The sequence below is a fragment of the Diadema antillarum genome, unplaced genomic scaffold (genome assembly GCF_040938485.1).
Source record: "Diadema antillarum isolate AM-2024a unplaced genomic scaffold, OU_Dant_1.0 scf00000029, whole genome shotgun sequence".
Taxonomy (NCBI): Eukaryota; Metazoa; Echinodermata; class Echinoidea; order Diadematoida; family Diadematidae; genus Diadema; species Diadema antillarum.
In genome coordinates, this window is record NW_027270918.1 from 7,840,538 (window position 1) to 7,912,626 (window position 72,089).

Genomic DNA, 72,089 nt, shown 5'->3' on the forward strand with positions numbered 1-72,089 from the left:
AACATATACGTAGAAATCAACTTTGTGTTGCGATGTCCTATTTTTTTCATTACGATTTTTATGAAAATATATCATTGTAGTATTTCACAGGTAGAATTAGAACCTTTGTTACGTGTAAGCCATACTTTGATCATAAATGATTATGCCACTTCTTTTTTCTGAATAATTATTTGATGCCTATAAATTGCTACATCCATGAATATGGCAAAGCATTTAAAATACTTGAACCTATTTAAGTAAAATTGGAAATTTGTCACACTTTTTTTTCTAATTTTGAAAACATTTGATAAGTTCAAATCAGTTCCATGTTATCTTTCTTCAATAAGAATCGTTATTGGAATCTTCGTTACTACATTGTATTGATATTGTGTATTTTATAATCCTCCCAGATGTTTAAGGTCATCCGATTGTAGATTGCTTGTTGTTCCAAAAACGAAGAAATCATGGGGGGATCGGTCATTTGCACATGCTGGACCTTACCTGTGGAATCAGTTGCCTCAAGCTATCCGTTACATTTCGAATGTTGACTCCTTTAAAGTTGCCATCAAGACTCATATGTACGTAACCGTTTTCCAGTGGAATTGTATGTTATGATTTTTTTCCCCCATCGTCATCATTGTGGCATTCATTTTCATGTGCATGTTTGCGTAATACTCACTTTTTCTACTGCGCCTTGAGCACATTAGTTATGTGGAATTGGCGCATTATAAGTACCCTGTATTATTATTATTATGCGTTTGTATTGTATTGATATTGTGTTACTATGTGCAGATGTGTATGCAGGCCTAAATATTTTTCTACCGTTTGAAATGAAATGAAATGAAATGAAAAGAAAAACAATCTTGCCAATTGAGAGTTGCCAATTTTTTAAGTTGGTGAGTTTGTGAAGAGCAAAATTATTCCAAGAATTATATTGGTTCAGATGTTACTAAATATGGTTATCTGATGTCATATAACCCCATCAAAAATTTGATCTTGCGCAACACCTTTTGTCAGCACTTAATTCAATTCAGTTAATTCAGTTTCCTGAAATTCTTTTTTTTTAATTCAATCATGCTTGAACATTAATATTATATAAGCGCGGCATGAATCATTCAAAGATAACTGAAAGATTCTGACAGTCTGCTATTCTTAGGTTTCGAATGAAAGAGTGAAACTAGAAATAGAGAGCCGATGTATATACAGAGAGAGAGAGAGAGGAAGAGATGGAGAGAGAGGATGTTAATGAAAAATGCATGGGATGAACAGATACAGCGCGAAAAACAGACATAGAAGCAGAGAGAAAGAAAAAAAAAAGATAAGGAAAGAAATGTAAACAGAATCATCTGTGATTGACGCGTGGGCAAAGAATACCCAAGATGTATTTGTACAGAGAGACTGGACATACATGCCCTTCACTCGTTTCTATGACAACACAACCCCCTGTTTCTCCAGCTCAATCGCTGACAATATGTCGCGAAACATCTTGCTATAGTTGGTTGACGCGAACATTTTTTTTTTTCAAGATACATGTACTTACCTGGGAGGAAGGCAATATGAAATGCCTGTTGACACTCACAGTAGAATATTCAAAGTCCTTGACATTTTTTTTTTTTTACTTCAACTAGCCTTAAATTCCAAAATGATACTAGTCGCTGGTGGTAAAATGGCAACCATCGTATTGCTTGCAAAGAAACCTCATAGGAATGTTCACGTATATTTGATCAATACTTGATCCGTCAACTGTTACAGACCGCAATATTTGACAAGCACAGCCCATTTTTACCCCTGAGCTGATGCAGTTTTTCTCTTGATTTGTTTTCCAGTGACTTCAATAATGTCAATATTACATTGATCAAGAATAACTGAATAATATATGAAGGAACACATCTTAGAAACTAACTATCGAGTTGGCGCTGCATCCTTAGTCTTCTGTTATTTAGTTTGTACTCCATGTATTCATTATTTATAGAAATGTGGAAATAAACTTCGATCCTTTATTGTACCAATCAAGTGGCCTTCGGGATGAAGGGTTTCAAAGCTCATTTAACCCTTAGTGTGCTTTTGGTGCGAATTGGTACAGAAACACCCATAGCACTGTACACACTTTGTACAACGTCCCTGGCACTGAAAGGGTTAGATTAGCGGTGCATGGGCTTATAAAAGGCTGATCCAACATTCGGGCCTGTTTGAGAGGTTATGTCTCACACCCATCCTCCAGCTGGTTTGTTTTTGGAAATAATCATGATAAAAATCACGTCTTCAGTGAATTATTTAACGACTGCAACCCCTTCATACCCTACAGTGTATTATTACTAGGCTACTCCAATCGCTATACTCCTGAGAAAAACTTTTAGTGTTTAAATTGGAAATATAGTAAACATGTCTGTGCAGATAAATGGGTAATTTGGAGATCATTGCATCATCACCGTTTCTCATTGGAATAGTTACCACTAATAGGCATGTTTCCAGAAAACATATATGATAGGATATATATTATATATAATATTATATTTATGATAGATTTTTGAGCCCACTTTATTGAAATGTAGTCTCGATCAGTTTGCTTGACTAAATTTGTTTTTGGGATATCTACATGTATTTATTGGCATATATTGGTATATAACTACATTCTATACAAATATTTACATCACAACATGCTATGCCGTCTGCAGACCAATATTTCTCCTCTAATATTTCATTTCCAAAAGCATGCTTATGTAACCCAAATCGACTCAAAGTTTGCCAGATAAAATTTTACACCTAAGGACAAAACGTGACAGAAAGCATTCTATATGTTATAAATTATATGTTCACTATAACGTATATCAATATAAAGTATAATACATCAATATTGTAAATCAAATACTATAGATTATTGTATCAGACATGTAGGAATGCCACTTTGGAGTATAAAGGCTTTGAAGTTAAGGTAGTTTTTTTTTTTCAAGTGCACAAATTGACTCTTATTGTATGTGTGACAAAATGAGAATTGAAATTTATTACGACCACGTTGAAGGTTTGACTTGAAGTTACACCTTAACTTGGGACACTCGTTAACAACGTTCTAATCATGATTACATACATGGAAGTATCAAAGCTAAATCTACGGCATGATTTTATAATTCTGTAGGACTCTCACGCACACTTTTGATATCGACGCGCGCTCCATTGGTGGCTATTGTTATGTAGAGCTGAGCTCTCACCTTTTTCTTCCCACAGGCTGAGTTGGTTCCGCAAGATATTGAAAGAATTGTCATGATATATAATCGGAAAAACAGTAGACAACGAAAAACCGAAAATAAAGCGAAATCAAGGCAAGCTTCATGAAATTGTGGAGAAAATGTGGCGTTACCGTTCAAAATGTTTTGCCCTAGGCCTAGTATGAACTTTCAAATAATTTGGAAACTCCACGCTAAGCATATCTTCATTGAACTATAGTACGTGACTCTGACGACGTTGTATTGTAGTCGACAGCAAAATCCTGCCACACGATAGTCTATATCTGCAGGCCTTCATATTCCCCGTGTTCCCCCCCCCCCCGTACACATTACATCCTGATATGATTCTCGAAAGCAGAAAATATTGTTTGCTGATGACGGAATTCATCAAAACTTATGTAGCGTATTGTTCCACAGCTCAAGTCGTTCCCGAGGCACAGAAGCTGAAATTCGTATGGAGCGATATCACGGATCAGCGTATAGTCTTTTACTTTTATAGAGGATTCATAGCTCGACTACATCATGGAATTTCAACTGAGGATTACCAACTGAAAGATGGATTGGTTTGCCACAGTATTTCATTTTTTTCCCGATGTTTCTAGGTATCCTCGACAACGAGCGACACTGGGAAATATCACTAGGGAAAAAAAAATATCCCAGCTACAATGCCAAAGTGATTGTTTTCCTATATCTTTCTCGTGGTATTTCAGTTTCTTTCCTAATTGTTTCAGACCAACAAAACGTCAGGTGCGTTTCCCCGGAATATTAGGTACATTCTTTTTAAGCTCGTTTTATAGTTTTGGAAGATGATAACTACAAAACAAGGGAGAGAGAGAAAAAAAAGAGGACAAAAGAATACTGTCTTATTAACCTCACTGTGTCTGTCTAACCCGTTGTCTGTCTACATCTATGACTATACATGTATATACGGCAATGTACACTTTCTCATGTAATAAATTATTCCACATTGTTACATAGAAAATCCCGATTGAATCTATAATTCTATCAATCTGACAGAGCCCACGTGTGTTCTAATTAGACCTGTCAGCTTGTACCAACAGTGAATAAATAAGTGAATATAATGTATATATATATATATACATATATATATATATATATATATATATATATATATATATATATATATATATAATATTTGTATAACATAATCACATGCATTCCTACCTAAACTGTCACTCATGACAATTATTTGTCACATAGAGAAAGACACACACATACACATGCGCGCGCGCGCCCGCGCGCACACACACACACACACACACACACACACACACATATATATATATATATATATATATATATATATATATTACATACATTCATTTGAAATTAGGACTTTCCTACAAAGCGCCCTGGTTACATCTTCTACAAGAGACGGCTGAGGTTTAGAGTTGTAACAGCGTAAGGTACATCTCACGAGGCACTAACCACAACGCTCATGCCTGATACCTAGGTGTATAAATGACAATGCAGGCATTATTGAGGTGGAAAAATCAAGATGGATCTAACATCGATGTTTACCCGAAAAACGACGTTCCAGGTGGAATCTACATGATGCATATTAAAGGTTAACGCACTGTAGATAATCGCCGGTGCTAATGTCCGTGGTAATAACGCGTGTGTAGTCGCATTGAGTTTCAGTGGTGGTGGAAAGGTGTAACATGAAGTTAACGCTGGCTATATTCACATTCATTGTTCAAAATCACGCACGCGAAGTGAGAACGATCTTGACAATCGAATTTCTCTCCTCAACAGCGGATACATAAAATATGCAATATATTCCATTTCCTGTAAGGTTGTTTCCAGATTGAAATAGCTTCAGTATGCCTCCATGCGGTTTGGAAACGGACGCTATATTCTGGGATTCCTGATTTCATTGGATCCGTCAGGCGTGGACTTTGTATTACTCTCAAGCATTCTGCTCGAGTTGGTCGTTTTTTCCATTCCCTCCACACATTTTTAGATACATAGCGTCGTCAGCGCTCGCAGATGTGGTTATCACCATGAATAATATTATGTTCACTCGTGTGTGTATATGATATGTGCATATAGTACGTGGCGAAAAAGTACGCTTCCCTCACACCCTGGCTGGAGATTCGTTATCATCCCGGTCATTGCCACCGACAAAATTATCGCATATTACGAGGACAATGGTATTTCAAAGTGCTGATACTCAGCAGGTTAATGTACACAACAAGAGCGAGAAAAAGGCAGGCGGATTTTATGGATAATTAAGCACTATTTTATGTTCGTTGCAGAAAAGACAACAACGCACATAGAGTTGGATGAAAGCGCATCAACAAAACCAGTGCTACGGGTAACGCTTACACATTGCGTATCGCTTGGAAGGACGAATTATTGACACACGCGAAGTACTTCTGTGGTCATGTAGGAGTAGACAATGAAACAAGAGATAGAAAAGTAGGAAAGAAACCTCTGTTATTTCTTGATCGCTAATAAATCCCAGGTAGATGGCGATGATGATGACAGTAGCTAATATCGAGAGCGAGGGGAAAAGAAAGCGGAGTGATTTTTTGTATTTTTAAGAGAGAAAAAATGTGAAAAAGTATCAGTTTCAAATTTGAACAGCGTTCTATGTCTAACAATGGTTTTTTTATGTTGCCAACAATCGCGGCTGTGATGCTGATTTTTTTTCTTCAGTTTGCTTTTTCTGTGCGTTTGCTTGTTTGTTTGTTTTGTTTAATACTATTGATTTCGTCGATGTGGGAACGAACAACAGAGATTTATACCCTGGCATAAACTCATGACATTTCACATGTAAATGCCACCCTGTATGCCCTGATGTGTCAATATCATCCCACCAATTCCAGTCTATTTGTACCATGGCTGCCCAGCTCTGCTTCTCGCTAACTCGATTGAGCGCTAATTTCGTTCTCTCTCTACCCACATTTTCCGAACAAAATGGCACTGGTGTACTTGGAAGGAAGTACATTGCAGCAGAAAAAGAAAAGGGAATCAGGTGACAATCACGTGACTGAGCCTAGACCAAACTTACGTCAGGCGCGTTGCCAAACATAAAGCTGAATGAGCTTAATAAGAATAACGCGAGGACACGTGGGAACAACAAACAACCTTCCCCTCCCCCCCCCCCCCCTCCAAAAAAAATACATATCTAAAAGCAAGGTAAAACATAACAAATCAAAGGAGATACAGACAGGGACGTGATACAGGGACGTGGATAAGGGAATAAGCTCCCTCCTCTCTGTGGAATAAGCTCCCTCACCAACACTGGATCACTTCAAACAAAACTTGAAGACCTAGTCATTTTAGTGTCCCTAGTAAATTATGTACACTGGACTTGTACTGTTTCTGCCTGGTAATTTGTATATATTTTATCTCCTACCAATGGCGACCAGGGATGACATCTCATAGCGCTTTGTATCCAGTGGAAAAGGCGCTCTAAAAATGTCTACTATTATTATCATTATCGTGAGATTGAACTATATAGGCCTACTCCTATGTTACCTACAAGAACGATGTTCATGCACGCGCATAAAAGTATTGTAGTTTCCCGATCTGTCCATTTATGACGTACATAGACGGTCGAAGGCTCGCTGTTCTTCAGATGGTGATGCCTTGCACAGCGTCTTTATTAAATTCAATCAGATTATATATCTTACGGCAAAAGATTTCGATGGTCTTTATTATCTTCTATTCTAATTCATAATATCTGTATTTTTTTTTTCTATTCTTGCTTGGCTGCCAATATATAGGCAATTCTGTGCTGAAAGAATGTTTTCAATTACAGCTCTGTAAAAGAAGTCAATATTAGTTGCATCCAAATACATAAAATGACTGATGTAAACATAATGAATGTGATTACGAATTATGAGCTATGGGTCCATGAAACTTACCATCGCGATTGATGACTCTAAAAACATAAATAAATATTGAAAGATTGGCTGGTACTAAAAGCAATTAAAGAAGAACACGTACAGAAAAGGAAATATGTGTTAGCAGTTTTGTTAACATTATTCCCCTTTTACAATATATATTTTCTAGGCGTTAAGTGCTTATACGCAAGCCCTAACTCCTTCCTTGTCTTGATTCCGAAGAGACGTTTTCTGGTTCAATTGGATTTAACCTCATCCTCTTTCATTGTTAAAGAACAGAAGTTTCAATATCCTTGGACATTTTGAAAACAGAAAGCAAAGGCAAACACGAAAGGAGGCCTTATTTGAACGGAAGACTTGTGGTATGTGCGAACAACATATTATTGAAAAATAAGAACATCACCCAATTACAAGTAGAGCAATTCTGTTTGCGTTTGTGTGTGAGGGTATTTCTGCGTGTATTTGTGACTGAAGTGTGTGCATGTCTTTGCATAAAAGGCATTTTATTTTCCGATAAAAAAGGGTCCCTATTGTGATAAGCGTATAGTATTTCATATATTCATAAACTAAGGACTTCAGCAGCAAACCTTGGAAGATGTATGGACGAGTTTCAGTCATCACGTTTCACAGTGATGAGTCTCACAGCCACGACGCGGCTGCACGAACGACAAAGAAATCATAATCCCAAAGCATCAAGTTTCCACAAAACATGGTACGTGTCGCAAACGCGGGATTCTTAAGGAAGCAGCAACGACAGGCGGCCGAAATATATTGGACGACCAGAAATTTAAAACCTTATCCGTTTTTCACGGCCCGCTTGACAAGTAAGCAAGATTTCTATTTTTTTTTTGCGAGTAGTCTAGGTGACGTCTTCAAAATGAATTGCAAGAATATTTGTGTCTGCATGTCGTAGTTTAGGGGTGGTATTGAGTCTTGCTCGAAGCGTGTAATGTTTCGCAGAAATTGCCGCTGTGTGACCATTTAGCAGCGAACAGCAGAAGATGTTGACTTTTTATGGGGGTCAGACAATGACAATCATCTCTTGAATGTGATTTAAAGGAGTATTATATTAAAGGAATGCAATCCTTTGCCACTTTATCTTTCTCATTGATATGTAAAGCAGGGATTATTCATTTAAAGTATCGAAGCAATTTCCTTTCGTGTTTTTTTTTTATTGTCAATCGGCCTCCAAATAAAACACTGACTCAATTTGTTAAAAAGAAAAATTTTCTGAATGAAACTAATATTGATATATCGGGATGAAACTGATATTAATTGTGCCCATGCATCACAGAACCAACAAAAAAGTCGCACCATTTGATTTAAAGGTGATATGGGTCAACCAAGTACATCTAGAGTTTTCATATTTTCTGAAAGAGCTATACTTCCTCTACATTATACTTAAGTTTGGGATCATAGAATGAAGGGGAAAGGGTGTTTTCCGCAGTTTTTTCTACAACCTGTTTTTTGTTTTTTTGTAGAATAGTGTGATTAGGTATGTTTTAGAGGTTCTTTTTCATTTCTTTCAAATCCTTTATACACTCTTCACTTTCAACTCTAATAACTTTTGATAGCATAATGCTGCTGCGTTAAAAGTTAGCATTAATCATGAACAGAATGTGTGAAATAGAAAATGCTTAATTTCAGCTTAATCTGATAATCCCTTCATTGTTGTTGCTGTAGTGGTTTACATCCTGTTTTTCTCCCATTCATTGCACAGCTAGCACGGCTTGGTAAAGATTAATCGCTCGAATAGGTCATATACTGCAAAGCCTCTTTTCTCAATTCACACTTTTCCAGAGCGTGTGCTTTCTTTCCGATGTTTAGATAGTTTAGGAGAGTCCATTTATTTTGAACTGAGTTATCCATCTTTAAGGCTTAGAGTCTGCTCTTTCAGAATCTACCCTTATCTAAAAATCCGTGTCTGTCTTTTGTTTTGTTTTGTGTTCGTGAAGGATGATATAGGAGGGAAAATTTCTTGATTTTCTGGGCTATCCTTCGATTTCTTGTCTTTCACATATTACATCTTTCAGAGCCACAGTACTTGAGCCTGGAGCGTCACTTTTGATAGCATGTACCTTTAAATTGCGTCTGCTTGTTGGGTTTTGTTTGTGATTTTAAGAAACAGAGCTGAAATTTAATAACGTGTTTACATTTTCCCTTGGTTTCTCTGCAAATGCGTGCCTCCAATGCATGTAATATGAGTACACTTCGTATCTCTCTGTCCCCGTAGGAATACACACAAAACGACATCTCTGCGGAGGTTTGTTTTGTTTTGTTTTTTCCCTATGGAAGGCCATAGAAGCCATAATTCGTTAGGCTCCGAGCAGTGAAAAAAAAAATGCCGAGGATTGATGTTTGCTGAGCGAGCAACCACGGAGTAGAACTGTGAGAAACGTATGAACTGCGTTAATAAGATGCGTGTAGCAGATGTAACATATTGAACACTCGACTCCCAGATGACAGAAACCATATTTTTGTGGTTTTGGTGCTGTATCTTGATATCATTGTTATAGTTGGTGTTCTTCTTCTTATTATTATTATTATTATCATTATTATTAATATTGTTATTATCATTATTATTATTATTGTTATTATTATCATTATTATTATTACTATTCATCCTAAGTGTTACATAATGAAGAATAAAACATATTTTCTCATTGATAATCCCCTTAATATAATTGATATCGTCATAATTATCGGGTTTCGTTGCACAATTAAACTACTAAATTGAATTAACTATAAAAAAAAATGAATCCATCACTGATATGTTAAATTGGCAACTCTTCTTTGAAGGAGATGATCAGCGTTCCTACTCTATCTCTCTCTCTCTCTCTCGATAAGTAACTTTTTGACAATGTGTTTATATTGTGCACATAAGATAATGGAATTGATCAGTTCAAACCATTTTTTCGAGTTGAAATTCAATATTACCAATTTGATGATTGCAAGAGATTGATTCCGCCGGAAATTTTTCCCACTACTTGATGGGTAATGATGTCACCGCCTCATGCATTATATCAGGTGTGACTGAACGCTCGAGGCGCAAGCATATCGTAATCTCATCGCACTCGGTAAAGTATGCAATATTACAACTTTCTGAACCATATCCTCCATGGAAAAGCCATTAAACGAATCCCTCGGCATTCATCAAGAGGATAATTACTGTACACTTGGAGTATTATAGTACCCTATAGAGTTTTATAATACACGTCTAGGATTATACACGACTAAGCTGATTGGAAGACTCTTTTCAATGCAAGTGACAACTTAGACGAACGAGTTTAATTCAATTAAAACAACGAACGTACAATCAAAAATGGACAAAGCAAAATAGAAGTTGAAGGGCTCGCCTTACAAACAGTGTTATTTATTGAAATGCAAATCGAAACGATCGAGTTCAATGCCGCAAAACTTTTCCATTGTTATGTACGTGGAAATCGTGTGAAAATCTTTTTTTTTTTGTTCACAAACTCATGACTCCTCAATTTCATTTCAATACTGAACTGATTTTCAGGGCAGGATGTAATTTGTTCCTTTTGAAGTCATATAAAAATGAGCCTTGATCTGGGAATTGAATGGAAATTGTGCGGACTCGACTTTATCTTCTTATCTGATTTGTATATTCCATGGTCACCGATAAGAAATGTTGATAAAGGAGATTATGTTCTCAATTTTTACATTAAAACTTTCCTGTCAAACAAACCGGCACTGGTTATCCGGGACACTGAGCACTGCTAATCAAAAGACTTGGAAATGCACTGCGTCATACAAACTTAACACGCAAACAGCTGAAAAAAAAACCCAGCTAAAGCTACAAACGTAGCAGACCTCGCACAACCATTACTGTGTCAGGTAAAAAGAAAATTCACTCGGTTACCATAACGCAGAAACGGGTCTTTCAAATCCCCGTTTGCAGGAATCCCGCAACCTACATTGATGGGCATTCAGCCAACATATTATAAAATCGACCTGCTCCCGTTCTTAAATGTCTTCCACCGTGGTGCAACCTGCGACTCTGAAAAGCGGTCGCCACTGCGCAGACAAACCACATCGGACAATGCCATTTCCGTACGCAGACAGAAGAAGCAAAGCAAGAATTAGACAGCGCGACGGGGTGATTTAGACTCCCTTGCTCCCTTAGCAGTGTCTCTTCTTTGGCATGGGTCTCATCATTGTAATTAGTCGAAAGCTGAGGCGCTCGCATACAGACAGGTGACGAAGCCAAGCCCTAATTAGTGTCTCCGGGAGGACTAGGCGGGAAATGCGATCGCCTGGTAGTCTTCATGTCGGTGTCCATAGCTATCGTCTGTAAATCTAGTATCCCCTCGTGTCAGATTGCTTTGCTAGGTTGTATTTGAGGTAGGTCTCTTTTTCTCGACTGTTGACCGGCTGTTCATTGTAATCGCCGTGACATCCATGGTTGAGGGGCTACGTATTATCATCCCAACATCCGATGCCTCCTATTCATGAGGTATATCAACTCTATTCTGCATCGCTCTAAGGAAAGGTTGTTTCTTCAATGAAGAGATTGATCGCAAAACGTGTTAAGCGCCATTTTTAAGTAATTTAATGAAAGTCCATCATCAGACAGAGCAAAATTAAATCTTTCCCAATGATTCGTTAGTTGTTGCATATCAAGGAATATTCACAAAGGAAGGAATATTATCAAAGATTAAAGCTAAGCTATTTTTTCTTCTCTTCTTTTATTTTTGTTTCTTAGCTCGTTGTAATTGCAAAAAATCTGAAATTTCCAAGAATGGAGTTACTTCGTTTTGCAGTCAAACTCTTCTGTGCTCAATCCAGCAGACTCTGTACAGTCTATCTCTCACCTCTTCTCAACCTACCTGCTTAGCATTAAAGGGACATTCCGGATGATTTTCATAATTTCACTTCATGTAGTACGTAAATCGACAACTCCATGTATGAATTTGTGGAATTTATTGTGAATCTTGAGCAGAGAAACAATACTTTGAAAAACGTTAAACAAATTACTCTGAACAAGGATGATGACATAAGAGGCTCACATATTTCAGAAATGTAGCAGTGTAATTCCATTACAATACCGCTTGCTTGCGAGTTCAGCTGTATATAATCTATGCATGCCTTCTTCTTTTGTTCTGCGTCCTTTAGCCCCAGCTCATGCATTCTTATGGTGACTCTGCCATGTCATCATCCTTCTTCATTGCAATTTGTTCTAAATTTTGAAAATATTCGTATTCTTCATCCCAATTATCATAAATTCTGAAACTTTGTCCTCAGTATAACTATTTTATAGTTGTTCACATGTAAAAATCTGAAAATCATTCGGAGGTCTCCTTTAAATACCTCCCCTCCCCCTTTCTTTTCCTCTCCGAATACGGTTTTCTCCTTTCACTTCTGCATGGACAATGACGGATGACATCAACCAGGGCTGCAGTGCTGGAAGGACAATCCCCGCCCTTCCTTTATTTATACAATGCATCTCTTTTGGATGATACCGATGTATTCAATTTGATTTTATCATGATTCGGCAGGAAACGAATCCGATAGATAGATAAATAAGTAGCAAAAGAAGGACATAAAAAAATGAGGCTTCCGTATACTTCCCTCTTTCAATATCGTTTACTTTGAATATCAGCTTTATTTATCTTCGCGGTCTTACTCGTATTTGTTCTCATCGTCGGCTGCTTAGACTGCATGCAAAATGGTTGTCTTCCATGGGATTTTTGTCCTTTTTCTTTCTTTTCAGATCTAAGTAGCTGAGCTGCACGGCCTTACGCTACCTGTGTATCTAACATATCCAATGTAGGCATAGAGCTTTGAAAAAGAGTGGTCCAAAATATCTTAATAGTCGAAGTCTCCCACACACAACAGTGTTTAGGAAAGACTTGTTGAAATGTTGATTTTGTTCATGGATATTCTGATAGTGACAACACAAATATCAAAGCCTTTGTTTGCTGAGTGTTTGCCACCTATTCAACGGAACTTCAATATCATAATTCAATCATTTTACTATTTCTCTTTACATATATAGATTCACCACGATTCATATTACTTTTGACTGTAAATGATTTTACGTTACAGGAATGTTGTCTCCACATTATACAGGGCTTCATCATCTACATATTGCCTTTATTTGCTTCTTTCACATTTTTCTCTCTCATTTGTTTCTTTAAAGGGGACCTCCGGATGATTTTCAGATTTTTACATTTGAACAACTATAAAATAGTCATATACTGAGGACAGAGTTTCAGAATTTGTGATATTGGGATAAAGAATAAGAATATTTTCAAAATTAAGAACAAATTGCAATGAACAAGGATGATAACATGGCAGAGTCACCATAAGAATGCATGAGTTGGAGCTCAAGGAAGCAGAACAAAAGAAGAAGGCATGCATAGATTATACACAGGTGAACTTGCAAGTAAGCGGTATTGTAATGGAATTACACTGCTACATTTCTGAAATATGTGAACCTCCTATGTCATCATCCTTGTTCAGTGTAATTTGTTTAAGGTTTTTCAAAGTATTGTTTCTCTGCTAAAGAACCACAATAAATTCCACAAATCTATACATGGAGTTGTCTTTGTCATGTACTACATGATGTGAAATTATGAAAATCGTCTGGAATGTCCCTTTAACTTCATTTTCTCATCTGACATGGTTCTCCATTTCCTCCTCTTCTTCACACATCTCTCCTCCTATAAAGAAGAAATACTCTCCAAAATTTTATCAATTTCATAAGAAAGATAAAAAGAATTCCCTACAGAACAGTGCAAAAATGATAAAAATCGGATAAGAAATAAGGAAGTAATGACATTCTGAAATTTCAGACGCTTTAGGCCAACACTTCTTGACCAGTCGTTACGAATTCAAATCAGCAAGTTGATGATGTCATGCTCTCACAATTTCTTATTCATTTCATATACAGAAACGACAAAAATCTCCCATTTCAGCTGTATTGTAAAACCACCCAAAATAAAAAAAAAAGAACAAACGCTTCCTTTTATATATTTTGGTATGTAGGAATATGCTTTTACCTGCATATATCAGCTAAAAACAACGGTTTTTTCCCCGAATTTCTCATATACATGAAAAATTGTGAGGCCATGACATCATCAGCTAGCTCATTTGAATATTCATAAGGACTGGTCAAGAAATGTTTTACCAAAAAAATGTGAAATTTCAAATAGTCCTTTGTTAGTCTTTTTTGTTTCTTATAAGATTGTTGTCCTTTTTGGAACGCTCTATAAGTTGTTTTTTTTTTTCATTCTCTGCTTGTTAGTTCATTTATTTATTCATTTTTTTTTTTGGGGGGGGGGGGAGGCGAGGGGGGAGGGGTGTGTGGACTTCCTCTTTTGGTTTCGCTTAGCACCCCCACCATCACAGCCTGCTTTCTCTCTCTCTCTCTTTCTGTGCTTCCCTATGTATACATAATATTATAAAGCTAAACACTCCTGCTGATCATTGTGTGTGTGTGTGTGTGTGTGTGTGTGTGTTGATATGTTTTCGGATATCATCTCCATTTATATAGGGTGACAATTTATATCAGCTTCATCATTTCCTGTCTAAACTGTTTCATCATGTGATATTCTTCGGATTCCTTTATTTTCTGTCTTTTCCCCCCATATTTTTCCGCCGCTCTTCCCTGTGATAATTTCTCCCACTCTCTTCTCATCCTGTCATTAATAATACTTGTCAGATTCTCTCGTTATAACGAAGTCCTTGGGAACCGCAGTTTTCTTTCGTTATATCGAATTTTCGTCATAGCCGAAAAAAAAAATATATATATATTATATATATATATATATATATATATATATATGTATACAGTATATATATATATATAATGAAATATGTATATATATATATATATATATATATATATATATATATATACCTATGAAGATATAGGCCGATATAGATGATAATTTTGGGACCTGAATATTTACTTCCTGAGAGTTTCGTTATAACCGTGTTCGTTATAACGGGAGTGCGCTCTATCATGTGACCTTTGACCTTCTCCAACTTCTCTTACTGTATGATGCTCCTCCATCTCCTGCTTTTCTCCCTCCTGTTCTATCGTTTCTCCCTAGGTTCTTTCCCTGATACATTTGCTAGATTAAACATTGTGTTTCCGAGAACGCAGACTGACAGTGGTGGGATCGATACATCTCCTATGAATTTTCGAATCCCACCATCTCTTGTCGAAGCGAACAGACTCCGATGAAATTGAGAGGTGTCGAGGGCTAAGGAGATCAACAGGTAATCCTCCTGGGTGGACACAACTCTGTTCTTGAATCAATACATTCAGATGGGAAGATCTGGACAGGATTTAACAGCCAGTATGGCTGCCTTCTACTTGACTCCTCTGCTTCAATAGATGTGACAATGTGTCGTTGTACCAAGGAGGTTTAATACATTGGAGTTCCAACTGGCTGCAATTATTCAAACAGTTGTCAGATTTTTATTGATGTACAAAAGAATTCCACAGGTGCACTAGTCTTGTGCCTTTGATGATCGATGTTCCAACCCGCCGTCTTGCTGAGCAATCTGAAGATTCATTTTGAACGTTATCATAATGTTGTCCATATTTTGCTTATTTATTCATTAAGTGAAATGAAATTTTACGTAATGATAAAGCATGTAAAACAAAAGTCAATTCCGTCCAGAAATTTGCGCAAAAGTGTAAATCAGAGCTGTATCATGTGAAAATGTTTAAAACTGTACCATCTTGGAAAGCTGCTTTTATCACTTTTCCGCTTAATTTCCACAACTGAAACTAATATAGAATAATCTTCAAGTATAATTTTTTATCGATAGATATATCAGATTAGTGCCCGGGTATGCCCAGTCGAGTAATTTTCATCTGTATTTCAGCATTCTTTGCTCAATTTCTATTCGCGCATCCTCGTGTCTGTACCACCTACCTTTTATAAGAAGGGATAGCGAGAAGTAATTACCATCACAAAGATATATCTTCCTCTGAAAGTGCTTGGTGATTATGCAATGAGACACGAGTCAATTGTCTTCCTATCTGAGCGGCAGATCCAGTTTGCCACATGCTTCAAATATTTTTGAGCGGCGGCTTCGAACATCTAGCAAAGGAAATAAGACGGTTGTGACTCCATCCTCTAGAACCTCCTTGGTTGTGCGTAGCGGTTTCAAGACGGCCATGCTATAATATAATTGATTTCTGTATGCTATGTATTGTGTGGATGTACATTTGTTTGTGAGTGAATGTGTGTGTATGTGCGTATGATCTAACTCGTTTCAACATGCTGTTCTTGTGTGCTTCTTCACCCTATCTTATCTGTGTTCTCTTTGGATTGGTTAATTTAAATTTCAAGGACATGTCTTGTGCAAATTTCTCCAAATTTACAACAAGAAGGGAAGAAGAAAAACAAAAATTTACGATCATGGATAGGGTGATACAATACAATGCATATTAAATATGCTCTTCCCATGAGACTTAAAGCACAAACAAATTTCAGAAATTAAGAAAAAGAAGAAGATTATTTAACAGACAAACGCAATGATGAATAAAAGATCAACATTTTGATCAACCTTAGATTCATCATTTCGACACCATACAACAGGATTAACAGGGGAACAGGCATATAGCATGCAATTCATATACACATACATAATTCACACATTCATACACACACACACACACACACACATACTTGTGCAGAGCTGAAGATTGGATTTAGAATATATATATTTTCAAAGCTTGTTTAAAGGAGTTTGTGGATACAGACTGGCTGATAATCAAGGGGAGATTATTCCACAGCTTTGATGCAATGGTAAACCATGACGGTCCCTTCACCAGCTAGATTTCGAGTAATTGGACATTGAGTTGAAGGTTGTGATTTGAGGATCAGAGATTTCCACTAGGGATGCATATAGAGTTCAATAGTTCTGTTGTTTGCGTTATGGATATGATAATCAGTATTCTCCGTGGACATTAAGCCGCAATAGTGTAAGACTTCAATTTGTCCACGCTGCGCTCGTTTGGAAGGTGATATATTGCTTCGCGTGCCTTGAATTCTATAGTCTGTTCATAGTCATGATATTAGGCGAATATTTGTTTTTCCGATGCCCACAAAAGAATTAGCGGTTTGCGCTATCAGTTTACAGAAATCAGAGGGAAAGAAGGAGCCTTCTAAAGAGACTCGATTCCAAATTTGCTGTGCTCTTAAAATAAACTTGATTATGATCCAACAAGAATTAAATGGTATAAAAGTACAGCAGTCTTTAGAAGCACTATGATTCTCTGCTTTGCAAGATGTCTTATAGTATATTCAGGTATAAAGAGTACTACTATGATGATGAAATGAAATAAACTTTTTACTTCCTTACTGTAATTGTTAATACATTCTGATGTTTTACTCATATGCTATGATCCGAAATTTCTATCTTGTTAATAGTTATATCTTTTTCTAGTTTCCAGCTTTCTATCTAATTATTAGTTTTTGAGACTAGAATCAACTTTACTTGTTTAGTTAAGAACATAATTATATACACATAATAATATCATGTAGGCCTACTTAATATACATGTACATGTGTTGAGAATTTCAAACATTGGAAGTTTGATCATCATGAAAAAAATATATATATTCGAAGTTTTATATCATATTCTAAAACTCTGCTTTGATCTGTAGAGTACTCAAGATTTTCAAAACTATTGCATTAATAAAAAAAAGTTACACTGAGATGAATTCCTCTATTTTTGTACTCACTTTGAAGGGTGAAACGATCCATCATATACCATGAAGAATAAGAGGATATGAGGGGAGGGTGATTAGGGAGGAATATCATACCCCTTGGTGAGAAATCCAGGCGGAGAGAAGCGAACAAAAACAATAATAGTGTATTCCTGACGTCACTTTTTCCCCCTTATTTCCTCGGCTATCAAACCTCTCAACTCTCGTAAATCACCGCATTTCCTGCCGGATTACTGATGTTTATTCATGAGACACTGTGTTGGAACTAAAGCCTCCCGTAGCAAACGCTTATTACGCTCTGATGATAGGTGGATGAAACCGCGACATATTTTATTCATATTGTGTGATGATGATATTATTCTCCGTGGGGAAACTCCTCCTGGAGCTGTCATATGAGATAGGACGGGAATTGTGTGGACCTCGGGAATAGAACGAGAAATATAATACATAATCACAAATCACGACTTATCTACCATACAGCAAGTGGCATTGGTGCAGTTGTTGCTGCTGCAGATGTTTTTGTTTTTGTTTTTGTTTTCTAGCAGGGACAGGGGAACGTTGTGTGTGTATTTCTGCAAAGTTTTATTATTCATTCATTTTTATCGTGTGATTAAATGGGCCAATACTCCCTCCCCTTTCGTGGGAAACATTTCTGGGCGAAACCCTCGAAAATCGGGTGATATTCTTTATTCCAAAGTTTCGTTTTTAGGAAGTTGAAATAATCCGGTATTCCGAAGATTCGTTATTCGGAAAATTGCGCAAAATTCATTAGTCCAAAGTTTCGTTAATCGGAAAGAGAAGTAAGGTTCGTTATTCCGAAGATTCATTTGTCGGAAAATAAAGTAAGGTTCGTTATTCTGAAGCACGCGAATTCACTGCACCTAGATGTTCAATAATCCGAAAATGAAAAAAAAAAATGTTCGTTAATCCGAACATTTTCGGCGTTATTGCGAAGGTTCGTTATTTTGAAGGTTCGCTTATCCGAAAATGAAATGATGTTCGTCATTCCAAAGGTTCGTTAGGTCGAAGGTTCGTTAATCCAAATATTAAAGTAAGGATTGTTAATCCGAAAATGAAAAAAGGGCATACTAACAGACCTTTTGGAATAATGAACCGTCGGAATAACGACCTGTAACCCCTACCACCCCCCCCCCCCCCCCGCAGCCCCTGTTTCGGTTTATCTATGTCCATTTTGAGGCGAAACCTTAGTGGTATTAATCGTTATTACTGTTCCTCAATTAACACGTTACCAAAAGAACCATACAATGTCATAGATAACGTTTCTTTGTCAGTTTGACGTATCTGCTTTTTTTTTATTCTCAACAATGTCAGTAAGGTTATCATTTCAGCCATTGTCTTTGTTTAGAATTAAAATAACCAGACATCAATAAAACGTCAGGTTTTTAATTGTTATTTGGCCGATTAAGCTAAGGATTCTTGTGATTAATATGCTTTTTGCACTCTTAGGAGATTTTTAGGTAGAGATCACTTTTGAGTACATCATAGTTCGAGGTTTTGTGAGATTTGTGATATTGCAGGTTTCAGTTCATTTATTTGGCTTTGAAGTGATACACTGTATACCAAACATTACTGAGAGGGAAATATTGCAAAATTACAATTGATTAATTCAGAAGATGAGCAAATGAATAAATGAATAACACGGATACCATTTTCATGTAGTCATGTCGTAATGATTGATGTTGCATTCTTATTTTCCCCCTCCATTGGTAAAGAGTTCTCTGACGGTTAAAGTTCGTTATTCCGAAGGTTCGTTGTTTCGACGGTTCGTTATCGAAAAATGAAATATGGTTCACTATTCCGAAGGTTCGTTGATCCGAAAATAATATAAACCTCGTTATTCCGAAACTCTGAACTCTGATTTTCATTAATCTGAAAACAAAATGGGATTCGTTAATCCGAAGGTTCGTTTATCCGAAAATGAAATAAAGTTCGTTATTCCGAAGGTTCCTTATTCTGGAGGTTCGTTGAATAGGAAACGAAATTAGATCCGAAAAAGAAATAAGTTTTGTCATAGTGCTCATCCTCTGTTCGTTTAGGATTAACAAGCCTTTGGAATAACAAACCTTATTTCATTCTTCGGATTCAACGAACCTTCGGAAAAACGAACATTGCCCTCTCTGACATCGACACTATATCAGAATCGGAATCGGACTGAGAGATGGAGGAATAAATTTTGAGAGTAGGCGGGAAGTAATCACCGTGGTGGACACAGAAGATGGCCACTGCAAATGACCGCGCCATTATAGATCCGTCACATCAATCCCTCGTCAGTCGTGAGTGTCAATGATGATCTACTGGATATATAGTTTTTGGATGATTTCTTCTTCTTCTTTTGCGCGGGAAGATTGATTATGCATTATTCAAAAGGCACGCTGCAGTCAGGACGACTGGGATTTCTTTCTGAACTCTTGCACAAATGGAGGTCACCCGACACAAAAACAAAAAACAAAAGGGTTACAGGGTCAATCTAATGTCACCAGTACTCTCTTAATTTCTAGGATTTATTTTTAAGTCCTAAGGATTTATTGCTTTAAGTCCTAGCGGACTGTAAATACAGACAAAACCTTAGGACTTAAAAGTAAGTCTTAGCTAGGATTTAAAAATTTAAGTCTATGTTCGACTTAAATTTCAAGTCTATAGGATTTATTTTTTAAGTCTTATTAGATTACATTTAAATCTTTCTTAGACTTGTTTTTAGAATAAATCCAGCTTGGATTTAAACGACGAAAGACTTATTTTAAGCCTTCCTTGGATTTATTTCAAATAAATCCATCATGGATTTAAACTCAGACTACTGAAAATGACAGCCAATTGATGCACTTTCTTCACATGTAAAGGTCTATTTATTTTAACAAAATCAAACTGATGCATTTTTCACAAACAACGATAAGTTACAAAATATACAGATGATTGTCATACACATGTAGGCTCCAGAAAAAATGAAATACCACATGATGAAAACAGAGCATATTTTGCAATAGTCTCAGATGGTCACATCTTCACATTCATGTTACTGATGCTTCTTTCACTGTGTTCTGTAAACAAGTTACTAGACGACTGGAACCTTCATTGCCAAATAGATTACTTTTTTTCACTTTTTTTTTAAAATCTTGCAAGATGACTCCATACGACTCGATTCACTTTCATTTTATGTATTTCTTTCCCTGGTGAGCATCGTTAAGTCGTAAGATGGAAACTATGAACAAATATAAGATTATATATGAATTCTAATAACTTAAATTTTAGAAATGATGCTGTGTAATAAATAATACAGCCTCCATTAAGTTGACGTTTAGATTTACACGCTTTGTACGTCCAATGCATGCAATTTAAAGAATTATTTGATTTTTTGGAATGATGCATAGTATAAATTTAATCAAGAGGTAAGTAAAGGCCAAAATTAGTGTAATCACATTAGAAAAGAGAAGAAATTTCCCTACACAGAATGGTGTAAAGACTATGAAAATCAGCTACGAAATAAGGAAGATATGCCTCTTTTCAATTTCACACATTTCCAGAAAACAGATCTTGTCCAGTCTTTATGAACGTCCAAATGAGGGAATTGATGATGTCATTCCTTCAAAATATTTTTACACTTTTCACCTGCATGTATTTGCATATTCATACGGACTAGTCAAGAAATGTTTTCTGAAAACGTGTTACATTTCCTTATTTCTTACCAGACTTCCCTAATTTTTCCACTATTCCATAGGGAAAATTTACAATTGAATCCAAACTGTATTACATACAACAGTAGGGAGCAAGATCTATGTAAACTCTGAAGTAAATTCACCTTAAAACATTAAGAAGCTCAAATAACAATTAATATTCTAAACTTACTTCTAAAATTCCTTGAATATCGATTGTCTGAAATGGGTTTACATAAGTACATTTCCATACTGCATTTTGGTAGACAAAATGTTTGACAAAAGAATATACAAATTCCTGCTTAATCTATTGATATTTAAGAATCCATCTCAACTGATGACAGGGAACCATCTCAAGAGACTGTTCAATTGAGATGGACCACTAGTTTCTTAATTACTTTGATGTCATATCTCGTAACAAAGCACTATGTTGAAGTGATGCAATCTGAATTTTTAACTAGAATTATCACTCATTGTGATTAATATACCCCCACCCACAACTGAGGGAATTAGCTCAACCAGGATTATTTTTTCTTACTTTTTAATAAAGAAAAAAAAATTACCATGGCAATGCACTGTTCCACCTCTCAAATCAAGTGCTCAAAAAATGAGTGAGCAAGATAAATAAACTGACGATTTCTATGGTTTTTACTAAAAATTGTGTAACCATGGCAACACAATGTTGGACATTAAGAAAAAAATGAAGTTTGCACAACTATAGGCCCTATATCATAGCCGTCATATGTGCCAAATTTCAAGCTAAATGCTAAAAGGGTGAGGGGTTTAGTTGAATTCACATTAGTGTATCATTTTCATGCAAAATATACTGTTACCATGGCAACACATTTTCCACACTGACAAAAGATTTTTTGCCCATCTAGGTAATGTAGAGGTAACATGTGCCAAATTTGAAGCCAAAATGCTCTAAACAGAGACAGGAGAATCGAAATGTTTGTATGATTTTCATTGAAAATGCACCGTTACCATGGCAACACATTGTTTAACAATGATGAAATATGAAGTTTGCATATTTCTGAACTACAATGGTTGCATGTGCCAAATTTCAAGCCAAATGCTCAAAGACTGAGGGAGTTACCTGAATCCAAAATATTTTTGTATGATTTTCATTCAAACTATGTTGTTACCATGGCAACACAATGATCAACAATGACGAAAGGTTAAGTTTGCACATGTACGTACCATAGTGGTCAGGTGTGCCAAATTTCAAGCTAGATGCTCAAAGACTGAGGTTGTTACATGAATCCACAATATCTTTGTATGCATTTTAGTGAAAAGATGCTGTTACCATGGCAACGCATTGTTCACCATTGATGAAAGATTAAGTTTGCACATCCATATGCTAAAGTTGTTGCATGTGCCAAATGTCAAGCCAATTACTCAAAGAGTGAGGGAGTTAACTGAATCCACAATATTTTTGTATGATTTTCATTCAAAATATGCCGTTACCATGGCAACACATTGATCGACACTTACGAAAGACTACGTTTACACATCTACATACCACAGTGGTCTTTTGTGCCAAATTTCTAGCTAAATGCTCGAAGACTAAAGGAAGTTAGCTGAATCCACAATATTTTTGTATGTTTTTTGGTTTAAAAAAAGCTGTTACCATGGCAACGCATTGCTCACCACTTTGTTTCCATATCTATATACCATAGTGGTCATGTGTGCCAAATTTCAAGTCAAATGCTCTAAATTTGTTTAAGGTGCCCATCTGCGCTGAATCTATCCTTCCTCGTGGGTTCAAGCACATATTTTGGCTGGAAAACCAAAGTTTATTTCTTTATAAATAGAGAGTTTCATATTAAAGTGTTTAGCCACAACGTCATAATGAAAATAGCAACAAATCAGCGCTCAATAAATGTGATGGACAATGGCTCAACAACACTGTGGGAGTGATGAAAATTAGGTAATCGTTGAACAATTACAAAAGTGTTCAGGGAACTTAAACTTTCTTCTTTCAATTTAAATCAATGCGGATCTGGCATTACTTTTTTTTTTCATCATCAACCAGACATAATATACAGAAAACAAGCCAAAGATGAACAGTAAATAAATTGAAACTGCGGACATGTATAAAAACTTGAAATATTGCAAAAGTGAGGCACACACATACATGATAGCACCTCTAAAGGAAACATTGCGGCATTAACTTTCCTTATTGTGTTATTTTCATTTGAAAATGCACACAAAAAAAATTACAAGGAAACTTTACTACAACCAGGGCATGACAGACATGCTTCTTGTGTGCATGGATTTGTAGCTCAATATAAATGGAAAAGTGAGGCACACATAACATAACTCAATATCCATGAGTCAAACATTATGCATGATAGTATCTTCAAAGGAAACATTGCAGCATTTTACCTGTGTTACTTTGATTTAAGAATTCACCGAAAATTGTGAAGAAAACTTTGCTGCACATCAGGGCAAGTCAGATATGCTTCTTGTGTGCACGGGTTTGTGGCACAATGTCGAAAAATCTTACTAGCATCATACACTGACGTGTTCTTGAAGTTCGTGGCTAATGCCCAGAACGAAGCCCTCACTTGGGATTGTAGCAGTACATGAATATGCCGCCACAAAATCAAAGAATGCTTCAAGCACCCAAGCATATTTGACGATGAAGACACAGTGGGCTTTAAAGAGTCTGTCAAATTCTTGCTTCCGGTCATCTCCAGCCTGGACTTAGTATGGTCTTGTCCAGGATGAGAAAATACTGGATGTACGTCTAGTCACTCCCTTATCTGACTAAGCAGGGCTGGCTGAAGGTGGCATCTTTAGCATCACTGAACTTTGCGCTTCTCGCTCATGATGTATACGTTTCGCGCGGATCAACTTGGCGTTTCCCGTTTGCTAGGGCTTTCAGGTGGGAGAATCTCCAGATCAGAAGATGCTTTGGGCTGGGGTTGGAGTCTCTGCATCAGCAATGCCATGAACATTGGTTCCTACCTGACAAGAGATTAAACATGTATAGCACTACTGATATTTCGAACTAAATTTCACTTGAATCGTTTGAGCAAATGACAAAGGCTACAATTATTATCAAATAAACTTTGCATCACATAGAGGGAAGTTAAGTTCTCAGTGAGAGGGCACTCTGGAGGGAAAAAATATTAAGATATAATTTTACATATTGATCTTAAATACAATGTACTAATAACATATTCATCACATAACTTTTAGTTTGTGATGTACAAGTAAATATTTCTGATATATTTCGGAACATATTATTTTAAAACATTTTGTCTCATCTGGTAAACCTCAAAGCCTTGAAAAAAGTTCCCAGAAATCAGATTACTTTTTGCCATCATCGGGGTGGGGCCTACTTGATATTTACATGTTCCAGACTCATAAGATATTTGATGTACATATTATTACAAATCAATATAAGTCAGCATGCATTTTTATAATCCGTAATTTAATGAATTTAAAAGAAAACTGTCAAAACACGGTAGATACCCCTACACAATACTCATTGCTGAATGTTCTAAAGTTTGTTTGAGAAGAATCGCTTCAAAAACACTGATATATCAGAGAAGAAAACTTTGTATTTCTCACGACAGCATGAGAAATTCAGATTTTTAAATTCCACCTGTTACTGAGTACATGCAGATTCTACACGAGTCTTGCTTTGTAAGATACGAAGCTCAAATATTCTTCTCTAAACATGAGCTGGTACTTAAAAGCCCAATGAAACATGCATCTTGATAATTCTCAAAATTGGAAGCTCAATGATTTGATCATAAACTGATTTCAAGTCTATAAACATTAAGCATATACTGTACTTACAGGCACATAGTCATTCTGCACCAGGTACTGCTGGGCATCCCTCGGGAGCATGAGAGGTCCTCTCCCTTTCTTCTACATGGGGATGTTGGGTCTGTGAAGCATCGCTGCAAGTAGTGACATTCCACAAAATTCCTATAGAATGGAACACAATACAATTTTTTTTTTCAACTTTAAGTATTTCACCCATTCTCTTTAACATATTAGATATGACGTATTGTATCAGCTCTGACAATCCCTAACATTCAGTTTTCGACTTATTATCAATATCAGTCTATGAAGAGCAAACTCGTACACATTCACTTTCCTGAAAGGTGTAATAGCAATGAAGCATAAACAAATGAGTAAGTTTTACTCTCACACTTTGGACAGAAATTGTTCCAGTAATTATAATCAATGCCACAAGATCTATGAGGATTGGCGGAAGGACTTACTGTCTCCATCCATGTCTTCACATCTTCTTACGATGTCTTGCAACTAAGGGTGGTTTCGCTTGGCAAGTGCAAGATTCTATTGACGTAAAATGGCCCCCATCTGTTCACCATCTCCTGCACTTTTCTCGGTACAACTGGGCAAAGTCCGCATTGATGTGAAAATTAACACAAAAACTGTGAAATATCAGTGATCAGGAAGTGGAAAATGAAAAACAGAAACGCTTGACAAAAAAAAAAGGAAGAAAACAAATATGCTTCGGGGGTATAAACGGTCGCCATAGCCACATTTCTAGATTTTTATGTAATTCATTATTTCTTATTGGTCTCGAGGGTTGTATTTCATGCTGGAGGAAAAAATGAGACCGATATCTCTGATTTTTGTTTCAGATGTTATCGTTAAAATCAATTTTTAGAAATACCTGGGATGTCTTGCATATCTAAACACCAAGAAGGGATAGTCCTGACAGAGTACTCCTTGGAGTACAAATTATACAAATAACAGGTAATTTGCATTCCCTTTATCTTAAAAAATATTAAAAGTAAAAAATAAAAAAAGGCCTCATATATTGTAAAACTTCACTACATTCTCTCACTGATGTATGTGATGCTTAATGCATACATCTCAGCCAGAAGTGTAGATCTGTAGAATTTTTAAGTCTAGATCCTTCTACTCAAACACAGATCACCACATTGATTATGCTACAAAGAGAAAGACTGGAGTAGAATACCTTTATCCAGGTGCGAAATCTTGTTCCATTGCACGAGTTAATCCCATACATTATTTGTTTCACACAACGCCTTCAACAATAACACTAACAGACTTACTAGTTCAAGAAAGAGTCTTGAATTCAGTGCAGAAATGGCAACCATAAGGCCTAGGTGTCCAGGCCTACTACTGAGTGGTAGTAATAATAATAATATTTTCATGGAATGCAAATCAGTAGCACATTCACATTACATACACATGTACGCAGCCGAGTGCAAGTAGCATTGAAGTTGATTATTCCAGTAAAATGAGTGACATGATGCACGCTTGATAGTAAGAGTGTTGAGTGCACACGCCAAAGGTAATTGTTTATTGTGACATCAGACTCAGTAGACCTAGTCATGCAATGGAACAGAAACTGTTTATTAATTGTAGACCCCCTATCTTAATATGGGAGTCAATGGAAATTGGTGATGTCAGCCAATATGGCCCATGCGATAGAAGTTTTTACAGTTCAGAGCTTGACGCCACTGCACTGGCATTGCAACATTGGCGCCCTAAACCCTGGGGCGCTCATCACACAGGGGGCTTCGTGTTTGGGCTGGTCGCAGTTCTATTGTAGCGCCCATAGGGTCTACGTACTATTGGTGGCCTAAACACAACGTTAAAAATAAAACCCATCTAACAGCATATGCCCTACATTTTATCACAGCATAGTGGGGCATGATAAGGCCTAGAACTGTGCCTTTCTACACTGCAAAAACAATGGTGTTAAATCCAACACCATGGGTGTTGATTTTAACACTTTCCCGGTATCTATATCGGAAAACACCGGTTGGTGTTATTTAACACCAAGTTCTGGAATTAAACAATTCAATCCTACTCTTGGTGTTGCAATTCAATTCTGTTTTTCGTGTTAAAGAAGAGTCCAACACCAATCTTTGGTGTTGCAATTTAATTCTGTTTTTGGTGTTAAAAAAAAATCCAACACCAATGTTTGGTGTTGCAATTTAATTCTGTTTTTGGTGTAAAAAACAAGATTCCAACACCAATTTTTGGTGTTGCAATTCAATTCTATTTGTGGTATTAAAAAGAAAAAGATTCCAACACCAATCTTTGGTGTTGCAATTCAATTCTATTTTTGGTGTTAAAAAGAAAAAAAAAAAGAAAGATTCCAACACCAATCTTTGGTGTTGCAATTCAATTCTATTTTCGGTGATAAAATTTAACACCATTATTTTAACAACAGTGATATGCAGAATTCAACCCTAAATTGTTGTTAAAACAAAAACCAACGATTCAGCACCAACAATTCAATCCAACTCACTCTATAAATGCATTACAATCAAACACAGAAATTCATTACACATTACACATAGAGAAGGGAAAAGGAACAAACCAAATTATCTTGACAAACAAAACTTGGTTCTTGTTTATTCAAGAAACTGGAAAAAGGAATTTTCATGATGAACAATACACAACTTACACCTAAAGAATACAACTTGTATTCTACATCTGGATCAAGAGAAGAAAATGTTAAAATGTACAAAGTTTTGCCCAATTTGGGAGCCACCCTGTATACTAAAGTAGTTAAAGGCAAAAAATATGCATGTGGGTATTTCTATTTATATGGGTACCAAAGTATGACCTCAAATTGGTTAATACGTAATGAAACTAAGCTGTTTTGTACTGTGTTATACCTAAGATAAAAGCCAATAATCATTACACTCACAAACACTCGCATATTTCTTTGGTAACATGTTCATTCACAATTAGCCCCTAAATGTTTCATGTGTAACATGAACATGACATCACATGATATCACACAATTACTCCTGGTACCCATATGAAAAGAAATACCCATGTAGGTACTTGGTTGTCTTGAGTCTCTTTCTCATTTTTTTTTTCCCTCAACCAAGTTAACAAAAAGCTATTTGTACATCAAAACATGCATTTTCCTTTCTCTTTTTCCTCCAGGAAATAAGTAACAACAAATCAATCTGTGCATTTCCAAATCCTTGGCTTTCATGCACATGCATCATAAATTTGCTTTTCCCGAAAGAAAAAAAGATGGAAAATATTACATATATTACATTACAAAAATATTATAAAATTTTTCAGTGCACACTTGGTCAGGATGTTCAAAAGGAAAAATGTACCAAAAATTAGTACTCTTTAAGATTAAATTAGTGATCGGCGGTCAAGATCTGGAGGGGGGGGGGGGGGCTACAGATAAATATAGCCCGGGCTACATAGGGTTAACAAGAGTCCACAATATCTTATTGATTGAAGTTATTTTTGCACATTTTGTTACCATTTACCAAAACCATACATAACATCGGCTCTACAGGTCTAAATTACTTGAAAAGAACATGCCTTGGTGCCACGTACTTCCTCGAGTCTGTGTTTGACAAATTTGTCATTCAAGTTAACAAAAAGCTATTTGTACATCAAAACATGCATTTTCCTTTCTCTTTTTCCTCCAGGAAATAAGCAACAACAAATCAATCTGTGCATTTCCAAATCCTTGGCTTTCATGCACATGCATCATAAATTTGCTTTTCCTGAAAGAAAAAAAGATGGAAAATATTACATATATTACATTACAAAAATATTATAAAATTTTTCAGTGCACACTTGGTCAGGATGTTCAAAAGGAAAAATGTACCAAAAATTAGTACTCTTTAAGATTAAATTAATGATCGGCGGCCAAGATCTGGGGGGGGGGGGGGCTACAGATAAATATAGCCCGGGCTACATAGGGTTAACAAGAGTCCACAATATCTTATTGATTGAAGTTATTTTTGAACATTTTGTTACCATTTACAAAAACCATACATAACATCGGCTCTACAGGTCTAAATTACTTGAAAAGAACATGCCTTGGTGCCACGTACTTCCTCGAGTCTGTGTTTGACATATTTGTCATTCAAGTTAACAAAAAGCTATTTGTACATCAAAACATGCATTTTCCTTTCTCTTTTTCCTCCAGGAAATAAGCAACAACAAATCAATCTGTGCATTTCCAAATCCTTGGCTTTCATGCACATGCATCATAAATTTGCTTTTCCTGAAAGAAAAAAAGATGGAAAATATTACATATATTACATTACAAAAATATTATAAAATTTTTCAGTGCACACTTGGTCAGATGTTCAAAAGGAAAAATGTACCAAAAATTAGCATTCTTTAAGATTAAATTAATGATCGGCGGCCAAGATCTGGGGGGGGGGGCTACAGATAAATATAGCCCGGGCTACATAGGGTTAACAAGAGTCCACAATATCTTATTGATTGAAGTTATTTTTGCACATTTTGTTACCATTTACCAAAACCATACATAACATCGGCTCTACAGGTCTAAATTACTTGAAAAGAACATGCCTTGGTGCCACGTACTTCCTCGAGTCTGTGTTTGACAAATTTGTCATTAAATCTAGTGGTTTGTAGTCAACAAGTTCCTTTTGATTCTTGACAACATGACCACGTGGAAAACTTATTTCTACTGTAAAGGCATGATAGTGTGAATTATAATGCAATGTATCTAGCAAGAGAAGTACAAAAAAAATGTCATTGTTGTGTACAATGATATGCTCTATTTGACCAAACAGTGGAAGCTCATCGACATCATGGCAGACCAAAAGAGACAACTGATAATGTGTACCATACACTTTAACCCAATTGGCATCAAAGACTTCAGAAGAGAGTTCCTCTACTTGGAGTTTCTCTTGCACAGTCTGTCTAATATTTTCATCTAAATCTGACAATAAAAGTGAAGTACCTGGCCCAACCTCGAGACACTCCAAAGGATGGTTTGACTGAAGATGGAACGTTAGTGCTGTCTGATGTTTCTTTGCAAGTGATTTACATATGTTTTTGTAATTACGTACAGATTCTGCAACACGGCCAAAATAGTGATGTTTCGCTTCGTACCGCATACACCATACATGTACGAGTGGCCCAACTTCTCTCAAACATGTAGCATAATGCACCATGAAATGATACTTTGGCAACAACCTATTGGCAGGAAATGTTTTTTGAAAGTGTGTGTGATGTTCTTCAGTGAGAACAGACAACTGGGCTATCAAGCCTGCTGTTAATTGGGGAGCAAAAATAATATCCATACAATCTAGTAATCTTAGCAGCAGTTCCCAGTAGACGTTTCCTTCTTCAATGTCATGAGCTATGATGAATGGAAGATTTCTTATCAAGCACCAAGCCTGCATTGCCTTTTGACCCACATCATTGCCAGCTGTTCTCAGTTTAATGTAGGATGGTTTGTTCTTGTTATCTGTACGGTTTAAGCAATGGCTGGCAACTCTCTGATTCAGTTCATCATGGGTCAAGAGTGGTGGTTGCCTTTCATAGATGAAATATTCTAGTACAAGTTTCAGCTCATACTGAACTATGCCTTCCAACAGATCATGCATTACTGTATATCAAGTGAAAAATTTGTCAAGATATGAAAGTAAATACAATCATTCAATACAGTTTTTTGTTTAACTCCAAACACATGTGACAGTGTAGTTTGAGCGTCAGCTTCTTGTAAATGTTGCTCATAAGTCTGCCTGGTGCGCATTTCCATTAACACCTCTTTTAATGTGTTCTGCGCCTCTTCCTTGCTTGTCACACACAATCGACAGTAATAATTAGCAGAAAAGCTCTGTACAAAACCAAACAGGGCATTTGCACCTAGATTATCAGCACTAATTTGAGTAATGGTTCCCCTCTTCACAATGCCATTAGGAAGAGTAATGCCAACTGTTGACAGAATGTTAATGTCTTTCACAATATGCTTGAGAATAGCATTAAATCCATATTTTTTGGCATCTTCAGCATACCACAGAGCTACAAGATTGATATTGGAAAGAATAGAATTATACTTTGGTGGCAGATTTTTCAAAATGAAATAAAAGGCACCTAACTTGTGAATTTTTGTTTTTGAACCGATGGGGTTTACAGTTTCAAAGTCATCATAAAAACAGTGAATTTGTAGGGCATTTTCATCTTCATGGAAAAGAGGGATTTTCTCAAATTGTGCACCATCACAGTAATCTCTCATTACACCATCAGTGCTCCTATGGTCATGAGTAGCAAAATGCAATATATCTTCATTGCTCAAAAGTTGCTTTAAAGATTCTAAAATGGGTATATAAACAAAGGTATCTTCAATAGCAATCTGTTCATACTGCTTACTTCTTTTATTTAGACGACTTTCATACCGGATGCCTAACTTTATTTCTTGTGGTTCAACAAGTCCAAGTGTTGCACAATATTTCATCCGCTTATATTCTGAGTTCAAATTTTCAAATGGCTTTTCAAGCATAGCAAAATGCGTCTGTATTTCTCTATAAGCTTCGGACTCAATGGGCAGTTTATGTTTCAAGAAAGTAGCCTTAACTGCCGCTGATGCACTTTTTACTACATCACCTACAATCAAACTGGTTGATTCCACAATGTCATTTACAACTTTTCCAGAGTTTGCACTGTTTGCTGAAAATTTTAAAATTACTTTTGCACACTGCCTATTCAAATCTTCAGCGGATAAAATGTCATCTTCTGCATTCATATCCTGATCTTGATCACTGTCGTCATTATCATTACTGTTTCCTGCAAAGCTCTCTTCGAATGATTCACCAGCTTTCTCATTTTCAGTAAACTGTTCTTGATTATCTGGCAAACCAGATTTAAGGTGAGTCTGCAAATGCCCTCGAAATCCACGAAAAGAATAAAATGTTCTTGCACAAGCTCCCTGTCCACAGATTAACACCTCTTTTCCTCCTTCACTTAGTCCATGACTTAATCTTAAATGTTGTACCAACTTTGGTATTGCAAAATTTCTCTTGCATTTGAAGCAAATCATGGTGTGAATAATTTGGATCTTAGTTCACGCACTCTCGGTGATTCGCGGGAAACTCCAACATCAATCTCGAAAACAGCTGTCTGGATAAAGGTCCAGAACTGATGAAGAGACTGGCAGTAATGCAAGCCAAAGACAAAGTGCGTCTTGAAGAGTTCATCTACTGCTCCTTCCACCGTACGGGCACCACATGGAATGGCCTTGTGATCGACAATGAGCAAGTAACTGCTGATACAGGCCTTAGAATTTCCAATTCCAAGAAGGAACGGTTGGCTCTGGGTCTGTTTGGTGCCATCCAGAAAATCTTGAATGCTCCCTCCACTCTGTGTTTGAAACAAATTACATGTACTAGTAAACGATGAAACTAGCAGTTACCCTTTTCCCACTTGTTAATTCTATCAAAACTCTATCTTTATCATCACTGTTACCATCATCATACATACATACATATATAGTGGGGGATCTGGATGTTTTGTGGAAAATGTCTGCAATGTGCAAAGCAGCACAACGTTTTCTGACTTTTTTTCTCAATTTAAGAGGCCTGATTAGACTAAAGGCCACCGCATTCGATATGACTTTCTGTCACACAACTCAGCGACTTAAGATCTGAAATAAAACAGAATATACGCACTGTTTATTTAATATGTGACCCTGCACCTCAAAACAAACAAAAAGTCGCCAGACATGAATTTTTGGTTAAGACCATATTCTGAAAGAGCAGAATTTAAGCTTTAAAATGATGTATGATTCAAATCAAATGGACTCTCCTAACATATCTAAATATTGGAAAGAAAGCACAAACTCAGGAGAAGTGTGAACTGAGAAAAGAGGCTCTGAAGTACAGTGTCTATTCAAGTGCTTAATCTTTACCAAACCGTGCTGGCTGTGCGATGAATGGGACAAAAAACAGGAAGTAAACCGCCAGAGTAACAACAATGAAGGGATTATCAGATTAAACTGAAATTAAGCATGCCTCATTAACACATTCTGTCCACAATTAACGCCAACTTTAAAAGCAGTAGCACTATCCTTTTAAAAGTTATTAGAGTTGAAAGTGAAGAGTGTGGACAAGGTTCTCAGAAATGAAAAAGGGATTCTAAAGATCACACCTAATCACACTACTCTACCAAAAATGTTGGAGATAAACTGCTAAAAAAAAAACACACACTTTCCTGCCCGTTTTATGATACCAAATTTTAGCATAATGTAAAAGAAGACCCGCTCTTTCAGAAAATATGAAAAAGTCAAGTTCGGCTAGGTTGACCCATTTCACTTATTTTCAGTCCTCACGAAAAATCAGGGTGTGCGACTTTATGTTCGTTTTGAGGTGCACGGTCACATATGATAGTCGGCAAGTTGTGCGACCAAAGATTTGTATGATATGCAGTGGCCTTCAGGCTGCATGTTGCAGACTATCAAGGCTTGGCTGCAAGTGATGCTCCATCATAACTCTTAGAGCAAATAGGAAAAGTGCATAAATCACAGGGCTTGTGCATGATGGTGACATCCATGTGCAGCGTAGTCTCCCCTATAACTTGTATCTCGCTCAATTCACTTTATGGTTAATGAACTGAACAGAGATATACACTGTAGCTACATTCTTCAACCAGGACTTTGCACAGAAAATTTTATAAACGTATAGAGGTAGGCTGTAGAGGCCTGGTAAAAAATGCAAGTATTTTCAAAGCAGGTTTAAGTATCTGATTGAGAAGAGTCTTTCTAATATGGTTGAGTCATTTCAACTCACACAAAAGGAGACACTGTGAAAATAAGGATTTTAAAATTTCCTTCACAATTATTTTCTTGCTGTAAATTTGTAATCAATTTCCAATATCGAGGCAAAAAGTACTGACCTTTTGTTTATTGATATAACTCTACATTTAGGGCTGTGAAAATGTCACGCTGAAACATATTCCTAGTAGGATTGAAGGATGGCAACCCTGTTTGCAGTAGGTCCATCTCGTTCTAGCGCATTGTCACTCCTAATAATCTTAGGATAGGTTCAGTTTTTGAACAGGCCCAAAGTTCTTGAGCACCCTCTTAGTCCAAGCCAGTCTAAGCACATTCAGGAAATTCTTAGATAGACCATTGCTACATCTACTCCCTGTGTACACACATTTAGTCAGTTTTGGCAACATTTTCTAGAATGCAGTGAGAACATGCAAGGTGTGTGACGAGGGTACTAATAACATTATTTATTTATAGTCCACTTTTATACTGAAAAGCTACATACCTTCTGAAACTGAATAATCCTTGAGATTGCTGAGGAAATGGATACTTTTGCTGAGGCAGCTTTAGACCTCCTTGGCTTGCAGGAGGCAACAGGCACAAGAGGAGGAGGATGGCAGATGTACCAGAATTCCATCCTGTATTTCAAAATGCAAAATAATAAAATCAAGCAGGCTTTCTCGTAGATCATGGTGAAAAAGTAGGAGAAAAAAAATAGGAGCTAAATTTCAGTAAAAGTAGGAGAAAAGTAGGACATGCACTTTTTTGTGAGTTTTCGATCAATACTCACCTTGTAATGAAGAGTCAAACTCACTGTGAACACCTGAAATGATTACTCACTGAGTTACTACAGTTGCATGTAAAATCATTTACCCCCCCCCCCCACCCCCCCCCCCCCCCCCCCCACCATTTGGACACTCTGGCAAAACAATTAGTAACAATACACATGCAGATTATTCCTAAATCTTACAAGTGCATGGTGAGCAGATACTTTATTACAATCACATGTATCAGATTAGTAGTCATTGATTGTCTATAATTAAAAACCTTGATCATTCATACATGAAGAGATGGTCCAGTGAGTAATTTTGTGGTCATTTTCGGAACTTGCTGTGATCACTGAAATGTAACTTGTAATGCTCTGAATGATCACAGCTTAATTGTTCCCTTTTTGTAAAAGATTAAAATATTTTTTTTTCCTTTAATAATATACAATTCTTGTACTTCCATGGGCTCTGTTCATTTTGACATGAATTAAACTTTGACTTATCAATCTCATTGGTAATTTCTGTACAAACTCATTGAAGGCAACTTTTACTCAACATTCATTTAAAGGGGAGTTTCAGTAGTTGTCTAGAGGGCGCTATAGCAATATAATTATTTTGAGATTTGAATGGGAAAACTCTTAGGAAAACTGACACAGAATAATCCAAGGAGGGGGGCACAACAGGAGTTGTCATAAACAACTTTCATTCTTTACTTATAAAGGTATCTACACACAAAAACAACTTGACTGATCTTCTTTTGGATCTGGAGAAGATGTTTGAAATTTTGAGAATTTTGCACCCTGGGGGCCCTCCCCCTGGGCCCCCATGGGGCTACAGTTATCATTTGAACAACTCTACCCAACAGAATGATTCTCTGCAAGTTTGACTAAAAGCCGACCATTCGTTCTGCAGAAGAAGATGAAAATATAAAAGTTTACAGATGACGCACACCGCACAACGGACAAGGGACGGCAGACAAAAAACGGATGGCAACAGCTCACTTGAACCTTCGGCTAAGGTGAGCTAAAAATGATGCACATGGCCTCGCATCATTTGATCTTTTGACCCCTAGATGACCTTTCACCTCATCATCCTCATCAACTCACATCTGGTAATACCCAAGGATTATTTGTTCCAAGTTTGAACAAAATTGATGCAGAAATAGAGAAATGAGAGCAAGTTCAACAAAAGCCTTTAACATTTTTCTAACACAGCAACAGGAAAAGTGATTACTATGTCAATCTCTGCCAGAACTTTGTTCAGGTGAGACAAAAAGGAGGGGGGGGGGGGGCACTGAGTGAGGGAGTGAAGGGACAAAGTAGGGGGAGTGTGTGGGAAGGGGTTCTGCCATCAGAATAGCAGAAATCAAGCCAAGTGTATAATAATATGGACGACGTCCAAAGTAGTCGTCCAGTGTCGAGTAATTGAAAACCGTGCCAATATGGACAGTATTCAAAATGTTGTCTACAAATAAACAAGGGCAACGGTCAAAGGTCAAGGTCAAAGCTTGAGGTCACAGATCATTGCCACGTCCATAGGTATACATATACCAAGTTTGAAGTTGTTTCTCCAAACCTTTCTTGAGATATTACGAGAAAGAGCTATTTTCATGTTTAATCAAGGTCAAAGGTCAAGGTCAAAGGTTGAGGTCAAAGATCATTGTCACCTCCATAGGTATACATATACCAAGTTTGAAGTTGTTTGCCCAAACCGTTCTTGAGATATTGCGAGAAAGATCTATTTTCATTTGTTTTATATAACCCATGTGACATTGAATTACCTTTGATCTTTGCCTTTAAGCTCAACCTCAACACAAAAATGAGCTTAATATCAGGAAAGTCCTAAAGGATACCGATACCAAATATAAACTTGTTTGGTTAACTCGGAGCCAAGATATAGATCGATGAAAAAGTGGATACCAAATTGTTGACAGACAGACGGAGAGACAGACGGACAAATATGACGGCATAAGGTCTTTCCTTTGGACGACTTAAAAATGTTAAAAGTTAAAGTTAGATGGGTAAAATGCAGGGGAAGGTTTGGAAGGACTGCCCCATCTAAGGGTAGGGAAAAATTTAGCAATTGGCATCTTAGAAATAAACTTTTTCTGATGCACATTTAAGTGAGTACAATATACTTTCAGAGTATTGGAAATTGTTTTTTGTAAAAAAAAAATCCTATGGAGTGAAATAACTAGATGAGGGGATGATCCGGGAGGGAGTCCCCTCTCAGGGTGGGGAAAAATTGTGTATGGCTACTCGAAAATAAGCTTCCTGGCCCACATTTGTGTTGTGTTTATGTGGGAGTGTGATTATGCTCCATGAAAAAATTGACCATCACTAGAATGTTTAATGATAAGGTTGGTTTAATTTTAACTTCTGATGACACTTCAGACTCTTTATGAAATTAGAGGGTGCATTCCAGGGAATGTGCAAAAAATACCTTCTTTGTTCTGGTCAGAGCTGTCAAAAGATGACAGGGGCTCCATGACTGTCAAGTTTCCATTCAGCTTCAGAAGTTGTCGAGCAAGTGCCACTGAATGATTGGAGTAAACATTTACAATAGAAGCAATTCCTTCCCAAGTGACTGCTACAATTTTCGAATTCTTGTACACAGCAAAAATGGTATCAGATACATAGATCAGAAAACGTTGCGCAAAAATTTGTCCCAGCAATAAGAATGAATTCCTGCCATAAATTATTATTATTATTATTATTATTATTATTCTTATTTTGGTTAATCATACTTCATGTACAATGATTTGTGTATTCCTTTATTAACAAAATTCATGAAATGACTTATTGATTATTCCCCTGTGTTTCCCATTCTCATCATAAATAGCGAGACGGTAATATCCGGCAAAGACCAGTATTTACCCCACAGTATTTATCAGCTGGGGCCAACCATGGGAAAAACAGCACTCGTGTCATATGCTACTGTTGTAAACTTTGACAGAGTTGTCCGCCCAGATTTGAAATACGTAATCATACATTTATAGCATAAGAATGCTAGGCACAACAAATAATTAAAAAGGCGTACTATACTAGAAACACTGCAATTACTAGATCTTCTTGAATTAGGAGTAAATTTACACCAGCCAGGGACTTGGTGATACCAGGGAGATGGCCACCTCCCTGGTAATACCCATACAGATGAACAATGATAAGTTTCCAGACTTTTGTAGATTCTTGTTTATGTAATCCTTTGGACAGTATCATTCAACTCAAACATCACACCAAAATGTTTTTTAAATCAAACATTCACAATATTGAGGTGTCTTCAAGACACATGTAGGTCCAGGAAACTGTGAGCCGTACATTCATGAATAAATACCATCCTTGAATGGGTAGGACATAATTATAGATAGGAATTTCCAACAAATTTCAAGATGATCGCATAGAAAACATTTCTGCAAAAATGCAAGTTTGCAATGCTGAAGACTAGCTTCCTTTGTCTTTAATTTGCAATGAATTGTTCATTTTAATACAGTGGCTGTATCCAGTAGCACCTTTTGCAAATACAGAGAATGTTCAATGGAACATTCCTATAATTGTTCGCATACTGCTTACTTCTCCAGAAATGTAATGCTCTTATTAAAAACTTACTGGACCATTCTTCATCTTCTTTCAGGACCATGAGGCTAACATCAGGCTGGCTGGTCACAATATCTCCCAATACATCATCGTCGATACTAAAGCCTTCATGTTCATCCACTAAAACAAGATCTTCGCCATCTCTGAAGCTGAATTTTCTTCTGACTGTAAGGGGGGGGGGGCGTGGGGAGAGAAAAACTATTACAATTTACAAATGTAATAAAAAAATGACTTAAGTATACTTTGCAGTTTGTATGGTTTCATGACAGGATAATAGCTACAGTTGTAGTAGCATTATAACTTTTATACCGCTAGTGTGTTTGAACATTCTGGCAATTTTCAGTGTTTTTGGGAAAGACATTGACAATTTTTTAAGTATATGATGTTAATACAATGACACATATCTCATTTATCACATACTTTATCCCCCCCCCCCCGATTAATGCCAGTGGAATGACTGGTTTTGATAAATTTTTTTGACATCTTCTTCAGTAAAAATGTAGAAAAGCTTAGGCCTAAAGGAGTCGTTCGCTGGTGCTCTAACCCTATTGACCTAGAGACTAGCTCTTGGACTAGCCTATTCTGGTCTAGAGGTAGGCCTTACTGCCACCCCAGGTGAAAGAATTACATAGCCATGCAATTTTTTGAACCCGGCTGTGACAGTATTAAGGCCTACCTCGATAGACCAGGATAGGCTAGACCAAGTGAGCGGCCCCCTTAGGGCTTAAGCTGTCCCTACATTTTTACTGAAGATGTCCATAAAATTTATCAAATCCTATCATTCCAAACATTCAAACCAAGAACTTTTTTTGTAATAACAAGGTGGTTCTCGAACCATGGCCGGCACAAGTCTCGCCTGATTTTGCAATCAATACAACAAGTAACCTTTTGACCCCAAGATGACCATTGACAATATCCTTATCAACTCAAATCTGATATTAACCCAACTAGGATCAATCGTTCCAAGTTAGAACAAAATTGATGCAGAAATAAAAAAAATGAGAGCAAGTTCAACAAAAACTTTAACATTTTTGTAACAGACTAACAGACCTATCATTTGACCTTTGACCACCTAGATGACATTTGACCTCATTAACTCACACCTGGTATTACCAAGGCCGGCCTAGCCCAAGGATCACTTGTTCCAAGATAGAACAAAATTGATGTAGAAAGAAAGAATTAAATGAGAGCAAGTTCAACAAAAACTTTCACATTTTTGTAACAGACCAACACTACAGACTAATATTAAAGTAACAAACAGACCAACAGACTAACACTAGTAACAGACTAGCTGCACAGACTAGCTACAGACTACACTATACAGTAGCTACACACATACTATTGCAAAAGCGACAGCGTTGCACCCACTACAAGCGGAGCACATCGGGAGAGCACACCGATTATCCAAGAAGATAATGTAATTTCTGTAGACCTGGACTAGACTACAGAGTCTAGATCTAACGTAAAGTATAGACACCTACCACAAATAGAGAAATAGTTATCATCTAAAAACTACAGTAACACTAGACTCTATGGCTATAGATCTATATGCATTGTATCACATAACATACCAGTAGATAAGGTTTCAATTGTAGTTTTGTACATTTGCACATGATATGAACTCCTCTTGCCAAACAAAATTCGCTTATAAAGAAGTATTTTGCGTGGTCCCCAGGCTCAAGGCTTCAAGTTCAAGAAGGCTTGGTCCAAGCCCAAGGCTCGTTGTAGCAGTTAGACTCTAAATTTAATGGGATGATTTAGTTTCTAACGTTAGGACCTACTAGATTCTAAGTCTAGAAAACTACCTGTAGTCTGTAGACTAGGATAGTAGGAGAAGTACTTTTGGGTGCAACGCTGTCGCACGCACTCTAGCTGCAGCTCCACATGCTCCACATGCATTAGCAGTATTGTACAGTCGACTCATGACAAACACCTGAAAAACAGGTACCGTACACTTACTCAGTTCAAAGAATCCTACGATGTCTTCTGGATTTAGTGGCAGCAACTTTCTGATTCGGCGATCTCCAGAACAAATCTTTACACTTATCGGCATGATTGTGCTGTTTAACTGCTGGTTAATGAGGATATTATTGAGTCGAATTTTCATTACCCGCGGCCCGAAGGCGAAGAAAACCTCATCGATAAAAAATGGCCTTGATAATGCATACTATACACATAACATATGCATGCACCGCGCACACACAGCTAGCTAGCTAGCCATAAATGCCGGCCAGCAGCGCGATCCGAGAGCGCAGAGCGAGGTCACATGACAACTTTCGTCCAATGATTTTGCTCGAATTCTCTGACTTATGCGCATGTGCAATTTCAACACCAATTAATGACACCAAAACTCTAACATCAACCTGTAATTGAATATTTCGACACCAGTTGGTGTGATTCTTTCTGAACGGGACCTAAAATCAACACCAAGAGTGTTAATATTTTTCGATTCTGTGCTGGTGTTAGATATTTAACACCCTAGTTTTTGCAGTGTACAATTTTTTCCTAAGGACCTACCTCTACTAGTAAAGTATTTTGGTGGGGGGGGGGGGGGGGGGTCAGTTTCTCCCACACATAATCTCTACTTTTGAATCATTTTAAATGTATTCTGCGATTTTGTTGTATATCAAACGTATATTAAACGTTCGTGAGAATGTCTCAAAAGGTACGCGAACAGTTTGCGGTTACGTCGTAAATGATTGGAAAAACTTCGCAGATTTCGCGAAATAAACGCGAGACATTCTCCAAAGTTTTGGGTTCTGTTCGGGGTTTCAAGAACATTTTGCGAAACGCGCATGTCTTGCGAAGGTCTTGCGCATATGACGAGGCTTTAAAGACACTTCCGAGAACAAATCACGACCAAATCATGACCAAGTGTGCGGAAAAGTTTCGCAATTTTTTTTTAATTCTCGCCGAAGTACAAACGACATCCGCGAACAATTGACGACGCTTTCGAATCCCCACGTTCGTTTGGCGATCGTTTGCAAACTAAAATACGAATGCTGGATTATGCCATTCGCGTCCTCCGTGAAATCAGCCCTTAAAGGGGCATAGTCCCGGTAGTGTAGATGGCGCTGTTGATGATACTGCCGAAGATTACCGAAGTAGAGCTGTCATCAAGAGTAAAGTGCGTAGGTGTTGCTAAGTAACGTTGCCTTTGTTGTCTTCTCTGCGCATCGCGCAGTCTGTAGTAATGCCAGGGTGCGTGCATATGTGCTTGTTATCATGACATCACAAAAGAAGTTTGCTAAATCTGTCATCCCTCTCAGCCGAATCATGAGCCGAACTGTGATCGGACCACTGACTACAGTGAATCGGACTTCTTCGGACTCGGGAAAGTGGGCCAAAGCGTAAGCGCCAAAAGAAGTCGATAGCGTAGGTCTCTATAGGAAACTTGCGCCGTGCACCCGCGTACGCATTTGACTAAAACACGGGGACCATGCACCTTTAAATAACGAGCCGAGAACAAACTGCCGTCTTCAGTCAGCACTATGATGATTTGAAATTGCATATCATTATTATCACTGCCAGTATTATCGTTGTCTCCACTGATGTCAGTTTCGTCTTCATTGCAGTATTTCGAGATGTACGCCGATCACTTCGGCCTACGCAAGCACATTAAACTCCAAACCAAGGTCAACAGTGTCGATCCCGCTCCCAATTTCGATACCACGGGCATATGGACAGTGTCATTGACCTCTATGGGGAGCAGCAAAACGTGGGAGGAGACTTTCGACGCGGTGTTTGTCTGTAATGGCCATCACTGGAAACCAACCATGCCACACTTCGAAGGTATGTTAGCTTTCCGCGACTCCCAACCGGTATCTAGACAACATCTAGTCGGCGTCGAAAACATCCTGCAAAACAAACGAAACAGCACATAACAAAACAAAAGAACAAAAGAATTAAAAAAAACGGTGTTATTACTTCCCGCTGAGGTTTACCTTTCCACAATTTCAGAAACAAAATTACAGTAGCGATAATGTGCCTCGGACACGGTAGTCTGGGTGCCAAAGCCAGATTTGGGGGTTTACCTTGTTTTGCCGTCTGTCTTATGTTTTTTTGATGGCTTTCCCTATTTCGATGGCGCTGAATCCGAATCTAAATGATGCAACTCTTGTATCCTTGAGGGTTTTGAGATATTCAAGATGGCCGCCAAATGGCCGCCAAAACCGGAAATTCCTATGTATCTTTATTTGATTCGGGAAAAATTGAAAATAAATACTGGTTTCACTATTTCAAGGGTGCTATGAAAAGCACTCCGAGAGACCTACGCCAAGCAGTTACTTTCCACCAATGATCTTGCTCTTCCATAGAGATCAGTGATTTCCACCCACTCAAAAATCCGATGCCCGATTTCCCAATATAGAAGCCTTTGTTACGTCATAAACCCTCAGATGCGCGGTACGCGCCTCGCTCCAACAAACTAGAGCACGCACTTTAGTGCGCGCATGAAAACTTCAAAAATGCGCAGCTTGAACTCCCAAGTTCATTGACCCTACGTGGCAAAACATCGAAAATCCATAAAACCCATAAAAATTTCCGGATCACTACCAAAATGTAATCATCTGTTACTTGTGTCCACTGGCGTAGCCATGGGGGGGGGGGGGGGGGCGGTCTCCCCCCCCCCCCCCTCCCCAAGATTTGGACCGGGGATTTGGGAGGCGGAAAAAGTGAGTGTATACTGTGTGCATGTACATGAAACGGATCTCCCTTCCATCAAGTAAGATCACAATTTTTTTCAAAATTTCACTCAAAGTGTGCACCAGATCATTGAATTTCAATTCAAAATATACTAGCCTTAGTACACTGTTTAGATTTACCAAAAAAATTCTAAATAATTCTGAGTGCACAAGACTTATCACTTATATTCCGAAAACTCAAAGTTCCCTCATGTACAAGGAGAATATCGCCTTTTAATCAACCCTTTCCTGCCTCAGTTCCCCCAGACCAGTTGTTTTTGTAATAATTTGCCAAATATTCCATGAAATATGCGTATACGAGATTATCTCAATTTGAACTTTAAAAAGGCAAAATATCCATTGCACAGGAAGGGTTGTGATAACACTCGCCCACGCCTTCTACCTGCTCGCCAGCCCCTCCCCCCCCCCCCTCCCCTCCCCCATGCATACAAGTAGACTGTGGCTACGCCTTAAACATAAACAGTTTTCCAAATATTCCACAAAATGTGTGCACCAAAACGTTTAACTGCAATCAGAAAATTATACATAATCTCCTTCCACAGACTCAGTACACTTTGGGGAATGACAATTTCCGAATTTTCCACAAAAAGTGTGCTCCAGATGGCTTCATTTCAATTCTAAAAACGCGAAAGCTCCGTCGAGCAGGAGGAGGAATCCCCCTCCCACACTCTCCCCCTAAGCACTATACCTCACTAGACTTTGTACATACACAGAGGTGATGCACATTCGGAATAAGGGCTAAATTCCGTGATTTTAACACTTCCCTGTAAAAGCCCTATTTCCATTATTATTTGGCACTGGAAAAATTGTAAGTATCGCACCAAAAGTTTGTACCAGATCGCTGAATTTCAGGTCTGAAAAATGCAAAATCACTTTCGTTTGGGAGGAGAAATGCCCCTTATCTACACCCTCGTGTGCATGCTTTTTCTGTTTGATCGCTGAACAGACAGTGAGCGTTCATGATATTCATTGTAAGAATCAATACAAGAAGTTTATCTAAAAAAAAATGATACGATTTTATATAGGCAAATTGTTCAATGATAATCTACATCAAAATATATTGCTAGCTTAAACAAGTGGGACAGTTTCAAGTCGATAAAGCACGCAAAAATATGCGTCAAATATTGCACCATTTGCAACATCAAAATGCAAAAAGTTCTCACCTTAAACAAGTGGGACTTAACCGTTTCAAGTCGATAAGACACCCTAAAACATGCATCAAATTGCACCATTTGCAATATCAAAATGCAAAAAGTTCTCACCGTGGGAGGGGGGACATCCTCCCACACCCTCCTCTCCCCCTCGCTGGCTCCGCTCCCTCGGGCTCAGTCGCGCTCATGATATTCTGTGTAAGAATTAATACGAGAAGTTTATTTAAATTATACAAGATATAGGCAAACTGTTCAATGATAATCTACATCAAAATAAACTTCTACACCTTAAACAGGTGGGACTGTTTCAAGTTGATAAAACACGCAAAACATGCATCAAATTTTACCATTTGCAACATCAGAATGCAAAAAGTTCTCACCGTGGGAAGGGGACACCCTCCTCGCACACCCCGCTCGCTCGGGCTCAGTCACGCTCATGATATTCAGTGTAAAAATGAATGCAAGAAGTTTATCTATGATTATGATACCATTTTATAGCCAAATTGTTCAATAATAATCGACATGAAAATATATTACTATCTTGAAGAAGTGGGACTGTTTCAAGTCGATAAAACGCACAAAAACATGCATCAAATTGCACCATTTACAACATCAAAATGCAAAAAGTTCTCACCGTAGTAGGAGGACACCCCCTCCCAAACCCTCCCCCCACCCCCGATCAAATCCTGGCTACGCCGTTGCTTGTGTCATTCTCATCCTTATTTCTTGCAAGTTTCATCAAATGCGTGCAAAACTATTTGAGTTATCTTGCACAGGAACATCAAAATGCAAAAAGTTCTCACCGTGGGAGGGGGGACACCCCCACCCGTCGCGCTCATGATATTCAGCGTAAGAATAAATAATACAAGAAGTTTATTTAAATGATACATGGACATTATAGGCAAATTGTTCAATAATAATCTACATCAAAATATACTTCTACCTTATATATTACTATCTTGAACAAGTGGGACTGTTTCAAAGTCGATAACACACGCAAAACATGCATCAAATTGTACGATTTGCAACATCAAAATGCAAAAAGTTCTCACCGTAGGAAGGGGGACACCCTCCTCGCACACCCTTTCCTCCCCCTTCGCTCGCTCCGCTCTCTCGGGCTCAGTCGCGCTCATGATATTCAGTGTAAGAATTAATACAAGAAGTTTATTTTGTTAATGATACGTGAACATTATAGGCAAATTGTTCAATAATAATCTACATTGAAATATACTGCTACCTTAAAGATAATAATAAAGTTTTGGTACCTCAAAAGTTTCCCTGAATTTCCTTGTCTTAGTTTGTGTTTCAGGTTAAAGTACCTTTCATATAACTAACACTGTGAGACTTACTCGCCCCAAAGCGCTCTCATGTCTTAGAAATCATGCGATAATGGTTTCGTACCAGAGCCGCCGCCATACGGCGGCGAGGTAGTACACGTTTTGTACGAAACCATTATTGCATGTTATAAAATGGGTTCAAGAATGTAGCCAATTGGAAGCGCTGAAATTAATCACGTGTGCTTGTATTAATTTCTCACTAACATCCACGGCCGACGTCACAATGTTTGCACTAGCAATGCGCACTCAATCAGTTGTTACAAGTGCGTCGCGCGCTACTATACGCGCTGTCAATCCTGTAAACAACTTCTAGTTCGGGCTGCCGGCCGGCCTTTCTTGTGTGCATAACATGTGTGGCGTACGTATACTCTTATACGTACAGTACTTATATGTGTGGGCTTTCCGAGTGCGACGTGCGTAAATGTTTGGGACGAACATCTTCGGACATCTTGATCCACAAAGGTACGTGAAAAATGCTGTTAGTTTTCGACCCATTTTATAAAACATATGATGCACAGGATTATTTCGTGGCGTTAGTGGAGATGCAGCTCACTCTCGGGTATTTACAATGTAGTGCAACATGCACTCGGCTTCGCCTCGTGCATGTTTCACAATTGTAAATACCCTCAAGTACGCTACATCTCCACTAACGCACTCTATCATGTGCATCATTTGTATAATAACTGCGACCAGCAGCGTGCAGTCCCATACGCATACAGTAGCTAACTGCGACCAGCAACCCCAAGGCATAGCGTAATGGGGCTTCGCAATGTAGCATTCAGGATCATGGCAGATTTAGTATCGCGGGTAAATATCAACTTAAAGGTATTAGCCCACATTTGCAAACCCACGAAAATCAAAACTGCATAAAACAGGTCCAATATGACTTCAAGTACAAGTTATAACAGTAACATACCTCACCTGTTGCTGTCTATACCATTCGATAAAAGAGAGAAAATCATCGTTTTAAAATCAATTTTCAAACCGGGTCAACCCGACCCAAAATCGAATTACGTGCGTGGGCTAGCTACGTACATGTAACTTACACATGTATCGCATGCATGTAGTACGTACGTAGACCGGAGCTAGCGAGCGTTATACGCATGCATACGGTGCATTTTCATTTATTTTTATGAAATTAATGGACTAATTGGAACGAAATTTTGCACAGGTGTTACTGCAATCATACCCAAACTCCATGCTAACTATGAGACCAATTGCTGCAGGTTTACAAATGTGGGCTAATACCTTTAAAATCCAAACATTTCTTCAATTTGAAGACTTACCAATTAAGTTGAAGTATTGAAAACAGGCTTCGGGCAACGTTTGGTTCTGCCAATAGTCCCTTTCTGTTCAAATTGATGACTGAATGTGACTCGGTCGAGAGGACCTTGGGAGAGCTACATACACTGAATACTACGGCCAGCGCATGCGCACACAAACATCTTATCCGTTCATGGATTTGAAATTTGTGCGCATGTGATGTGACCATTTAGAAGTGAATGCAAGGGAATTTTTTTTTTCATTTTGGAGCCAATTTTGAATATCTCAAAACGCTCATGGATGCGAGAATTACATCATACAGATTGATATTCAGCACCCTCGAAATAGGGTAAAACCACCATTATTACGATTCAGATGGAAGTATACAGTCATACGAATTTTCTGTTTTGGCGGCCATCTTGGCGGCCATCTTAAATATCACAAAACCTCAAAGATGCAAGAGTTGCATCCCTAGATTTGGATTCAGCACACTCGAAATATGGTAAAACCATAATTTATTCTCAATTTTTTTGTAATTCAGATGGAAATAAATAAAAATTTCCGGTTTTGGGCGGACAATTTGGTGGCCATCTTGAATATCACAAAACCTCAAAGATGCAAGAGTTGCATCATCCAGATTCGGATTCAGCACCCTCGAAATAGGGAAAAACCACCAATTATTTTCAATTTTTTCGCAAATCAGATGGAAATACATGGGAAAATTTCCGGTTTGGGCGGCCATTTTGAAAATATCAAAACCCTCAAGGATGCAAGAGTTGCATCATCCACATTAGGATTCAGCACCCTCAAAATATGGAAAAACCACTGATTATTTTCAATTTTTTCGCAGTTCAGATGGAAATACATAGGAATTTCCGGTTTTGGTGCACATTTGGGCGGCCATCTTGAATATCTCAAAACTCTCAAGGATACAAGAGTTGCAACATCCAAATTCAGATTCCGCACCCTCGAAATAGGGTGATTCCACTATTCATTTCCAATTTTTCCCAATTCAGATGAAAATACATAGGAATTTCCAGTTTTGGTGCCCATTTTGGCGGCCATCTTGAATATCTCAAAACTCTCAAGGATACAAGAGCTGCAACATCCAAATTCGGATTCAGAACCCTCGAAATAGGGTGAAACCACAATTCATTTTCAATTTTTCCCAATTCAGATGCATGGAAATACATAGGCATTTCTGGTTTTGATGCCCATTTTGGCGGCCATCTTGAATATCTCAAAACCCTCAAAGATGCATGAGTTGCATCATCCACATTCGGATTCAGCGCCCTCGAAACAGGGTAAAGCCATCAATAAACGTCGGACAGACGGCAAAACAAGGTTCAGCCTCTGGCACCCAGATTACGGTTTGGTGCCGCGGACACAGTTTTCTTTGTCTCCTCTTTTTCTTTTTTATATTCGTTTATATTTCCCCAATTCATAAATTGTCATTCCTTTCAAATGTAAATATCAAATAAGAATTGATCTCACATCAGCATCTGGAAAACCTCATCTTACAAACAATATTTTTATGTAGATTCCTCATATTCTTTATACTGTATTTGAAAATTCACCAATGCATTTTTTTATTTTTGGGGTTATGTTTATGGTTTGTTTGTTGAAACGAGGAATATGGAACGATAAAAACAAACAAACAAACAAATACTATTACAATGGACTACAGCTACTTCTAATACAAATTAATGATTATGATAATGTTGATAATGACGACACATGACAACAATGTTTATAATAACAAAAATCATAATATGATTACAATAACAATAATTCTAATGATAATTTTGACGTTTCGACGTCCATAATCCATATCATATATACATATTTTTCTCTCTCGAAGTAGAGAAGCGGCTGAGCTAGAAGCAGCAAAATAGTGTCAGTCTCAGTAGCAATAGTACTCAAAGAAGCAAAATTAGCATCAGAAGAACTAAAAGTGAGTTTAACCACTTTGAGGAGTTGATTTCAGTAGTAGAAATGTTAGCAATAGAAAAGGTCTATAGCATCTCAATCTCTAGGTGTAAGCTCTCCCCCCCCCCCCTCCCTCTCTCTTTCTTGCAAGTACATTGTCATTGTACTTCCGATGTTCACAGATTATCAACTTAAATGAAGTATTTTGAGATTGTAGCTCTTGTACCGTTTTTAAAGCAGACCGCAATTTTTCTTTTTTAATGGTAGGAAAATATAAAGATTTTTTTTTTTATTGTCTTCCTTGTGTCTGTGAGTACGATAGTCGTATATTAAAAGATTTTCTCATATAGGCCTAGTGTGTGGTGTGCTTCATGTAATTGGAACGGGTGTCATACATCGACCACATCATTCTGTTGTGATTCCAATATGGAATGCACATCTCTTCTGAGAAAAGCAGTGACGTAGACGTGTTTGGACAATGTGTATAAGCTCATTTGTTTAGTACAATAACATGTACTTGTGTGTGTGTTTGTAATAAATGAAAGCTATATGCATGCGCAGTGGCTTTCGAGGCCCCCTTGTGTTTACAACGTAAGGGCAGTAATTTACTAATCAATTGATATTTGTGGTTTCATCAGGATTGAAAGAAGATTTCAAGGGCACCGTGATACACACCCATGACTATTTGACACCAGAGAAGTACCGTGACAAGAGGGTAGTCATCGTTGGGATCGGGAACTCAGGAGGCGACGCGGCTGTCGAACTGGGACGAATGGCGTCAGTTAAGTATACATTCCCTCATCAACATCCTTCGAAACGGAGTCGTGAAGATATTTTAGGATCTGACCCATACAGGAGCGCTTTTGCGGCGTTGATATCGGAACACTGAAAGCTGCAGACGTCTCCCTTTATATACCTGCCTTTGAAAGTATAGGTCTAACGGCTTAAATATGAAGATATTAATAATGATAATCACACTGATAATAGTAATATCAATAGTGTTATTGTCATCCAAATCATTATCAATATTTTTCATTGATATCATAAGTACTGGCAATCCTATGATAGAATAATGAAATTGATTATTATGATAAGAATAAAACAATGATAATTCATATATTCATCACACATTTGGGATAAGTAAAGATTGGTGTCGCATCATAAGTTTCGGGAGAATACTGTCAGTTATATTGTATGTTAATCTTCCCTATACACGAATGTATCTTTTGATAAGCATAAAAAGTACATAATCGCAAGCATCTTGGGAACATTCGAGCAGAAAATTCGACACGTTCGATATGATATTTATTTCTTTCAATATCAGAGCGTTTCATCGTGACAACCCGTCCGGAACGCAACAATTACGATGCATTGCCGCAACAATTACGATGCATTTCCATAGCAATAGAGAATAACAATGGGAGACAAAGGGGAGAAGGGTTGATAGGTGGACATCCAATCATTTTCACTGAAAGTGTCGGAACACCTCACTCAAGTACGCCTGTTAAATTTGAATATTCTAATTGCTGGGTTTTTTCTCTGTCTTGCTTTGGTTTCTGTTTGTTTGTTTGGTGTTTTTTTTCTTAGTCGGTCTGTCAACAAGTAAGGCTAGAGGTGGTCTTAACCAACATTGCTAACAAGTCTAATGAAATTTCATATGTCCTTTGCAAACTATATCGCGATTGTAGAATCTCGTAGAAAAGAGTAAATGACATTTACAACGTATTACTCACGCGACCATGACATGGTGCAATTCGAAACAAAAATACAGAATGCACACTTTATACAAATTGATACCTTTAATACTGGTAAATACTAACTATAGTTCGATTTGTTTTTCCGAGTCAAGAACGAAATCACACGCAGGATGTTACTCTAAGCTCCTAGCCAGTTCTGTCATATCCACTCTCCTACTCCTATTGTCATTGTTGTTTCTTGATCTCCTCTCTAGTTGTTTCTCAGCACGAGAAGTGGAGCCTGGATCGCACACAGAATTAGTGACAAAAGCGTTCCTTTTGATCTCGGTAACCGTATCCAGCGATTATTGCCCTTGAGCATCCAAGAATCAGTATTCCTTAATCGGAGCAAGTGAGTTCTCGATGTCTCCTATCGTCTATCTGTCGTGCATTGGACAAATGCTAACATATCATAAGTGTGCGTTCCTGAATTTCATTGATCGCTCATCCCAAGCTGTGGATATCATATTGATCTCATAGTGAACCGACAATACTAGGTCCCTCATCATTACATTTATAGAATAACTAGTTATATTTTGCATCTCAAGCAGATATAAAGTTTAATCAGTGTTTACAGTTGGCAAGTACTCTGTGGTTTACGTGCAAGTGAAGATTTTTTTTTTCAAAACAATCTCTCACATGGGAATTCTCTTGATGAAGTCAAGCATCTGACGAATGACGTTGTATGTAACTGCATTTCCGTGTTTCTAGGAAACGTGTCGACCACGATCTTATTGGTCTCAAACCCGACTTCGGCATTTTTGCTGCTATACCAACCATCAACGATGATCTTCCGGGCTGTATCATGAATGGCCTGGTCACTGTCAAGCCAAACATCCGTCGCTTCACCACGACCGGAGTTGTGTTCGAAGACGGCACCATGGAGGACAACATCGATCTCGTCGTCATGGCAACAGGCTACAAGGTCTCCTTCCCATTCCTCTCACCTTCCGTGCTTCCGATCAACGACAACCGTGTTGAAATGTACCGTTATGTTTTTTCTCCGCACCACAAGCACCCAACCTTGGCAGTGCTTGGTCTGATTCAGCCCCTGGGATCTGTCTTCCCCTGTTCTGAGCTGCAGGCGCGTTGGGCGACAAGGGTGTTCAAAGGTAACCCATTTGCCGCTACTCGCAAGTACTTCCTACAGATTGGTCGATGTTTTGGTCTAAATCTCCTTTTCAACTTCTAGACGTTAAAGAAACATTGTTAAAGATGTAAATAGATTAAAGAAGCTATTGAAACATATCACCGAAGACCCTGCTTACAGTGGTGGGAAGGCCCGAGGCCCTCCTACATCGCGGTGTGCATAATGGTATGCGGCCCTGAATGCATTTTCGTGCGTTTACACCGCCATGTCGAGCCGCGCCCGGAAGTGAAGGTTTCGCTTGCATGTTGTTGTTGGTTTTGTGTGTGTGTGTGTGTGTGTGTGTGTGTGTGTATGGGTTTTTGTTTGTTTGGGTTTTTTTTTCTTTTTTCGTCGTAGTGGCGCTGTACATACATGTAAACATTTTTGTTTAGTTTTTACTCAATCGCTATAGAGTACAGCTGAGTAGATTTGGCAGCGCATTTGTGTCCGCTTGAATTTACATTAATAAAAGGCGGGTCTCAGGGATCCCCCCGGGCCTACCCAAATGGCCGAAATTTGGTACTGCAGGTGGGACCGCGTGCGTCAATATCGCTTGTGTGTGTGTGTGTGTGTGTGTGTGTAAACGGGATCATACATTCATGGAGAAATATAAGATGGATATAAGCCCAACCATGATTAATGAACATTGAGTGAAAATTCACTTGGTCACAATTGACTGATTATTTGATTCATTGATTTGCAATTTCTCTTAAATGGAAAGTTAATTGTATTATTCTCAGTTGGGCCTGGCTGTGCCTCGTTGTGCTGCATGTTAAGTGCTGCAACTCAATTTCCATGACCTATCACAAGCGAATAATCACAATGCGTCTATAATTGTTTAAAACCCCATATAATATACTGAATAATGATGGTTCAAGCTGTATAGCGGAAAATTTGCTTGACAGTTTTGCCCGCTTTCACTCTGGTAACTTTGTCTGCTTGTTCATACATTTTTTTTTCCTGACAGGTGAGAAGCAGCTTCCGACCGAGGTTCAAATGATGGCGCACATCAACAGCACGCAGGAGTCTATGGACAAGCGCTACAAGAAATCCCCGAGACACACAATCCAGGTATGGGTAGACATGATCACGGACTCGTTCATTAGCTGTTACTGACGATTGTAAACTACGAAAACGAATGAAGATCAAGACGAAATCAATGAGACGGCATTTTCAATTACATTGCTGATGATGCCTTGTAATAGCATCTTTATTTAACATTCTATAGAATGAAAATGATAAGTGTCCTTTTAACGATAAAAAATGCATGAACGGTAAGTAAGCAAAGCAAGGAAATCATCTCATATTGAAAACAAAAGGCAACAAACATTACAATAAAATATGCAGTGAGAGCATAAATGAAAATGGAAAGGATATTAAACAAAAACGCCAATTTTTTAACACATTATATTCAGTCAATATCGTGGGGTTTTTTTTTAATGAAATGATTGCTGACTGAGTGAATTGGCAGCAAGTGACAATTTTCTTGCATTAAAGCGCATTCTCCCGCACTCAACCATAGACAGTGGCATGGGGAATCGATAATCCAATAAAGGTTATACACTTAAACGAACAGTGCGTGTTCAGTCGTCTATGATTTAAGTCTACATACACTCCTATTACCTTCAGCCAAAACAATTTATTTGGCCTTGGTAAATCAACACTATATATGATGTACTATCTTGGGTCCCGTTTGCCTGTACATTTTATTAGCAGTGCAATTGATTCGAGTTCATGCTTTGTTTGAAAATACACCCTGCCGTCCATTACAGATCGACGTCATGCCGTACTTGGATGAAATCGCGAGTGAAATTGGCGTTAAGCCCAACCTACTCGTGCTCCTTCTAACTGACCCGGTCCTTGCCTACCACTACATCTTCGGTCCCTATGTCCCCGCCCACTATCGTATCCATGGCAGCCATCGTTGGGCGGCAGCACGCGAGCACATCATGACGGTGTGGCAACGCGTCCATAAGCCGTACAAATCCAGACAAGGCGGGGCGTCGATGAAGGAGCTTGAGGTGGCTGCAGGTCCAAAGTTCGGACTCCTTCAACTCTTTATCATTCTTGGCATCTTAGCGGTCATCTACTTCTGGTTTTTCCAAAAGTAGTTATGTAAAACGGGACAAGAACCCCTTTCTGATAAGATCAGATTAGAGGAAACCAAATAGCCAATTGGAAGCGCTGAAATGAGTCACGTGTGCCTGCATCAATTTCTCACTTAACATGCGCGGCCTGATGTCACAATCAGCGTGTTTCTACAGAGAATCCGATAGACCTAGCATTTGCAAGCGCGTAATCAAACAGTGCGCTAACGCGGAACTGGGTTGTTTCTACAGAAAGCGCATAATCGGATTGAATCCGATTCTCCACCTGAATGCAGGTGTGACCGGATGTCTGGAAAGTTGGCTGGTGCATTGTGGGCCTGGGTCAAGGTCAAGCATCTACTGATGATGCGGATGCAATCTTCGATTGAACGAAACTGAGCACAGGGCCTGCCTAGCTAGCTAGCCTAGCCCTGGGCCGGCCGGCCCGGCCTAGTGTGGGTACAAGTTACGACCGGCTGCTGGACGAATTTGTTTTCATCTAACTTAACGTTAGGGCTCCTACTCTAACGTTAGCTCCAACGTTTATATGGATTAGAAACTAGTTTTGTTTTCTACCAATTCTTTGGTTCGTCAATTTTTCACGGATCTTAAGGTTGGATTTTTATAACTGGATTATCACATGTGACGAGACAACAGCAGTTCACAGAGACACAGCTTCTGTCGCGTCTGACTGAGTTCTGTAAGTTCTATCATCAATTCTAACTAGTTTCTAGAGTAGAAGTAGAACCTCCTACTCAACTGTTGGGCTAGGCCCAACATTAGGCATATTTCTAACGCTAACAAGCTAAGATACAAAATGATTAGATTAGGGCCTAGTGTTAGCAGTTACACGTTTTAGGCGAAGGGGAAGGCTAGTAACTAACACGTTAATGAGTGGGAATCAGTGGAAATGCTGGGAGATGATTGTTCCAATCCTTATGGGATTCATTCAAGAGTTCATTGTATATCTATTGTTGTGTGAAAATAATTTGCTTCAGAACGGTCTTATATTCAAGTAATGTGCAGATTAATGCTCCGTCACTGACCAGGGACGCTAACCTGGAAGCATTAAACTGCACATTACTTGAATATGAGACCATTCTGAAGCAAATCATTTTCACACAACAATAGATAGAGGTCTATACAATGAACTCTTGAATGAATCCCATAAGGATTGGAACAATCATCTCCCAGCATTTCCACTGATTCCCACTGATCAGTTACTAGCCTTCCCCTTTAAAAGTCGTTGGGCCTACTGCGACTGGATACTATCTTACGACTTATACTACTACTACAAGTTAGCTCTAATGTGAATAGACTACGTCTATTCGTGTTAGTGATTTCCACATTTCTACTTGTCATTAGGCCTAACGTTAGATTCTAACGTTACTATCTAGGCCTACTTTTACTAACGTTCTTAAAGGGGCCCTGAAATCCAATTTTATTTGAAAACATCACTTTTGGGAATATAAGGGTGGTTCTAAGAAACATTCCATATTATACAATTTATAGGCTCTATTTTGATTATATTGATTAGAAATGTATTAAAGTCAATCTAGAACTAGTTTGGAAGGTGTTTTTTTTTATAGTTTTGTTAAATATTTCAGTAGACGTACTTTACTACTGCATACATAGATCTACTGTCTTTACCAATGACTGACAGATGAGGAATAATATTGATTAGAAATGTCTTAAAGTAGACTCTAACAGTAGTTAGATCTAACGTTAGAACTTGTAACGTGTTAGTTTGGAAGGTGGTTTCTTTTTTTTTTGTGGGCGTTCCCAAGTAACTGCTAGAGTCTAAGGTTAATCTGGACAATAAAAAGAAAAAGTCGTTAAAAATAAATAGAATGTTTCTAACGTTAATCGTGTTAGATATCCGTTTCACCACAAAAGTGGTATTGAGAACTTGAGGGTATTTTAAATCAACACAAATCAACATGCATTTGAATTTCAGGGCCCCTTTAAATTAGGCGCTAGACCTAGAGAACCACTCTAACTTAACAAGTTAAAGCGTTCAGTAACGTTAGTCTAACTGTCAGAGTCTTAAACACAAACGGCCTAACGTTACAACTAAAAGGATCGACTGTGTGTCATTGGATTTATAAGTAACGTTAGAACAAAGGCCTATTAAACGTGAGGGCTAACGTTGACTGTTTGTGTTAACTGCGTTAGACCTCTTTCTTCGGGCAGGTAGGATTTACTGGGTAATTCGGGTAGAAACTCGGGTTTATGGAACATTAAAGAACTGTTAGTTATATTCCAAGTCAACGTTAGATTTTAGAACAGAAGCAGCTGTTGTTAGGATGCCTAACAAAACACTTAACGGTTAACGTTAGATAGCGTTAATTCTAACATACGGTAAAGTTTGTTTAATAGGTAGACATCTAGGCATCTTGCCTCTAAAATCTAACGTTAACTAAGTCTAGACATATTCTAACGTTACACCCCAAGTGGACTCACTTTTTCCACTTTTGGATTGACAAAATGTGCTTCAATTATGTTTCGATACTCAGTAAATGAATGTTTGAATTTCCTTTCATTTTCGGACTAACGAAACGTCGTATTTTTATAGGCCCTACCAAGATCCATATTTCTATTCGATTCTTTGTCGGATTAACAAACTAGACCCTAGTAACGAACCTTTAGAATAACGACAAAAAGTTCGTAAAACAAACCCTAACACTAACAGTTAGTTTGCTAATGCTAGACTTTAGAGTTTGTCTTTTCCGAACTAAAAAGTATTAGGCCTAGAGAATATCTAGTTTTAATAGACCCCTACTAGATTCTATTTCTATGTGCATCTCACACGTATTAGCGCTAGTTAGTATAAGTATTGTCAATTAGAATGTAACGAGTTAGTCGTACTCGTAGAACTATAGGTTCTAGTAGCTCGAATTTAACGTTAAAAAGTATTAGGCCTAACTATATGAGAACGGTTACTATACTAGATCTAGTGTTCTGTTAGTTGCCTTGGTTTTAAAATTACGGTACAGCGCAACTGTGTAAAAATAACACCCCTGCCCCTGTTCGTGTGTCTTTTCTTTATGTTAAAATTCAGAGTATTTTCTTTACAAGTTTGTCAAATCTGAGGCAAATTGTGACTAGTAACGTTAGAACCTGATACTCGGACGTTTTGGAGACACCCAACTACTGTAAAAGTGGATTATTCAACGTTAGATAAAATAGCTGCAACATGCATGCACATAAAAGTCATGGCCACATTTACCGTACACATGTCTGTCAAACTGGTGATTGTCTTCCGGGTCAGTATCGGATTATTGAACCTGGCGTGTTTCTACAGCGCTGACACTGGAAACTGCCCCGGAAAGAACTACCTCATTAGACGGTTAAGTTAAGCGGAATCGGTATCGGAATCTGCATCGGAAAGAAACCGTTACTGGTGTGTTTCTACAGCCCCCTCTATCGGATACAATCCGATAGACCCGGAATTTGGGGTTCTGTAGAAACACGCTGATTGTTTACACTAGCAGTGCGCACTCAATCAGTTGTTACAAGTGCGTCGCGCGCTACTATACGCGCTGTCAATCCTGTAGAACAACTTCTAGTTCGGGCTGCCGGTGTCACGGTCGATCAGTTCCGGGTTCCGGGGGAACCGATATACTGGCCGAATCCAGTTGATTAGTTCCGCGGAACGAATATACCGCACAATAGGCAGTACGCAGAAACGTTCCGCAACCGCCGATCCTATCCGGGTTGTGCGAGTAGGCCTCATAAGAAACAAAATAATATCTGTTTATTGTGGATGCCTATACCAAACCTAAAAAATCTAAGCAAGATATTTCTTCATTTTTTAAATGATATGAAGGACAAACCTATTTCTACGTTCTGATAATTTTCCTTTAAATGATAATATTATAGCCTCGTACAAGTGGCGCGAAGAAATGAATACTGAGGGCCTACAATGTATTAGCCAAATAGCATGCACAAAACGTACGAGTCGATAATCTGGAGCCGTTGCACAGACAGTGTGGTGCGATTAGCCTTTATTTATAGACAAAACTTCAAAGAATAGTTCAACCAGGGAGGTGAGACACCTCACCTCCCTGGTTCAACGAAAGAGCATGGTGATACTATAGTTATAGGTCCTACATTTATAAGAGACTTCTTGAAGTGGGAAGGAAGAGAGAGGGAAGTTTTGCTGGTAGGGTACAGCGTGGATAAACATTTTTTTTTCAGTGAGCTTTGTTCTGATAAGAAAATGATTGTTCAGCTGTACTTCATTAAAACAAAAAAGAATGTTGGTCTAATAGTCTGCAAACAAATTGTTAATGTGTATGCAGGGGACTAAAATGGAGCTATACACGTGGATTTCATTTCATTTATCTACTTTATTCTCATTTTTCTTTCAACAAAACATAACACAAAGTAAATCAAAAATGCAATCATAAGCAAATATACATGTATGGCATTCAATGGTAATTAACAAACTAATAAAGATATGCACACATACTGGAATTACAAAGTTATGTTTGCAGGGTAAAAATGAGAACTAAGAGGTCCACTAAATAGCTTTGCTTGTAGATTTTAGACCACTCTAAAATATCTTCAAAAATACTTATTATACTTACAAGTACGTAGTGCATAATGCAAAAAAAAAAATGAAACAAACAACAGAGACACAAAAACATGACACGACTAAACTGAGGGGAATATACGAATGAAAGGATTAGAGCAAAAACAAAATCAAAGGAAGAAGGAGAGAAGAGAGAGAGAGAGAGAGAATGCCTACACGCTGAACAGAATAAACGGAAGAGGAGATTTATTAATAACGTAATACATTAACCCGACATTTGCAACTACATGTATACAAAAACTATTAATATACAGCTGTATATCACTTTCGTATAATTATTCCACTCATAAATATATTTGATAATATCCTTTCATACATCATCATTATACACCAAACAATTATATCACCTACATATCCCAATATATTTGTATAATTCACTCCAAAAAATTCCAATATATATACATATATATATATAGACTGCGAGAAGGGGTCTCGACCATACGAGTGAGTCATTTTTGTATCGTTACAGCCCTGATGAAGGTCCTAACGGGACCGAAAGCTCGGCAATAAACACGCACGTTGACCCTAGCTACGTCCACGATTGCTCTTCTTCTCGCACTGTATATGTATATATATATATATATATATATATATATATCATCATTACCATGGCAGCGCCTTATCAAAATAACACGAAATGTGTCTTGAATGTACACCTGTAAATCATTACATATTCCAAATTTAAAATTACATAACTTAAATACCGTGGGAATAATTCACTCCACAAAATATAAAAAGAATACAATTACCGTAACAATACTTTCTCTATCAAACACACACGAGAAACATATATCATACAAATCTACATCTCACTTTCATCATCACCAAATTTGAACTCAATTACTTCAACTTATAAAGATAATCACTCAATATCACCACATACCCCAGATTTCATCAGAATTAATTCAGAGCTGTAGAAAAGTTAGCGACGTAAACTTTGCGACGAACCGCCCGACCGCCCGACCAACCACACACAATTCCTATATACCTTCTTGTACTCTTTCGATATGTGGGAGTATAATAATAATAAAAATAAATACACCAAAAACTAATCATAACAACTTATCTAATTACTCTGGCATTGTACGTGTGAATGGAATCCGGGACAAAAGTACTTCTAAAACGGGTGTATACGCTTGTGCGAGGAGGACAGAGTCTGATACCTGATCTGTTCAGGCAATAGTAACCGTACAGACGGTGTGGTAAATCGGTCACTATCTTGTTTACTTTGACCATCATTCTTTCCACGTGTAAATCCTGCACCACTGACAATTCCAACCCAATGATATTTTGCCACTTTCGCGGTCTATCGATTCTATAGCCTTGTCCTTTTGTGTAAGATTGCCATAAAAACAAATCAAAGAAAAGAACCATCAGTGTTCTATCCAGCCTCAGTTTGCTCAATTATTGCCTGATGGTTGAGGATGTATTTCGGACAGCAGCTGGTGACTGCATGCAGCTGTGGCAAAATTATGGAAATGAAATGCCTAATTTCATTACTTTATAATGTGATTCTTTCATTGCGTTAGGGTGTTACTGATGATGAATCTTTATTTGCTGTAACGTATATAGATAATGAAAAATAAATATCTCAGCCAGAATTTAACAAAGAATAAAAAATAAATAACGCTTGAAGAGTACACTAATGATGGAGATTTTTTTTTTTCAGAACTTAAGGAATTTCAAAATTTAGAGCCGGTGTATATAAATGTATTCTGAGCCTAAGGTTCTCAAAAGGGGTAGATGAAACTCAGACCGCCTAGTAGGATGATCATGAAACCATTGATTTCGTGGAAACATTGAATTAAAACTATTGGGGAGAACGTTGAATTAAAACTATTGGGGAGAACATTAATTGTGTTGTAGATGAACATGAATTGACCCAGGAAAAAAAGAAACAAATCTTTGATTTTTCAAATCTTATATTTTTGATGAATAATGATTCTGAGTGGCGAAACCCCACAGATAATACGAAGTAGGGCCTACTTTTTTTGCAATAACAATAATTCATGTAATAAAATTTGATGGGCGCTGCCCCATGCCAAAATGTCGTATTTGAGATAAGGTAATATTAAAGAGAATACAATGCTAACAAAGAAGACGTTGGAATGTGATATCAATATTACGCGTAATCATTTTACTTATTTTAATAACATGAGGCCTCCACGAAAGTTTTTCATCCACTGTGATACCAAGAAATTTTACATAGGATACACGATCTAATCGAGTATCATCAAAATAATATCTGTGCTTAATATTTACAAGGATTTACTAAAAAGATACTTAATTTTCTGAAGGTTTTATGAAGATCTTATCCACTGAGTTACTTTTTTTTCAAATCAGAGTTGATGGTGTCTACGAGAGTAACTGGGTTTTGATGAGAAAAGAAAACATTTGAATCATCATCAAAATGTATAAATGAGAATATGTCAGATGATTTGCAGAAGTCATTGATATAAACTATAAAAAGTAAAGGACCTAATTTATATTACCCTGAGGGACGCCACATTTCATAATTGAAACTTGAGTTATTCTCGTTCAGAGAATATTGTTTTTCGGTTCTCCTGAACCACTCCCTTCTCCCGTATGCCATAATGAGACAATTTATGGATTAAAATTTCTTTATTTATAAAGCTGTTGATTTAAAGCTATTATAACTCGAGATGAATAACATTTTCCTTTGTTTACTTTTCTCCTTATTTTTCTCCTTCGCACTCTCAATCTCTTCTTTATTCTTTATTTTTAATTCTATGTTGTTTTTTCTCTCTCTCTCTATTAGCCTACCGCTTTTACCCTTTTTACTTTTTATTTATAAAGATTCCATTTTGGGGTACATTAAGCCGTATTTCTGTCTGTTTCCTGTCAAATCATATTACATGTAGTTTACTATAGCTGTTTTTCATTTTCTTATCTCTTTTAATTTCTGTCTATCCCATCGCCACTATTGGCTTCACACCTTTTACATGTGCATGTAATGTGTATTTCCATTAAAAATGTATGTACTGTATAAATGAAACTTAATGTTTACGAAGAGAAAATGTAACTTTTTTTGTGTGGAACACCAGATTTCGGACATAGGTGCACTGTTTGGATATTCAAGTTAGGGTATCACTACAGGAGTCAAAAATTTACGTGAGTTTGTGATATCCCATATTTTGCATGCACTCTAATTTCTTTCAAAGGGAGGGCTAGTAACTGATCAATGGGAATCAGTGAGATTGCTCGGGGATGATTGTTCCAATTCTAGTGGGATTCATTACAGAGAACATTAATATAATTATCTATTGTTGTATGAAAATTATTTTCATTTTAATGAGCAGTTTAATGTTTCCGGGTTAGCATGCCTGTACAGTGACGGGGAATTAAACAGCACATTACTTGAATATGAGACCGTTATGAAGCAAATAATTTTCACAGAACAAAAAATGTACTCTTAAATGAATCCCCCAAGGATAGGAACAATCATCCCCCAGCATTCCCACTGATTCCCAATAATCAGTTACTAGCCGTCCCAGCTTTTAACAGAAGATCTTTTTTGGGGGCCGCAGTCCCTATCATGAAAAGGGAAGGCATTCAAGATTAAACGGATGGTACAGTTTTGACTATAAGATGGTGTTCAGAACAAACAAATAATGAGAAACCTACAATACTAAAGAGCATTCAATTCTTTTAGGAATTCAGAGTTCATTTTACACAAATTATCTTCAAATTGCTGAGATATATGTAGCTACAGTGCGTATAAAAAAAGCAACAAGATTTCATTTCTAATTTGTGAAGATGGTATTTACTTTACTCCAAAGTAAGTAGCAACACCATAAAGCCATATATCTCCTCTTTCCAATGACATCTTATTTATTCTTACACGGTCATGGATGGCTGAGTAATCATTCTTTTTGGACAATGGGTCTAATTGGACTTGGGACTAAGTATCAGTTAGTGAGACCGGCATAAATCCTTTTCAATTCACCATTTTTTTTTTTGAATGTTCAGACTGGTGAGACATTCCTAGGGCCCTTCTTCTTTGAAATAACCGCAACGAAAATGAATGCTTACAAATTTTAAATGAACATGTGATTCCTGAATTAATGGAAAAAAAATCTGTGCAACAAAGGGGTGTGTTCAGACGCCTATAGAATTATGGTGGGCTGTGGAGCCGGGAAATGTGCAAACGCCGGGAAATGTGCAAACGCCGCGAAATGTGCAAACGTCTCGCCGGGAAATGTGCAAACGCCGGGAAATGTGCAAGCGTCTTGCAGGGAAATGTGCAAATCTCTAAATTTCATCAACGGGAAATGTGCAAACGTGACGCCGGGAAATGTGCAAACCATTCATTTTACCTATATTATGTATAATAATAGCTGCGCATGAACCATTATCATCTTTACCACCTGTCTTAGCGACCATCTTTTTTTTTTCCATTTTCGGCATTTTCTTGTAAACCCCACAAGGAAATTTCAGCAGATTTGGCATATAACATCTTAATGGTGATATGATCGTAATTTGTTGAAATGAGCCCCCCCCCCCCGCCCCCACCACCACCACCAAGGAGGTGGGAGGGAGGAGTTGAAGCCTCAGAGTCCCTAAACGCTTGATGTTTTTTTCTTCATATGTCGAACCGAAAAAGATAGAGTTAAGTTAGTGCTATGAAGACATAAATGACTGAAATTTCATGTTTGATTATGGCGGACCCAGGGGTGCCCTGATCGGGGGTGAGGGGGAGGGGATTTTCTACATTTACAGCATATTCTCGAAAAATCTAGGAAGGATTTTCACCCAACTTGGCAGATGCAGTCACATTTATGGTAATGACATGATCTTGATTTGTTAGAATGAGCCCCCTCAGCGTCCCTAAAATCCTGATTTTTTTAAATCTTCTTTTGTCAAACCGAAAAAGATAGAGCTAAGTTAGTGCAATGAATACATTTATGAATGAGATTTCATGTTTCATTATGGCGGATCAAGGGGTGCCCAGATCAGGGGGGGGGGGGGGGGGGGAAGGGGTGGAGGGGCTATTCCACATTTTTAGCATCTCCCTGAAATAGCAACGAGGGATTTTCACCAAACTTTACAGATAGCATGTTTATGGTAATAATTATGATCTCAATTTGTTCAAATGAGCTCCCCCCCCCCCACACACACACACCGCCGAAGGGGGGGGGGTTGAAGCTTCAGCGTCCCAAGAGACTCCAACTCTCCCGTTTTCGATGGGAGATCTCCCACCGAATCTCCCATTCTCCCGTTTGAGATTTGATTTCTCCCGCCCTGGCTCTGTGTCTCCCGGTGGAAAGGATTTCTTACTTATTGCTATCGTATGTTGAAAAAATAAGCCTCAGATAGCACCAGAGAACATCTAGAACCCCAGGAACTTCGCGCTTCGCACACATCAACTTGGAGTCTCCCGTTTGCTAGGGGTTTCGGGCGGGAGAATCTCCAGATCAGAAGGTGCTTGGGGTTGGAGTCTCTGCGTCCCTAATCTCTGATATTTCTTTAATCTTCTTCTGTCAAACCGAAAAAGATAGAGCTAAGTTAGTGCTACGAAGACACAGCGTTAATGAATGAAATTTCATGTTTGGTTATGGCGGATCAAGGGGTCTCCAGATCGAGGGGGGGGGGGGGGTAAGAGAAAAGAGAGGAATTTTCCACATTTTCAGCATCTTCTTGAAATATCTACGACGGAATTTCACCAAACTTGGCAAATTGCATTTTTATGGTGATATGCTCTTAATTTGTTAAAATGAGCCCCCTCACATACACACACACACACACACACACACACACCGCCTAAGGGGGGGGGGGGGTTGAAGCCTCAGAGTCCCTAAACTCTGGAATTTTTATCTTCTTCTGTCAAACCGGAAAAGATAGAGCTTAGTTAGTGCTATGAAGACATTAATGCCATGAAATTTTATTTAACGTTTGATTGTGGCGAATAGAGGGGTGTTCCTATAAGGGGGGGGGGTGAGTGAGGGGGAGGGGGATTTTCACATATTCTGCATCCTCTTGAGAAATCTTTGACGGATTTTCACCAAACGTGGGAGGTAGCATCTCTATATAGGGTAATAGAATCCCACCTTGTTCGAAGGGGCAACAAGTCAAATTTGTTACCCTTTCCCAAAGCGGGGGATAAGACCAAGGTATCCCCCACGTCATAAGCAGACGTGAAATTTCATCAAAGTATAGGTCTACCTTCTAAAAATGTGATAAAATTTTGTTCAATTACTCTAGGTTGTAAAGACAATTTCTTCAAGTATATGTATTCCTATTTTCATATATGTAGGGTTTACCAGAAAATTCTGAATTCCACGCGAACGACCTCACTCCCCTCGTCTTGTTCAAGGGGCGGAGATGGTGGGGGGCTCCATCTCCTCCCTTCTTATGGGTTGAATGAATGAAAGGCCGCTGTGTTTAACATGCTCTAAGTTTGAAATGGGGGAATAATCCAACAAAATATGCATTTCCTTTAGTATTCTGCTTTAAATGAATCCCACAAGGATTGGAACAATCATCCCCCAGCATTACCACTGATTCCTACTGGTTAGTTAGCCATCCCCTTTAAGGACATGACACACAGAGTCACAATATGAGGACATCTTAGGTAGATAAAGGGGGCTTCAGTTTCTCCATAATCAATCACATTTTAATATGAGTGTGTATATCATGTCAACCTGCACAATCCCATGATATCATCCAGTCAAAGAGCCTGATGTCACGTTATAGCGTGCAGACCAAATGCATAGCCAACATTATTTCTTTTTTCCCCCTATCGAAATACACTCTGATTAGCTCGCATTCCCAGCTGTATCTCACAGTGTGTTGATTATGTTACTACCTAATTGTACGCTCTGCCCACGTTTCTTTGTGACGTCACGGTCTGCGATGATTCCGAGAATGTCGTGCTTGTTGCACTCGGTGTTAATGAGGAACGTGCACAGAGTACCACACTGCACGCCACTTCGCGCGGGTACGTAGGAGATTTTAGTGGTTTGTAATTAAAAGTACACTCAATCTCTTCAACCTCGTCACACTCCACTTCAACAAATACAAGACTCTCACGAGCGCGCTATTCTTTGAAATGTTATGCAAGAATGTTCATCGTTGTCGAAAATTTGTCAATTTGCGCAGGAACTTCCGTGGCAGAAATTCATTACACATGCACGTGATAAGAGCATCAGCGAACTAACAACATTCCTTTTTATGTATATACAGAGTCTCTAGAACAGCCTACCTAACTTGCATCAACTTTAGTCTATGTACGGAGTTTATTTAAATCCATTTTAAATACCTTCCAGTCTGGGAGGAAGTGAATTTGAAGATGAATTTAGTTGGGTTGGTGGCATCCCACATACAGGTGTTTGACAGCTATCGTTCCCCCGCATAGTTAAGCTTGCAGCAGCCAGCGTATGTATAGGCAGGCTCACAAGAAGTGAAGCTGCCACATCCTGTCTTGCCACCAGACAGATCAGACGCTGCAGAGCCTTGTCTAGCAGTGATGCCACAACTGGGGTGTCTAAGGTCCAACTATAAGTTTAAGTTTGTCTTATTTATAATTCTGTAGTATGGATAATGATTTGAGTTTGCCCAGATACTGTATAGTTATATTCCTGGCGGTAAGCCGTATCCTGTGATTACTGATACCAGGACAGCTTAGAAGCCCCTCCTTATTGATTGCAGTTGTGATATGAATACAGTTTGATTTAATTTAAGAAAGTTGATATAGGGTTTTTTGTTTTGTATTCGAGTTTGATATGAGGAGGACTGAAGATAATTGAAAGGTAAAAGAGTAATTTTGACAGCTGAAGTTTGAAGTATAGTGTGTAATATGCGGAACTATAAATGTCCCCGCGTAGTGAATTATAATGATGATGATGCTGTAGATCTAATTGTCTGCTGTACACTTTGCGATTAGAGTACATTTGAGAGGCCCTTGTGATATTTCTGTATTTGTTATGTAAATGGCTAAAATAGGCTGTTTGAATGTAAATATAATGCCCTTATTATGTTTGTGAGTTGGTGATAGTAACAAGATGAAGGTGTTCTAGAAGGTTGTTAGTGTTCGACTCATGGAAGAACAGTCATTTAATTTGGAAGATACAATATGTAAGCTCTGAGCTCAGAAGATTATTATATTGTATTACCGGATGTATGATTTGAAGACGTGATTACACCTTAATAAATGCACACATGATTTTAACGGTATCCCCATCTCTTCATAAAAAGTGATCAAACTGCCTCATCCAGATCAATAAGCTAGTTCAAGTGTTAACACACTGTGACAGTCTATAAGTGATCATTTGTTATCTTATCTAACATGTACTGTATACGTGGAGCAAAAATGAAGTTGTCCGCACATCTAGAAAGAAAAGCAATCAACAAAATAACAAGGAAACTGTGGACTGCGAAACCCAAGCTGATAATGTTGATATCACTTCTTATCTATTTCAATTTCAGATGAGAAAACACCATAGTTGAAAATAGACAAGAAATTTGATTCTGCCTTTACTTTCAAATCTGTAAATATAAAACGGCCATCAGAATCTAATGGTCATCAAATTCTTTCGCATGAATTATATTTACTGACAACGTATCACATCAAAACACAACAATATCGCTTCGTCGAAAGAGGAACATGAACAATGAAAGATGACATAGATGATGCATGGTATTACCATTGCGGATGTTAAGATTTTCAGCATATATATATACCATGACAAGGATAGTCCTACAGTAAATAATCCAGGCAGAGTTACAATAAAGTTGTATAAAAAAGCAAAAACAGTATATGTTAAAGGAATTTTATTGTGTTTACGGTTCCGGTACTAAACGCAGATTTGTAGGTGTGTCTCTCTGCATGTGTATGTGTGTGTGTGTGTGTGTGTGTGTGTCTGTGTGCGTGATTGCGTGTGTGTGTGTTTGTGCATGTCGATGATGGTGTATCATTTTGGTTGAAGAATACCAATTGCATCAATACCAATTGTATTTACATTATGCAGTCAGTTTAATGCTAATGAAAATTTATTTGACGTATGGACAGTGACTGTCATTTTTCTTCTCTACATAACCAAAAAAAGGTAATATTAGAAATGAAATCAATCGTGTTATTTTTTTCATTCTCCACAGTCACATTTCTCTTAGTTTGACAGCAACAGAATTGACAGAGTTCGTTGAGGTAGAAACTACAAACTCATCGTGCAGACGCCTACACCACACACATCACACAATAATCACTGCTGGAGTCAGAGCGTCGTCTTCGTAATGTCGTCTTCAGAGTTCAGGCTCAAAAACTTCAATTTGATGTAATCTGATAGAATCAAGAGATGTAAATATTGAAAGCATCATGACATTCGTCAAGTGACAAAGATTTCAATTTTTACTGAAACAGTATGTTTTACACCGCTTTTCTCAGGACATTAGTCGATTTCGGATTAGTCTAACACGATATTTGTTTTTTACTGAAACACTTAAGAATATCACAGTTTGATTGATTACTTTGACTGGGGTAAGTGTGAAGGAGCCGGTTCATTCGTAATCATTAATAGCTGTTTGTGTATCATGTACATACATCGATGACACCTTAGTTAAAGAAGAAGTTTATAGGAAATAATACCATATAAATTGACTATTTCCATCATTTAATGTTATTTTGATTAATTTCTGACATTAATCATGCAATAAAGTTGTCTCTGCTTTGAATATAAGAATCTTTATTTTTACCAAATTTGAGCACTGGAAAAAGTTCGATACGGCTACGAAAAGATCCAAATCTGCGACGTCACCAAGTGTGTATGCAACCCAGTGGGATTTACGTATCTATAGGCAAACTGTGTGCACTTTTCCGGAAATTGGTGTGTAATTTGTTGTCAATCTAGAATAAATCGTCCGCCAAAACTATATATTCACGTCTTGAAATTGTTTGTTTGTTTGTTTGTTTGTGTTCATTGGAATCATTTTTTACACTCATAAGTTTACGGAAAAACAAAGTTTTAAAAGCACAAAACCTATCGTCAGCTCAAGATTCACGATCGCCGTGATTAGCTGTTCCTTCGTGCAGTCACAATTTGCTGTTATTACTGACACAACAAATCGATCAATGTTGGGAAATTGCGCATAGCTGAGGTAATCTTACATACTCATGAAGGATGATATCTAAGTCAAAGAGCTGTAATTGATTGGAAATATTTTTTACACCCATAAATTTACGGAAATACGACGTTTGAAAAGCACAAAACCTACCGTAATCAGCTCAAGATTCACGATCGCCGTGATCAGCTGTTGCTTCGTACAGCCACAATTTGCTGTTATCATGGACACAACAAATCGATCATTGTGGGGGAATTGCGTATAGTTGAGGTAATCTTACATACTCATGGGGGATGACATCTAAGTCAAAGAGCTGTAATTGATCGGAAATCATTTTTACACTCATAAATTTACGGAAATACGACGTTTGAAAAGCACAAACCTACCGTAATCAGCTCAAGATTCGCGTTATCCGCGATCAGGTGTACGCACAACAATACCAGCAGAATCGGCAGTGAAGAGGTAATCCTCGATGCCGTGATTTCAGCTTGATTCTTCTTCGAAATGGCATGACGAATGTTTGTTAGATAAATGTGACCTTCTTTTTCTCTTGTGTGTTGGTTTAAATTCTAATTTCTACCTCAACTTGCTAAAAAAAAAAACAGTCTAACAAAGCGGGAAACTGTAACATTTCCGTGCTGAGCAGCAGTCACGATTCACGTGTTGCATGCAAGCATGCACCGCTGCGCGCTGCTGCAGCGATCCCCATAGTATAACACGCAGGTTGCACGTATAAATGTCGATCGAGTGTCTTGGTAACAAGGCTTTTTACGCGTCTGGGAGACGATTTGCATAAACTTACGCATGTTTCAGAGGAATTTATGAATGAAAGTGAGTAGCATGACATCATGCCATGACCATACTTGGAATAAGCAGAGGTAGAGCTTTCTGTAGGTACCAAATGTGTCAGGGTTCAACGCAGAATATGTAAGACACGATGCCCAAAAGAACAGTCATTTTCGCCGTAAGCGAAGGCGATTTGGTCCTTAGACGTAAGATTTTGGCCAACTTTTGAGATTGACATCCCACTTTTCTCTTGAAAATTCCACATTTTGTAGGTTGTATTTCGAAATGTTGTTGATATCAATCAGAAACTAGAAAATTTCCCTTACAACGTGATACCAAAATGTCAATTTTGGTCCCTAAGGTCGGTTTTTGACCTTTTTCGGGCTGTAGCGCGAAATCACATTTGCCGAGAAGTTTCGGGTTTTGCCAGAGCGGGTCTCATATAGCCGTACGGCAAATCAGCTCATGAAAACATTTGGTGGCGTCGGTCAAATTCGATGTTTCTTGTAGGGAACGTAGCTACGTGGTCATGGAAATCGGGTGTTTTTTTCAATCTCAAAAACAGTTTGGGGGTAAAGTTACATCGTCTAAAAGATATCCAGTTTTGTTAACTAGCTTCTTAGCTTTCCGTAGATATCAAACTTGTCATATTTCTAGATTCTCTATAAGTTTCTGCTTTAAAGACACTGGGGTACAGTTTAGAAGGCACCACGAGCCAGCTCATCTACAGGTATTATGGCCCTCGTCGTAGAAGTCACGTGTACATTTCCTTTGATGCCTTAGCTGAGTGAGTGCTTCCACCATATTAGTTTTATCCCGCAGACTTTGGGTTGTTACGATTGCTAATGAACTTTGTCACATACTGAGTAACACAAGAGGCACCAGTAGCTGAGAAAAAGAGACATGTGAGTGTGTATATTCCGTATTTCCTGCAGATTGAAAGAGAAGTGTGCAGCAGCGATTTTCAAGCCGTGCACCGATCATGGAGTCTTTGGTTGGTAAAACACACTATCATTCTTAAGTTTCTCGCGAGCTGCAGTATGGCATGTAAATCAAAGTAGACTATTGCACATCCGCTGTAACCTTAATGGATCTTGCATGCCGCAGAAAAACTTGTTCAAATGTCTAAAGATTAAGTGGGACATTATCTTTCTCTTATCAGTCCAAGAGATTTTCTCAAGATATTGTTGCTCTCATACATTTGTATTTTCGGCAAACACAAATATTATACTTCTTTACAATAATTACGTCAAGTGTCGAAACGTGTCATTTTCTAGATCCAAGTACTCACAATCTATGAAAACCAGCTATAAAATGCCCGTCAATCATGAAGATCATCTCAAATTCCACCGTATTGTGATGATACCCCTGCTTGCAATGCACAGATGTACTTTTGTCCGTACCACGTTTGTTAGAGTAACAAAAACGAACCATTTATTTTGTCAATAAAGCTTTAATGACGAAACTTCAAACAACTCCTTTTGCTGCTGTTGTTTCGCCGGTATAAAGACAGGAGAGTTATTTTGACTTTTCTGGCGATGATGTTTCTAATTGCAATATATTGCAGAATAGACGAATTTTTTATGCACCAGCATGTTTTACATAGCTTTTCTCAGGACATTAGTCGATTTCGGATTAGTCGAACACGAAATGTTCTTAGTATTTGATGTTTTGTTACTCTCCATGAATTTATTCAACATATAAACCATTCAACAAACACATTCAAGTTTAGCCATCGAAAAAGCACATTTTACCAAGCGCCTGCTGAGCATACACACTTACACCAGCACTCACCGCATTCGTCTTAGCTTACACCTGAATAATCTTTTGTTATTATCGCAATGCGACGCCAAGCAACAGATAGCCTGGCTTATTTTTTATTTTTTCGCTATGTACACACGATATACAGTCTGATATACGCTTCATACGTTTTATTTCTGTGGGGGTTTTTTTCAGCCTGTCGTATCTTCATTCTACTTGGTTAAAAGACAGCGTTCTGCATTCTATCCCAAAATACAGTCTACCATAATTTCAGTCAGATCATTGTTTCTTCCTGTATCTTGAATGGAGCTGAATCAACATCTTTTTTCTGTTATTAAACTATTGTACACGAAATTTTCAGTTATGTGCCAATGTAATGTAGCTATGTTCGATAGTACACGTTATTGTTTTCGGTGAAAAAAAAAGAATATTGTGTATCATTTGCAATATATTCAATGCAGAAAATTCTGAATAAATAAAAAAAAATCGTTGTCAGTGTACACACAATAATTATGTGGATACTGAATTATAATATAAACACAATATATATATATATGTATATATATATATATTATATATATAAATATATATAATATATATATATATATATATATATATGTGTGTGTGTGTGTGTGTGTGTGTGTATTTTTGTGTATGTATTTAGACATGCACCCACATGATGACACTCTGTTTCGCTGTACAATATTCATGCAAAAAAAGGTATAAGTACATCCTGTGTAGAAGAATGTTATTATTTACGTCAAAAAAAGTTATGATTGTACAGCGGCATCAGCTGATAATATCATATTTGTATTGATTTGAATGTCCATAAATAAAGATTATTGAAAAAAAAGATATCCATCTGACCTCGAGCAGACGTATAATCTTGTGAAAAACGGATTTAAAAGTCTATCATTGATATCGCATCCTGGTCGCTGATGAAGAAGGCGATGACTTACCTATTTGGTGCTTTGTTTCTTACCTTAAAACATGGGCTCCCCTGGCAGGATAGAGCATTTTAATTCCAAACTTTAGGTTTTTAGACACATACTTAACGTGTAAAGGCTGCAGCTAATATGATAAGCGCGCGCGCATCTTTTCATATAATAATGATTGCGACTGAAGGATGGATACTGCTGGAACTGGCGGAATATTGTTCACTTCTGACTTCATTTGGC

The 72,089-nt window shown here is 37.8% G+C and overlaps 1 protein-coding gene and 1 pseudogene across 1 annotated transcript; one reads left to right on the forward strand and one right to left on the reverse strand.

Moving 5' to 3' along the window:
* Window positions 1–32,269: 32,269 nt before the first annotated feature.
* LOC139738735 (uncharacterized) lies at window positions 32,270–37,253 on the reverse strand (annotated as a pseudogene).
* Window positions 37,254–41,909: 4,656 nt separating this feature from the next.
* On the forward strand, window positions 41,910–53,717 carry LOC139737527 (flavin-containing monooxygenase 5-like). Its single transcript, XM_071648203.1, has 6 exons — window positions 41,910–42,150; window positions 49,380–49,522; window positions 50,693–50,829; window positions 51,189–51,589; window positions 52,574–52,677; window positions 53,379–53,717. Exons 1-6 carry the CDS (start codon window positions 41,910–41,912, stop codon window positions 53,715–53,717), a joined length of 1,365 nt encoding a protein of 454 aa, XP_071504304.1.
* Window positions 53,718–72,089: the final 18,372 nt, after the last annotated feature.

Coding starts and splice junctions, on each gene's coding strand:
- LOC139737527 (XM_071648203.1), top strand. CDS start 41,910: ATGTCAGTTTCGTCTTCATTGCAGTATTTCGAGATGTACGCCGATCAC. Junction 49,523..50,692: donor AACTGGGACGAATGGCGTCA/GTTAAGTATACA, acceptor TCTCCTCTCTAG/TTGTTTCTCAGCACGAGAAG. Junction 52,678..53,378: donor CCCCGAGACACACAATCCAG/GTATGGGTAGAC, acceptor CGTCCATTACAG/ATCGACGTCATGCCGTACTT.